The sequence below is a fragment of the Dromiciops gliroides genome, chromosome 6 (assembly GCF_019393635.1).
Source record: "Dromiciops gliroides isolate mDroGli1 chromosome 6, mDroGli1.pri, whole genome shotgun sequence".
In the NCBI taxonomy this organism is placed as follows: Eukaryota; Metazoa; Chordata; class Mammalia; order Microbiotheria; family Microbiotheriidae; genus Dromiciops; species Dromiciops gliroides.
In genome coordinates, this window is record NC_057866.1 from 69,654,340 (window position 1) to 69,726,428 (window position 72,089).

The 72,089-nt window shown below is 40.7% G+C and overlaps 1 protein-coding gene across 1 annotated transcript; it reads left to right on the forward strand.

The window, feature by feature from the left end:
• Positions 1–4,241: 4,241 nt before the first annotated feature.
• LGI2 (leucine rich repeat LGI family member 2) lies at positions 4,242–46,187 on the forward strand. The gene is made up of 8 exons (XM_043973096.1): positions 4,242–5,237; positions 7,571–7,642; positions 11,337–11,408; positions 17,057–17,128; positions 24,732–24,803; positions 25,532–25,701; positions 32,439–32,603; positions 42,756–46,187. Exons 1-8 carry the CDS (start codon positions 5,038–5,040, stop codon positions 43,571–43,573), a joined length of 1,641 nt encoding a protein of 546 aa, XP_043829031.1. The 5' UTR covers positions 4,242–5,037; the 3' UTR covers positions 43,574–46,187.
• The last annotated feature ends 25,902 nt before the right edge of the window (positions 46,188–72,089 follow it).

Consider the following 72,089-nt stretch of genomic DNA (forward strand, 5'->3'; position numbering starts at 1 on the left):
ACGTGATATTTAGATTGAGGTGAGGATTTACTTTCAACTCCCATAATGCCCCTGGCAGCTAGCTCCAAGACCATCCAAATTACCTGGAATTTTACTTGGGAACATGGGAGAGGCAGGCTGGAACTGGCTACATTTCTGCAGATCTGCCCAGGTCAGAGTCTTATATAAGACGATATTTTTTGTCCTATCACCCTAAACTTTTGATTATTTAATGCAGGTCAGGGAATGCCTTCAGTGGGATTTTTCCCCTCAGTCTGATGAGTTTAGGACCTGGACATGGGGCATAATTCACATTTCAAGGACTTACTACTTCTTGAGAGCCCCTATTTTCTTTTTTCTTTCTTTTTTTTTTTTAGTGAGGCAATTGGGGTTAAGTGACTTGCCCAGGGTCACACAGCTAGTAAGTGTTAAGTGTCTGAGGTCAGATTTGAACTCAGGTACTCCTGACTCCAGGGCTGGTGTTCTATCCACTGTGCCATCTAGCTGCCCCCTCCCCCATTTTCTTTTTATGCAGTTATTAATCGTTATAGTAAGCAGTAAGGCAGAGATTGAAAAATAGTAGCTGGAAGGGACCTTCGAGATTACCTTTTTCAACTTTCTTATTTTAAAAGATGAGGTTTCTGAGTACAAGAGATGTTAAGGGACCTGTCCAAGGTTATGGAGATAGTAAATAGCAGATCCGGGATTGGAAGTTACTCAGACTCCAAATCGAGTGGGGGTTTTTTCCTATTAACTAACTATTGCTACCTGAGTTCAAATTCAGCCTTAGAGGGGGAAAGGGACCCACATGTACAAAAATATTTATAGCTGCTCTTTATGTGGTAGCAAGGAATTGGAAGTTGAGGGGGTACCCATCAATTGGGGAATGGCTGGACAAGTTGTGGTATATGAATACAATGGAATACTATTGTGCTGTAAGAAATGATGAGCAAGAAGAGTTCAGAGAAACCTGGAGGGTCTTGCATGGGATGATGATGAGTGAGATGAGCAGAACCAGAAGAACATTGTACACAGTATCATCAACATTGAGTGTTGACCTACTGTGACGGACTATATTCTTCTCACCAATGCAATGGTACAGAAGAGTTCCAGGGAACTCATGATAGAAGAGGATCTCCAAATCCAAGAAAAAAAAAGAAAGAAAGAACTGTGGAGTATAGATGCTGATTGAACCATATTATTTCTTTTGTTTTGGGTGCTGTTGTTTTTTTTTTCTATTTTGAGGTTTTGCATCACTGCTCTGATTCTTTCTCTTGTAACAGGATTAATGCAGAAATAGGATTAATGTTATTATGTGTATATATATATGTGTGTGTGTATATATCTATATCTATATGTGTATATATAGAGATATATAGATATAACCTATATCAGATTACCTGCTGTCTAGGGGAGGGGGGGAGGGAGGGGAGGGAGGGAGAAAAATCTGAAATTGTAAAGCATGTATAAACAAAAGTTGAGAACTATCTTTACATGTAACGGAAAAAATAAAATACCTCATACATTAAAAAAAAAATTCAGCCTTAGAACCATACTAGCTATGTGACCCTGGGCAAGTCACTTAACCCTGTTTTACTCAGTTTCCTAATCTGTAAAATGAGCTGGAGATGGAAATGCCAAACCACTCCAATATCTTTGCCAAGGAAACTCCAAATGGGGTCACAAAGAGTCACATGACTAAAATGACTGAAAACCACCACCACCACCACCCTCTCATGTGGGAAGAACATTAGATGAGAGATTAGGTGATTTTCCAGCCAAAATGAATTCCATCCAAGATCAGAGGGATTTGATCCAAGAAACAAAGGTATAAGCTTAAACCACAAACTTCAGGTGTTTTAACACAACAATTTAGGTCATTTTGATCAAAGTCCAGTCTCTCCCTTCCCCAATCTATCAATTTGACATAGCCATCAAGTTGATATTCCTAAAATATAGATCTAACCACGAGTAGTCTAACCACATCTTTACTCAAAAAATCTTTAGTGGGTTCAAATTGCCTCTAGAATAAAATACAAACTTTTCCCCTTGACATTTAAAGCTCGATGCCATATTGTTCTCACTTATTTTTTTCAATTAAAAAAATGTTATTCCCCTTTCACTTGCCCTCCAGTCCAATCAGACTGAGCTACCAGCTGTTTTCTGCCCTTAACATTCCATCACCAGCCTCAGCACCTTTGTAGGAGTGGCCTCCTGGTTTTTGGAATGCATTTCTGCCTGGGAGAATCCCTAGCTTTCCTTTGTAATAATTAAAGGGCTACCTTCTAAGTGAAAACTTTCCTAATCTCCCCAGTTATTAGCACTTTCCCTTTTTACAGTGATCTTGTATAGCCTTTGCATTTTCTTTTGTACATGTTATATCCCTGCCAAAAGGAAATAACCTCCTTGATAGTTTAGGATTGTTTTCTTTTTCTACATTATAACTTTAGCATGTACCACAGTCTAGGTGCTTGGAATAAAAGTTTATTAAATGGAATTGAATTGAACTACTCCAGTATTCAGATGCCACCCTAATACCTTGTTATCTCTCAAAGCCTTTCAAGTTCTGTTTGATCAACTGATTGCTCTAGACATGATTATAAATTTTCCCTATCTTTCTATCTGATAATGCCAAAATGTAAATCCTTGTGCTCTGAATTACCAGCAGGGTGGTGATTATCATTGTCTTATCTCCAGAGTTCTGGCTGGTGTGGACCAATTATTTCTATTGCTCACCATTTTGGTTATGTTTCATTCAGTTCATTTGGTGGGGTTTCCCCACTATGAGTTATTCCATAGTTAGATGAAACTGGGTATGCAGAATAGTGAAGCTTCCTTTCTTTGGTTTTTCAAGATTTCTCTTGGGAATTGCATAGCAAATCTTGATCAACTCCATGAACAACTGTGTATGTACTTGTGTATCAACTCCCTAATAAAGCATTCTCCCCGCCCCAGCACCCAACAAATTAAGTTGTTGAGTTTTTCTTCAATAGCTCCAAATGTGCTTTTAAAACCAATGCTAGTCTCCAGGGCCCTACTCCAAGAAGACCAAAAAAAGAAATCAGGTGCTCAGGACCACAATGGTGGTATTTACCTTTCTTCTTGCTTAAAGAAACATTAAAAGAAATCTCCTAAAAATGTGGTGCCTAGAATTTCCTTTCCCTGACCAGGGCCATAACTACATAGTGGTATTTGATACAGTATACCCTTTAGGAATCTTTTGAGTCTAGTTGCAAACTCCTCATAGTCTTACCTACATTTTAATTTGTGGATGCCCTATAATTATCTCTCCTCCTCTTCCCCCATACTGCCTGAATATTGAGGGTCCTACCAATGGTGCTTTAGTTTGTCCAGCATACACTTTTTGTTTTTTTTGTTTTGTTTTGTTTTGTTTTGTTTTGTTTTGTTTTGTTTTGTTTTGTTTTGTTTTGCTTAGGAGACTTGATATTTTGACAAGTGATGTAAGCCCTGGATTTGGGAGTCAGAAAATTTATGTTTGAAGTTTAGAACTTATTGGGCAAGTATTTTTACTTTTCCAAACCTCAGATTCCTTTTCTGTCAAATTAGGGAGTTGGACTAGATAATTACTTAAATTTCTATAGCAACTTGAAGTTTTCCCCGAGTCAGTAGACTAATGTTGAGGCAACCAGGTGGTCTAGTGGATGGAGTGCTGGACTTGCCAGTCAAGAAAATCTGATTTCCAATCCTGTCTCTGATACTTCTTAGTTGTGGGACCCTTCCATGAATCACTTTCCTTCTCGGTAAAATGAACATAATAATAGGGATGTACCACAGGGTTCTTGTGAGGATCAAATGATTCAAAATTTGTTAAGTGCTTTGCAAACTTTTAAGTGCTATATAAAAGCTAGCTCTTATTATTGTGGACTAAATTATCTTCAAAGACCCTTCCAACTTTTAAATCCTATGATACCTTTTGTTGGTACCCCATGAGCATCCCTGAGGCCATCGAATTATCCATATGACTTTGGACAAGTCACTTCAACTTTCAGAGCCTCAGTTTCCTTATCTGTTAAGTGAAGGATGTGGTCTGGATAATGACTTAAGCTTCTAGAGAAACTTAACATTTATTATCTCATTAGACCTTCCAACTCTAACAATTTACCATGCCCTGAACTCTAACAGGTATCTACCAACTTCATTTGGCAGATGGGAGTGGGGTGAACACAAACCACGAAATGTCCCCGGGCAATGCTCTTAATCTCTCTGAACCTCATTTTCTTCATCTGTAAAAAACGGGGGAGTTGAATTAGAAGACCGTTGAAGTCCCTTCCAGATTTAAATTCTGAAACCAGATCTGGGTGGCAGTGGAAAAGTGGGGAAGGGGCTACCAGCCTCTTTCCATTTTCCCATAGGTACTCAGTTCCTCCTTCCCAAGGTCAGCCACTCTTCTTTTCCCATCTCCTGGAGCTCCAGAAGAAGTAGGTTGGAGGGACTGGTTGGGGTATGAGATGGTGAAGATGAAGGAAGTTGAAGAGAAGGGGTCAGGGGACGAAGGTAACTTAGAACTCTCACTCGTCGGGGATTAAAAACAAAAAGCAAAAAACCTCCACCCCACCCCCACTTTTAGAAAGGAGTCCTTAATACATTATTCATTGGCCAGAGACCGGCTGCAGCTAAAGTGCTGATGTCAGGAAGGAGTCAGTTCAGCAAGCAAGATCAGCAGCAGCCCCAGGAACAGTAGCAGCAGCGGCGGCAGCAGCAGCCGCGGCGGCGGCAGTGGCAGTGGCAGCCGCCTCCCTCTTAGCTGCAGCCAGAGCCCTGGCTACCACCGGAGCCTGGAGGCAGAAAGAGCCAGCGTTGGGGTGGGGGGCCGAGGAGCAGCATGCTGCTCGGCTGCGGCTTCGGCTCCTATACCCGCTGCTTCCACCCCTCGAGTAGCAGCAGCAGCAGCAGCAGCGGCGGCAGCAGCATCAAAGGCAGCGTGAGCGGGCGCGGCTGCAGCGTAGGCAGCATCCTGAGCAGCAGCAGCAGCAGCGGCGGCGGGAGCGGCAGCGCCAGGACGCAGGGGCCGCGGGCGCAGGGGCCAGCGGCCGGGGCATGGCTCTGCTGAGGGGCTGCGGCGGCGGCAGCGGCGGGTCGCTGCTGCTGCTGCTGCTGGCCGCCGCGTGCCTGCTGCAGCGCGCCCAGGTGAGGCGGCTGGTCCGCTGCCCGGCCACTTGCAGCTGCACCAAGGAGTCCATCATCTGCGTCGGCTCCTCCTGGGTACCCAGGATCGTCCCCGGTGACATCAGCTCCTTGTGAGTGGAACCTCCTCTTTACTCCCTCCTCGCCCTCGTCACCCCCACGCCTTCCTCGGGGACTTTCCTGCTGCGCGAAGGTGCCGCGGGATCAGTCCCCCTACCTCTCTCTTCTTTCTTCCCCCTTTTCTCCTCTCCCCACCCCCAATGCCTTTGTGTCTTCCTTTACTTTCTGTGGGGGCAGCGGGGCGTGGATCAGGGGGTACCCTGGAGATTGCCTGGGGAGAGGGCGTGTGCGAGGAGGGAGGATGAACAAGGAAGCCAGGATGGGAAGGCCCCCAGGTGGGAGCCTGCAGTACCATAGACCTTGGCGACCGGACGCTAAGTTGCTAAGTAGTGTGTCTATATTACTCGTGTGGTGTGTGTGTGTGTGTGTGTGTGTGCGTGTGTTGAGTAGCTCCGAGTGCCTGTGTGAAAGCCTAAAGGTGAGTGTCTGCATGTGTCTCCTGGGTGCCCAAGTTTGGGGCTGCTTTTTTGCCAGCCTTCAGGTGACAAAGGTTGGCTAGATGGGGCTGAAAAGCCCTCACGATGTCCCGAAGTAGATTCTTTCCCATGGGGTGGGAGATACCTGAAGGGGCCGGGAACGGGGAGTAGGCAGCCAAGCAAGCGTCCAGGTGGAGTGCTGACTTGCCGCCTTTGCCAGAATTTGACCACTTCTCCAACCTAGCTCTTGAAGTTGACTGCCTTTCCTGGGCTAGAGAAACTTCCACCTCCTTGGCAGAGTTTCATTCAGTCACTTGAATCCAGTGATCTCAAGTCTCCTAGGTAGGAGGGCCTAATGGTTATGAACAACTATCCCTTGGGACTCCAGTGAACCTTGGACAGGGGCTGAATCAAAGAGACTGAGGATTCCAGGGATGCCAGGCTGTCAATGTACAGTATACCTACCTTCTCTTGCTCTTGGAAGAGGTCCCCAGCATGAAGCTGAAAGCTAAGGTTTTTCAGGTTTGGATAATAGATCAGCTAAGGCATTTCTTCCTCTGACCAGAGTTGGGCCAGTGAGAGCAGAGGCCTGTCATGATGGACAATCCTGACCAACTTCTGTAAAGTTGGCTGTGACTCCTGACTGTGTCACTTTGGATTTTTCATATTGTCAGACTCCTAACAGCTTCTCCAAACTGCCCGTGAGGAAGGATGAGGCAGAGTAGATAAGGGGTTAAGTCAAGGTCAGCTGATCAAAAAGGATCTAAAATCTCCTGACTTAACATGGGCCATTTTACCTAAAAGATCATTTTGCCACCCACAACACACTCAGGTTCAGGTGTCATTAGCCCTTCCTAAACTTTTGTGGCTTAGTTTGACTATGTTTCCTCATTTGATTAGCTGTGCTTTGAGCATTTTTCAGATCTTTTCCCAGGAAGTGGTACTTGCTCCAACTCTGGAGTTTTGCTATTGACTAACATTAAGATTAAATGGAGAGGCAGCATGTTGTAATGGTTAGAGAGGTGACCTTAGATCCAGAAGACCTGGATTCAAATCTTACCTTTGACACATACTGGCTGTGTAACCCTGGACAAGTCACTTAACTTCTCACTGCCCTAGGAAATTCCAAGACTATAGGTTATAGAGGTTCCAACTTGCTTTGGTAATAAGAGTGTCCTTTCTTAGGAGATCCCTGTACCTAATGTTATCATAGGTTCGGTCTCCATTTCCTTTTGTTTTTTCTTTCTTTCTTTCTTTCTTTCTTTCTTTCTTTCTTTCTTTTTGGCAGGGCAATGAGGGTTAAGTGACTTGCCTAGGGTCACACATCCTTTTTCTAATATATAAGAGGGAGCTTGCCAAAATAGCATTCCTGATTTGGAGTCTGGAAAACCCCAGTTCAGTTCCTGATACACAGTAGTTTTGTGAGACCACAGTCCCATCCACTTCACTTCTCTGACTCTTTTAGGAATTGCCAGTGGGTTTAAATAGAGGGAGTTTGCATGCCAGTATTTTCCTGCACTGAAGAACTCACAGGTCGTCCACTAAGTTTGTAGCTACACAAAAAAGTTCAAGGAAGGATTGAAGTAGGATTTTAGCTCAGCCCTAGAAGGTTGGGAAGTTGACTTGAATTATCCAAGACTTGGTTTTCTAAGCTTTGATTTAATTCACCAGCTCTTTGCTTCCTTTTCCATTTTCCTGCTATATCTGAGGAGACACAGACCACCTCTGTGTAGCCCATGCTCTTCAAGGGAATACCATGAATGTCCTCACTGTAAAGTAGAAGGAAATGAGGCAAAGGTGGTTGGTAGGGGGCGGGGGTGGAATCAACTGCTTGCACTGCTCAGCATGTTTTGGGGGAATGTTCGAGTCTGTTCTTGGGGATTTGTTGGCCTCTCTCTTCCTCCCTTTAGGAGCCTGGTAAATGGAACATTTTCTGAAATCAAGGACCGAATGTTTTCTCATCTGCCTTCCTTGCAATTGCTGTAAGTATGGAAATGTCCCAAATACATTTATTGTTCCCTCTTCAATCCCTGCCCCTGTGTTAGCCTCTCCCTCTCTCCTCTGGTGTTCAGTACCCATCAATCACACTGGCTTAACTTGACAAGTAGAGTCTGTGTACAGCATGTCCACTATGGTCTCTTTCATTCCTTCCTTCCTTGGGGCCACATAAATTAGTTTGGAACTATTTCTTTTGCCCCTCCCCCCTTAGTTATAGCTCTTTACTCCAATGTTTTCTTCCTCTATCTGCCCCCAAATGCCTCTAGCAGTAATATGCACACTGAGAAGGGAATGCCAAAAGGAGGCTTTACTGTGACTTAAAAGCCTGATTCCCTTACTCCCTTACTTTATTTTTTAGATCCCTGTATTGGAGTGGGCTGAAAGGTGATGTCTGAGAGCCATAACCAGTCTAACACATCATACCCAGTACCATGCTGTAGTACTCACTTTATGTTGTTTGGTGGTGAAAACTTTTTAAAACAATTAGAATAACCCTCAAGAGTAAATTCAATAAGAATATAGTTAGGGGTACAACACATCCTTATGTTTGTTGTGGTCAATAGATTAAAAATTGAGAAGGAAATAAAGTCAAAATAATGAACCTGGAATCTTACTGTTGATAATCATAATGAACATGTCTTACCTTTATAGATCACCTAACATTTTACAAAGTGTTTTCACATACCTTATCTTATTTGGTGTTAAAATGGCTAGACCAGGGACAGCTAGGTGGTACAGTGGATAAAGCACCAGTCCTGCATTCAGGAGGACCTGAGTTCAAATCTGGCCTCAAACACTTGACACTTACTAGCTGTGTGACCCTGGGCAAGTCACTTAACCCTGATTGCCCTGCAAAAAAAAAAATGGCTAGACCTTAAGAAATGGAATAAAGGCATTAATCACGAATGAATCTAAGTTAATGATTTAATGTTACATTCTAATTTTTATTCATTTTCTTTGCTCGTAAATACTGAATTCACTAGTCATCATACGTTACCCAGAGATTACACATTTGTGAAATGCTTCATAGTTTGCAAAGCAGCAATATGGGGAACACTAAATTTGGATCAGAGGATTTGGATTTGAATCCTGACTCTGCCGTTGACTATATGTCATGACTATATCATGCCATTTAACATATTAATTCAGTTTCCCTATGAAAAATGGGAATAATAACAATCTCTAGTATGAATGTGTGAGGCTCAAATGAGGTATTATATACAAAGCTGTATGAATGTCAGCTATTACTTTACTTTAGAGGAGGTTAAATAGGAAAGTGAATTGGTTTTGAAGCCTGGAGGGCCCTGTTTAAGTTCTGTTTGAAGTCTGAGGCCTGAGTTCAAATCTCATTTCTTACCTATGTGACCTGAGGAAAATCACTTAACCTCTCTGGACCTCAATTTTCTTATCTTTAAAGTGAAGGTGAAGGGTTGGATGGACTTCAGTTTTCACATAGTAGGTGCTTAATAAGTAAAAAAAAAAAAGTTAATGAGCATTTACCTTGTACTCAGCACTGTTCCAAGTGCTGGGAATTCAAATAATATAAGCAGAAGGAAGGACAATCACTGTCTTCATGTAGTTTATTTCCTAATAAAGGAAGACATCACATAAAAGGAAACTAAAAGGGGTTGGGGAGGGAAAGAATTGAAGGTACCTGGTGCAAGGGGTTGGGACATTGTAGAGAAAATCCAGGGAGTCAGGAGTGGAGGGCACTTCCAGTGTGAGTAGTTCCAGGCTGGAATGAGCTTACATGAGGTTTATGGCGTGGTAGAAGAAGTCTAGAGGAGGTAAATCAGGAGTTTGTTCTGTAGAGGAATGGAAGGTATGGTTAGACTTATCATTCTTCTGAAAATGGAAGTTTTGGAAAGAATCAGCTGATCAGAGGGAGAGGCTGCCACAGTGGAGGGTCCTTCTAGTGTGAGAAGGGCTGTCCTAGGGACCATAAGGAACAATGTATGTAAAATATTGTATAAATATCAGACATTATTATTTATATCCATATCTCATCTGATCCCTGTGAAGTAGGTAGGGTAAGCATCCTCTACCATCCCCATTTTTCAGATGAGGGAAACTGAGACCCAGAGAGTAATTTTTTTTAAAGTCACATAGGTCGTAACTGAGTCATGGGGAGGTTAAGTGCTTTACCCAAGGCTATGCAGCAAATATGAGAATTAGGGGACCCTAAATATGTGCTCTTTCCTCTATATCATACTCCCTCTTTAGATACTGTTTTGTCTCTTGAAGGAAACTAGAACTCTGTAAAGTATTAAAGGAAACTAGAAAAAGAATGAATAAATGCTGATTTCTCATGTTAAAATGTAAAAAAAAAAAAAAAAAAGATCATACATCTTCCTGGCAAGGATATAGACTGAATGTGTGGGAATAACTAAATATGTAATTTAAAAAATTAATTACTTCAATTTTGTGTAGAATTTAAAAAATTTTTTCTTTAATAAGGCTAATTACCACATTTTCAGGTTATATCCAAAATAGTTATATTAAGAATCAGATTCATTCATATAGTTAGAGAAATAGAATATAACTCAATAATCATGGAAATGGAAGGTCATCAAGAATATTAGTATCTAAATTTTCACTGGGAAAATGATTATCCCAGTGGATATTTACTGGGGTGATTATTGCCCCATCCACATGTCACAAGAAAGAATGACATTTGAAGGCAGAAAAACTATGTTCTTCCCCTAACTCTCATATTAACTGGAAAACTTTGGGCAAAAGCACTTGACTTCTCTGGGACTCAAGTTTCTCCTCAGAACTAAGTGATTTCTAGGTCTCATTTAGCTACAGCATTCTATGCTCATAACACATTTATTATTATTATGAATAAAAACAATGTCATAAATTTTTAAGTGGTGGTGTTGAGTTATTTTTCAGTCATGTCTGACTTTTGGGGTTTTCTTGGCAAAGATACTGGAGTGGCTTGTCATTTCCTTCTCTAGTTCATTTTACAGATGAGGAAGGAAACTGAGGCAGACAGTTAAGTGACAAGGTCATACAGCTAATTGTTGTCTGAAACTGGAGTTGAACTCAGAGAGATGAATTTTCCAGCCCCAGAGCTCTAATCCACCAACATTTTAAAGTAATTTGACGTTTACTAAACCCTTGTACATCCATTAGGTTAGAGTAGATGATCTTTAAATATCCCAGCTCTAAATTCCCTGATCTTTTGATCTCCTTTGAGCATCATAGTGACCTTGTGAAATGATCAGGAATTACATTATCCTGAATTTGTAGGTGGAAAAACTGGAGACCTAGAGAGATATCCTCCCTGGGGTCACATAGCTAGTAAGTAGTATAATAGGAACTAGTGCCCATGTCTTTTTACTCTTCATCCAGAGTTCTCTCCCTTACAGTTTAGTTGTATATGGTTCAACAGTGATTTTGAATTATGTTGAGGAACATCAAATAATATTTAATTAACAAATACAGGGTAAAAACATTCTATGATTAGCATTACCAGAAAAAAGGGTGATAAAAGAATCCAAGGAGTTATTTTCAGTGTTGGGATTGTCTTGTCATCGGACCATTCCAAGAGAGATGATAGTATATCTTACTACCAATTAGGAGGTGACACAAAAATTCAACTGATGGGTCCAGTAATAAGCAAAAAGGATATAACTAAGTGGCTAATAGGACTGTCTTGGTTTTTCCTTTCAGTTTGCTGAATTCTAACTCATTCACGGTTATACGAGATGATGCCTTTGCTGGCCTCTTTCATCTGGAGTACCTGTAAGTTCCAAGCTGGTGTTTGGGAAATTCAAGATGCTCTGGAGGATTGCTGGGGTCTTTCCTTTAGGGGAATTGTCTTCTGGGAAGCATAGGAGTGGGGAAGTTTTTAAAAAATTTATCTTCTCATTTTGATACTTTATTACCTCCCACTTCCCTTTTCTTTTCAAATGACAGATGGGCTGTAGTTATTTTAATTCAATTCAGTTAAACAAATATTTATTAAGGATCTATCTGATGTAAAAAAATGCTCTGTGTTGATAAAAAAAATGAAAAATGACACAACTCTTGCTCTCAAGGAGCTTAGGGTCTAAAGGGAGGTGTATGGTTAGGATCAAATCCTCTAATACAAAATAGAATGTGATAGAGGGAAAAAGAGAGATTCAGGTAAAATGTTCAAGGAAATGCTTATTTTTTGCATGTCATGGACCCTTTTGGCAGTCTGGTGAAATCTAAAAGACCCTTACTCAGAATAATGTTTTAAAATAATTAAAGGAAATTCTAAATTTCAGTTATAGGTTAGTGTAAATAAAGGTGGAATTTGTTTCCCATCCAATTTTTTAAACCCCATGAAATCTATTCACAGTTCCTTTGAGGGGAGGGGTGTCTGTGGACCCCAGATTAAAAGTTTCTTATTCTAAGGTAAATGCTCTAAGAAGAGTCGAGGAGGAAGAATCTGTTTAGCTGGGTGGATGGAGGGAGGAGTGGGGATCAGGGAAGGCTTTGTGAAGAATGTGAAGGATGGGGCTCTTGTGCTGGGTCTTGAAGGAATAGTGCGTTAAGGAGAGAACAAAGAAGGAAGGCAGGGAGTGAGCAGACAGAGGGAGATTCTCATCCAGTACTGGCATTTAATTTGCAGGTAAGTGTGCAGGAAGCACAAATGAAGCCTCCTAAGTGGATATTTTTAATTTTCTGTAACTACTCAATGACTTGCTGATATCAGCTAGACATAGAGAGAAAGGATGTTCGAGGTGGCTTCTCCTAGAGTCCCCATTATGCCCATCTTTGTGGAAAACTTCACAGTCCTTGTTTTGATTGTCCCTTGTCATCCTGTTTACAGTTTCTCCTGTGCTCTGCTCTTTGGGCTCTGCTAATTTTCTTCTTTTCAGATTTATATCCTCCTGTCTATTTTCTACTTTTCCCACCAAATTCCTGTTTCTTCTTTCCACTTTCATGTCTTTTCCCCTCAAGTCCTTTCATCCTGCAATCTTTTAAACATTTTAATAACATTAATCCTGTTATCAGGTTGGTTTTCTCTACTTAGCATTCAAAGGGATTTTGAAAGCCTTGCCTATTTTCTTATCTGAAATCAACAGGTTTATTTTTAAATTCGAAACACATGCTGGGTACAAGATAAGTCATTCTGTACTAATTTTCATCATAGAAGGAAAAAAAATGACTTTGCAAGAAATTATTTCCCCCATTCTATTTTCTGCATCAGGGATGTGGTATAACATGAATTCAAAGCTTCATCAGAGCCTGTAAAAGCCAGTGAGTGTGAATGTGTGTGAGTGTGTGTGTGCAAAAGGATTAGTCTCAAGTCATAGAAGGGGCATCTTAGGGACAGAATTAGTATAAAGAACTGGAACCTTGCAGACTTTCAAATTGCTCATACTGCAGATCATTGTAAAATTTTCTACTGTTATTACTAATGGAAGTTGTCATTTTCAGCATCATAAGCCTCTGATTTTACAAGCCAAGATCTCTATGAAAATAGTGAACATGGTGGTGGAGTAGCATGGTAACATTCTTTTGCATTCGGTACTTTCCCCAAGACGATAGTCTTGTTTGAAACAAGGTGATATGGCAAGTAAATGCCATGAACTAAAATTTCAGAGGAATGCTCTCTTGTTAGAATACTAAACCTATGCATTCCTCTGCAGCTCCATGAACAACATAATAATGTTGATGGAGATGAAGTGTGGCATAGTAGATAGAGGACTGCTGGCCTCAGAGTTCACAAAGCCTTTGATTCAAGATCTGCCTCTGGTACAGTTGAAGCTGAGTTATTGGCCTGTCTTGGTTGAGGGGGTTCCCAAACTCATTAAATCATAGGTCCATGTCCCTTTCCATCCAAAAAGCAATAACAATAATGGGAATTTACACTTAGGTAGCACTGTTCCCTGAACAGTTCTGTAAAGTAGATAAGGAAGCCATACTAACCTTCATAAGCCTCATAGCACCTTTGTTCCCTAGGGTCAAAAGCTTTAATACAGGGAGTTAAACATTTCTTGGCTAAATCAGTTTCAGCATAGGTGGACAGGGATGTTTGGCTCCTCCTTTTTTCTTTTCCTGCTGTTTTTTTGGTCCTTCAGAGCAACTTCTGTGTGGTCTACTTGCTCAGGAGTACATGTGTTAGTGACTGGGTCAGGCAATGAAAAAGTAGCCCCCTGGACCGCAGAGAGGCAAGGGACCTTAGAGAAAATCTGCTCCAGCTGAAGAATCCTTTCTGTACTCTCCTTGACAAGTGGTCATTCAAACTCTTCAGGAAAAGCTCCAGTGAAGCCAGATTCTTCATGAGGCAGCTGATTTCACTTTTGGATAGCTCTAATTGGGAGAGAGTTTTCCCTTTGGAGTAAGTTAAAATATACTGTTGGGGGGGGGGGGAGGGTGTAGCTAGGTTGCACAGTGGATAAAGCACCAGCCCTGGATTCAGGAGGACCTGAGTTCAAATCTGGCCTCAGATACTTGACACTAACTGTGTGACCCTGGGCAAGTCACTTAACCCTCATTGCCCCTCTCCTATATATATATATGTATATGTATATATACACATACATACATATATACATACACATATACATATACATACACACATACATACATACATACATACACACACACACACACACATATATATATATATATATATACATACATATATACATACACTGATGGTCCTAATTCTCCCAAGTAGAATGAGCCCATTTCCTTTTGTATCTACTGGTCCCTCAGATACTTGATGGCAGCTCTCATTCCCCTTTACAAATTTCCCAAGCCTTCCATTCTTCCTTCTGCTCAGATGTGGCCTCCAGACCTTTGACCACCCTCCTCTGGAGGCACTCCAGCTGGTCAGTGTCCTTCTTTAAAGGTAGTGGACAGAAATACACATGATACTCCAGATACTTTGTCTTTAACCATTTTCTAAGAAATTTCATCATTAGTCCAAGTAGACATGCTATATTACTATTAACATTGGGCAAATTCAGAGCCACAGATACAACCAAATTAAAATTCTGGATGTGTGTTGTTTATGTTCAGAAGATGAATCAGATTTTGTGACTTGAGTCGTACACAGCTGTTACTGGTACTCCTCAGTGAACACCTACTCACTGTAGATTTTTCTTACTATGTAGTTGGTAAATTGGAGAATGAGCTTCTTGTAACAAGAGTAGGTGACAGCTATCTGAGTTCAAATCCGGCCTCAGATGCTTAATACTTACTAGCTGTGTGACCCTGGGCAAGTCACTTAACCCTCATTGTCCTAAAAAAAAAAAGAGTAGGTGACAGCTATAGTGCTTCATGGTTTATGAAGTGCTTTATGAATGTTATTTTGCTTGGTGCTTCTGGCACCCATGAGCTAGGCAGAACAAATATTATTATGCTCTTTAACAGAAGTGGAAACTGAAACACAGAGAGAAGTGACTTGTCTGTGGTTACACAGCTCTTTCCTAGCCAGATCATCTGGCTCCAAATTCAGTATTTTTCTTCCACTACATCATCCTGCTTCTTAACTGGCACCTGAGAAAATCTGCCTTAAGGAATTTCTGAGTTACTGGTATGACTATAGGAGACTTGGATGCAGATTCTGTTTCTTGAATCATATTCCATATAGGAAAAATTCTACATATTGAGTTTTTGTATAAACAGGAGCTAGCTGGCCCCTTTCTATTTTCCCCATCTTCTTAGACTCTCTTCTAAGTACCCTGTTGACCCACTTGCTCTTCCTCAAACACAATGCTCCATGTCCTAGCTCTGTCTCTTTTCAGTGTCTTCTCTTGCATCTCCTCTGCCTTTTATTTCCTTGACTTCCTTCAATACTCAGCTTAAGTGCCACTTTCTGCAAGAATCCTTTCTTAGTCCCCCAGATGCAATTACTATCTCCTCTTGGGTTACCTTTCTTCTATCTATCTCATATATAACTATTTATGTATATGTTGACTTCCCCATTAGAATGTAAACACATTTCTTGAGGGTAGGAACAAGTTTTTTTTTTCCTGCCTTTTCTTTATATCCCCAGCATATAGATAACTAAAGGCTTACTGAATGCTTTTTAATTGATTGGTTGATTATAAAAAGGTGTTCAGTAAATATTTGTTGAGTGAATGACCATGGATTCCTTCCCTTCCTCGATCTTTTACTTAGACACAACTACTTCCAAAATAGTTCCTAGAAGAACTAGTTGATAGTGGGAGTTGGACACAAAATAAGGTTTTTAACTTATATACAAGTTTTTATGAAATAATTTATTCCAGATGTTAAATGATCTCTCCTCTTTGTCAAAAGGAAGCCATTTCTCTACCACTCTTCTGGAATAAATACTCAACTAGGGGATACATTCCCATAGGAATGCCCATAGGACCATTCAGTTCAATAAACACATTCACCATCTCCTATGTGCAGAGCATCTACTAAATCTCTGATGCTGGAGATACAACTATAAATCCAAGATAGTCCCTGCTCTCAGTGAGCTTACCTTCAAGTTATTGCATCACAATAACTGTGATGCAAAGGAAAGTGAAATGAGTGTAAAGGAAATAATCAGGTCAAGTGCTATGAGAAATTTGAGGAGGAAAAGATTGTGGTGACCTATGGAGTAGTCATGGAAGTCTTCATGGAAGAGTTAGTACATCATTTGGACTTTAAAGGAAGGAAGGGAGCTTAATAGATGAAGGTGAAAAGGAGAGAGGGGAGAGGAGGAATGATTTCATTCTAGGTATGGGAAGGTTCAGTGTGAACAAATTAAGAGGTTTGAAAGGGCAGGAGATGATGAGAATAGTGGATAATAGTAAGTAGTCTAGTTTAGCAAGAACAAAAAGTATGTGAAGGAAAGTGGTATAAAAGAAGGTGGAAAGACCTAGTTAAAGCTAGAGGCATTGAATACTTAGACAGGAGTTTAGACAGGAGTTCAGCAGTCCACTGACGGTTTTAAGTAGAGCAGTGACAGAGTCATAATGCATTAGGAAGATGCATTAGTGGTGCAGTAGGGGATGAATTGGAGAAGGAAGAGACTAAAGGCTAGAAGACAAACTAGGAAGAAATTATAATAGTCCAGGTATGAAAAGATAAGGGGCTGGAGTAGGCAATAACAGAATTATCTCAACAGTCAGAGATCTTGAAATATGAATGGATTGGAAGTGGGGAAAATACTTAGAAATAAGGAGCTTTAGTATTCTCAAAATATTCCTGTGTACATTGTCCCCAGTACTTTCATGCCACTATTAAAAGGAGCACGCACACATACATACATTTACTCATACTCATACCCTCCTACCCCATATTGAGACTTCCTGGTACATAAACTGGCATTCTTCAAAGATGCTTCTTATTCAGTTATGCTTTGGGAGATTGGTCGGGGACCACGGTGAAAAATACTTTTTAAAATGTTAGAATGACAGAATACAGTTAATGATGCTCACTTTTCTTTGTAGATTCATTGAAGGAAACAAAATTGAAACCATTTCAAGAAATGCATTCCGTGGGCTCCGTGACCTGACTCACCTGTAAGTCCTTTAAACTGTGTTGGGGACCATTGATGTGCTGAGTGAGATGCATCTTGCTGGGCATTTCTTTGTTCACTCAGGCAGTTATTACTGTGTGGCAGTACTTCCTCAAAGAATCCAGTCTTCACTCTGTCAGAGGCATTCCTCAATCATTTATGATACACCTGCTAATTTGTATCATTCTTCCATTTCTACCATTCTCTGATCTCTAATTTTGACCACTGTTGTGTCTGTTCTTTTTCTTCATTGTGATAGATCAGTTTTGTGGACCAACCTTCCTGCAAAGTCAAAGTAAACCATGGGGAGGGATGTAGCCTGTTGTTAAGTGGAGGGAGTAAGAACTGGGAGGTTTCCCTTTTCAATGGAAATAGAACTCTAAAACAGTTCAATGAATAAATTTTAATTTAGCCAAACTAGTAGAATTTTATACCTGACGATACAGCCCATTCCCTTTATTAGACTGATGAGAAAACAAAGGTCCCTTAAATGTATGACTTCTCCAATATCAAAGACTGAGTAGGTATTCTATAACTCCCCATCCTGAACTCTTTTCTGTCATACCATGATACATTTTCATGATTTCTTCGAATGCAAAAAAATGTTAATGTAGAATTAATCTGTGAATTGTTACACCTTCTTTAATGACCTTCCTTTTAAAAATCTGCACATTGATTTGACTCAATATTTCAGAATGAGGCAAAAACATGTCCTTTTTTTGCAAATTCATGAAAACTCTAAACGATCAGACATTTCTGAAAATATAAAAATGTCTCATTGTCTTTGATTAGCTAGGAACCAGAGCATGTCTGTATGAAAAAAGCATCTTGTGGCATTTCAAGAGGATAACATAGCCTAGCACTAATCAACTGAATGCAGTGAAAAGAAAATTGAAAGGGGGATATGGTACAGAGAGAATCCCCTTTCAAAAGGTATAGATATCTCAACAGAAATTGGTTCCCGGCTATGTCCATTAGTGTGGATAGATTGTCCTTATTGTTCAGTACTCTTAGATCAGCGACTTTAGAACTCTGCCTAGTGTAAACAAATACCAAGGGAATGAGAGAGGATGAGAGAGGGAACTGAAGGCCAGGAAAAACATCTTTATGAACACAAGAATTGAACCTATAAAGGGTTCTGGAGGTCTCAGTTGGGTTGGTATTTTTTTCCCAGATGAACTCCCGTCTTCAAGAGCCCTGAATCTTTTCAAGTTCCTATATCCTATTGCCTTCCTTATCCTATAAAGAAGTTTGGATCTTTTCCATAGAATTGTGATCTGAATTAAGCATGCTCAGCTAACGCAATTTTGTTGGCGAGAACAGGTTTTGGTAAACAAACAATTCTGAATAGCTGACAAACAGCAGTTATGAACAGACAGTTCTGGTGTCTTTAAGTGAGGAAAGGGGTAGTCTTCAAATGGAGCCTGTAACTATGGATCATGGAGTGGTTGAGTTAGAGCCTTAGAGATTATCTAGTCCAACTTTTCTCATTTTACAAGTGAAAAACAGGGGTGTTTTTCTACCTTTTTTGTTCCAAGGCTGTGGAAAGATCATTAATGAAGGTTATGACTGTTTGACTGGCTGATTTGTGACAGACTGAAAAGTCTAGTTGACCCAGCTACCTATTGACTCGCTTATATGGCCTTGGAGTACAAGTTCTGGTGGTTAGGCAGAAGTGAATTGAGCCTATAGAGAAAGTATGCATGTGTGTGTGTGAATGCATACAAGTACGTGTGTATGTTTGTGTGTGTGTGAGAGAGAGACACAGACAGAGACAGAGACAGAGACAGAAACAGATGGAGAGACACAGAGAGAAAGGCTTGTTGTCCCTTTGGGGTCCATGCTTCTATAGTTTTCTACTGTTTAACTGGCGGGGGGGGGGGGTTGTTAGGTGTGTCACAGAGGATGCAATTTTTTTATTACTAAGTGTAGTTTCCAGCAAAGAAAACATAGCTTCCAAGGGCACCTAACTTACTCAGAGAAAAGCTTGCAAGTAGGAATACCTGGTTCAGCAATCAGTGAGCCAACATATATTTTATTGTCCACATGCTCATCACTTTGCTAGATCCAGTGAAATATAAAGAAATACAATCAGACACGGTTTTCAATAAAGTCATGAGATGCTTGTTTTGGTTTGGGGGGGTGTGTATGCTTCATAAATGACCTTTGAAGAAAAAAGTAGTACTTTGTCCACCCGGAGCCAGGATGGTGGAGGAAAGACATTAAACGCACAGAGCTCCTTACACAATTACCCAAAAAACCAGCCCCAAACCCAAATCTGGCCTCAGACATAAGCCATCCCACCCTGCCTGCCCCACAAAAGACAAGGATAAACAAAAAATAAATGCTTTACAGAGATCATCCCTTCATATTCAGTTCAGACCTATATCCTCCGTCTGAGTGTATTCCTCTCAGCTGCCCTGATACTGAGAAAGTTCTTATGAGTTAGAAGTATTATCTTTCCATGTAGGAATGTAAACAATTTAATCTTTTAATATCCCTCATGATTTCTTTTTCCTGTTTACCTTTTTATGCTTCTCTAGGCTCTTTTATTTAAAAGTCAAATTTTCTATTCAGTTCAGGTCTTTTCATCACAAATACCTGAAAGTCCTCTTTTTAGTTGAAGTCCCATTTTTCTCCCTGAAAGATTATACTCAGTTTTGCTGGGTAGGTGATTCTTGGCTGTAGTCTCATTTCCTTTGCCCTCTGGAATATCATATTCCAAGCCCTCTGGTCCTTTAATGTAGATGCTGCTAGATCTTATTTTATCCTTATTGTAGCTCTATAGTATTTGAATTCCTTTTTTTCTAGCTGCTTGCAATATTTTCTCCTTGACCTGGGAAATCTGGAATTGGCTTCCTGGAGGTTTTCTTTTGGGGATCTCTTTCAAGGGGTTTGGGGGTAAGTTTCTCTGATGCAGCCTGGCTAGGGACTATGTTGGCTCAATCACAGGGTTGGACTCTTCTTGCAGCCCAGCACGTCCTTTCTATGCTGTCTTTGGCTGGAAAGTAATCTTAGCCCATCTTTTTGTGGGTTTTGCTGCTCCAGGGGTTGTTTTATTGCTGTTTTGAGGGTAATTGTGTCAGGAGCTCTGTGCATTTAATGTCTTTCCTCCACCATCTTGACTCCACCCCTGGACAAAGTACTACTTTTTTCTTCAAAGGTCATTTATGAAGCATAAACCCTTCCCAAAACCAAAATAAGCATCTCACAACTTTATTTATAATGCTATAATTATACTTTGTCTTACCCCAAATGGCACTATACAAGTTTTATCAGCCCCTTATTCATAATATTTGGTTCCAAATGACTCCTGGCTGTTTCCAAGATTCAAATTCATCCTTGAAGGTTAAATATTGTGACACCCTCCCTTTGCCCTCCCCTGCACTGTCCATGAAGATACTCTGTAGAAAATACTACAAGAATGATGGTATTTCTTAATGAAAAATTTTTAAAATGTTTGTTCAATGGTAGCATTATTAAAATTAACAACAACTACTATTTACATTTTTGTAGTTCTGTAATGTTTATAAAGTGCTTTCCTCATAACAGTCAAGATACAGGAAGTGTAGGTATTGTTCCCATTTTATAGATGAGATACAGATGCCCATATGTGTGAAGAGACCTTAAATATTTAACCAGGCATTTAGACCCAGGTCTCCTGACTCCAAATCTTAAGCTTTTTCTACTGCATCATGAAGAAGAAGAAGGAGGAGGAGGAGGAGGAGGAAGAGGAGGTGGAGGAAGAGGAGGAAGAAGACCAAGAAGACCAAGAAGACTAAGAACAAGAAGAACAACAAGAAGAATAGCTAAAATTTATATAGTCCTTTGATATTGCAAGGCACTGCATGTATATCATCTCATTTGAGGAAACAACTCTGTGAGGTAGATGTTATTATTATCCCATTTTATAGGTGAGGAAACTGAGGCTGAGAGGTTAGGTGACATACCCAGGGTTACATAGCCAGTAAATATCTATTTGAATATGAGCTTTTCTGACACCAAGTCTAGCTCTTTGTCCAATGTGCCACCTGGGGCAGCTAGGTGGTACAGTGGATAAAGCATTGGCCCTGGATTCAGGAGGACCTGAGTTCAAATCCATCATAAAACACTTGACACTTACTAGCTGTGTGACCCAGTGCAAGTCACTTGACCCTCATAGCCCTGCCAAAAAAAAATAATAAAAAGTCCAATGTACCACGTAGCTGTCTCAAAATAAAAATAAACATATACCCACCCTAAATGACTATTTTGAAAGTACCAATACTCATTTGGATAAGTAACTTTGGGCACATTCATTTCCTTTAAAGGCAAATTTCTTTGTGGGGGCGGGGGAGGGGGAAGACTTTTACATTCTGAGTTTAGTAACTATCAATAAATAAAATGTTCGAATCAGCAAATAGAGTTTAAAAATGAGATGAAAGCTATAAACTGAAAACAATTTACAGTTTTAAGTGTATATTTAGTTTGTCAATGTAAGAACCAAGTGAATCCTCATTTGCTTCCATATCCCTTCTGACATCTTTTTCTTCTGAGTCACATTTCCTTGCAGTCATAAATTTTCCAAGGCTTTCTATATGCACACAATACATGCAAGTATGAGCACACACACACACACACACACACACACACACACACATCACAGCCTCATGGGCACTTCATTTTTATGAGAGCTTCCACTCTAGGCAAGGGTTGTAATAAATAACCTCTAAAGTGCCTTTGAACTCTTTAATGCCAAAGAGATCCCCAGATGTTTCAAAAGACCCCACTCTTCTGATTAATTTCTCACTGTCTCAACTTTGTTCATTACCATGAAGTTCCATATTTCACCTTAGTGATCCTCACCAGTATCCACATACTGAAACTTGCAGGGTACACAGAGAAACAGAAATCATTTTTTTGTTTTGTTTTGTTTTGTGGGACAGTGAGGGTTAAGTGACTTGCCCAGGGTCACACAGCTAGTCCGTATCAAGTGTCTGAGGCCAGATTTGAACTCAGTTCTTCCTGAATCCAGGGCCAGTGCTTTATCCCCTGCACCACCTAGCTGCCCCCCCCCCTTTCATACTTTAAAACATGATTTCTGGGGCAGCTAGGTGGTGCAGGGGATAAAGCACTGGCCCTGGATTCAGGAAGAACTGAGTTCAAATCTGGCCTCAGACACTTGATACGGACTAGCTGTGTGACCCTGGGCAAGTCACTTAACCCTCACTGTCCCACAAAAAAAAAACCAAAAACAAAATAAAGTATGAAAGGGACATTGCCCCTCTGTGACTCTCATTTAGGACATTTGCTTTCTCCTAAACTTAAAAATCCTGAAGGACATAGACTCTTAAGTACAGTTATTTCATTTCAGAAATAAAATAAACGACATGACTTTTAGTTGAAATGCAGAGCCAATGACTTACTGGACAATTGTTTTCCCTTTCTAGACTTTAATGTGAATTATATGATTTCTGAGGTTTCTTCTAGTTTCCAGTTTGATCAAGGTATGAAATCTAGATAATTTGGGCAATGGGATTTTTTTTTTGCTTATTTTTTTTTTTGAGGCAATTGGGGTTAAGTGACTTGCCTAGGGTCACACAGCTAGTAAGTGTCAAGTGTCTAAGGTGGGATTTGAACTCAGGTCCTCCTGAATCCAGGGCCAGTGCTCTATCCACTGTGCCACCTAGCCCTGGTGGGCTGGTTATATTACCATATATATGGGGTAGTCGCTTATTTGGTTTGATCTTAGCTCCTCAGAATGTTCTTACTATCATAAGGCTTTGAAACTTCAGTTAACTGGAACCCAATTTAGCTTTACCTTCAATCAGCTGAACTTTCCCAGCCTCTAATACTCCTACTCTAAAAAGAAAGAGAGCTGTTACCAACCCAGGAAAGTTGTCCATATGAGAGATATCTGTTTAAAACATCTTCAAAACTGTATCTTGTGGTTAGGTCATATTCAGTCTCCTAAAGTTTCTACACTGATAGTCCTATATAGCAGTCTTTTGTGTTCAGAATGATACTAAGGTGCTTAGAGATCCTGAATCATGAGAAAAAGAGTCAGCTGTAGCTGTTATTGTCTATTTACCCAGGTGGGAAGTGAAGTCATACCTTTTATTTAATTGATTTATATTTTAAATCTTGACACTTTTGGTTTTGATACTGTGAATATATCCTGGCAAACCAATGAACAACATCCCCAACCCAGGCAAAGTACATTCTTTGAAAAGTATTAAGTTTAACCTCCCCCCAAAAAAGAATGATTAAAATTGACAGCATATGGGGATTTCCACTTTTGTAATTTATGTTTGGCAGAAAGGAAGGACATCTGCTTCAGCTTGTATAATTTGGTGCCAGTATCATCCATTGTTCAACCTGAGATTTGTGTCTGTTGGGTCTTGTCTTCGTTTACATTGTTGTCATTGCATGTATTCTGCATTTGGCTCTGCTTTCTTTACTCACTTCATCCAAGGCTTCTCATATTTCATTGACTTTTACATATTCCTTGTTCCCCATGGCACAGAATTATCCCTTTATATTCATAAAGGCCACACTTGGTCCAACTAGCCTCTCATCATTATGCCCATGATTTGTTTCTTGCTTTTTTGCTATTAACAAATAGTGCCACTATGAATATTCTTGTCCAAATGGGTTTTTTTCCTTACTTTCAGTGACCTCCTTGGAGGTATAAACCCAGTAAAGGGTTCACCAAATATGAACATATGGCGTACCTCACTCTCACTACATGACTCACCCATTTACTTTTCCAGTTCCGGAAATGACTGGATGTCCTTTGGATGATATCTCTTCTTGCATGCAAGCCATTGTTGGTTATATTCTGTGTTCTACTTATCTTTCCATTGCTTTTTGAGTCACACCCAGTTTTGATTCTTCAAAGATTATTTGTAAGTCCTATAAGATGAATTTTTGTTTCGGAGAGAAGCTTGGGGTTAGTAAAAAGCAGTTGTACAACTTCCCAGACTGCTCTTTTTTTTTTTTTAGATGCCAAGAATCAATTTTTGGTTAATGAGAAAAAAAAATTGTTTATAACGGGCTATTCTCTGAGTAGCCCAGTTCATTGGGTGTTACTAAGGTTTAATTTCTTTACACATGCAAGCCTTAGAAACCAAGTCTTAGACAAATGACTTTGCAACAGAGTCCTTTCTCAAAGCCCTTTCTTGAATTTACTCTCAAGGTATTAAAATAACTATGGATCAATCATATGTATAAGTTCCTTGAAGATGTTATATAATCATAGAATATTAGTACTGGAAAGGACCTGAGAGGTTATCTCTTCCAGCATGTCATTTTGTAGATGATTTTTTTAAGAGATGGAATACTTTATAAATTGTTCTTGAGTGAAAGAGGCAAATGTCTAATATTGCTTAATGATTGAAATCATATATTATCATATAATTGTGAATTATTGTGCTAAATTGCAGTCTGAGTAATCATGCTTTTTCTGTGTGGAACTAACTCATTTCCTAACCCCAGTGTCCACTGCCAAAGTTGAATGCTTCTGAGTTGAAGGCATTAGGTCTTTATTTTACATCATTAGCTTTATTTAAGTGACTTTAGAATAATAAAATTAATAACCATATTGAAATGTAACTTTCTTCTTCCAGCTCTTTGGCCAATAACCACATAAAAACACTTCCAAGGGATGTCTTCAGTGATTTAGATTCACTGATTGAACTGTAAGTAATGCAAACCACATTTATATTTGCTTGCCATTATGGGCCAGTTAACTGTGGACTTTAAATGTTTCTCCCTCCCCTTTTGTTTGCATTCTTGCTGAAATTTGTGATAAAACTAGAGTTTGTTGTGTTATTTGTATGTATATTGTATGTAGTGTACATTGTGTTAACTTTTGTAATTTTCAAATGCATTTTTAATTAAGATTAAGTTAGATTCTCAAGGTGGGCTCTTCTACTCTAACCCCCACCCCTATGGCAATTGGCTGTAATTTATTTTTCTGGTGTTTGTCAGTTTTTGGTTTTGGTCAGGCTTGGTTTAGACAACTCAATGTTTCAGTTATGTTTGTGTAATATTTTCCTGTTATGTCCTGTTTGAGTGGGTGAGAAGATGTGTCAATAGGATTCTTATACCAAACTTGTTTTTTGCATGGAACAGTGATGATTTCAATAGTATTTGAAAAGAGGGCGATACATCATCCCGATAGAGTTTTTCAGTGAGCAACAAGTGCTCTCTCTCTCTTTACCATGAAACTAAAGTCCTGAGCCCAGAAGACCTTTAAATAAAATTGCTGTGACAAGTGAAAAGAAGTAGGTTGCAATTATTGGGAAATTTTTAAAAAACAGATCCAATGTCTTGGGGAATTAAATATATTAGCGTACTAATAGTGCTACTGTTTTGCATTTCTACCGATCATTTCAAACATGTCTATTTCTGTGTGTTTTTTTAGAGATTTAAGGGGCAATAAGTTTGAGTGTGACTGCAAAGCCAAGTGGTTGTATTTGTGGTTAAAGATGACAAATTCCACTGTTTCTGATGTCCTGTGTATTGGTCCACCAGAATATCAGGAAAAGAAGTTAAATGATGTGGCCAGTTTTGATTATGAATGCACCACTACAGGTATTCAGAATGTATCTTTTTAACCACACCATAAATGATTGAAGGTTCCTATTTAGAATTATTTCTTTTTTTATACTCTGCTAGAATGTCTATGGGGAATGGAACAGAAGCTTCAAAGGGGAGACATTCTATTATTAAAACTATTTTAGAAAAAATTTCGCAATTCTAGATGAAGTTAACGCAATAGGGTAAGGAAAAGAATTGGAGATGAATTTTTATTCCAAAAGAATATTAAAAGATCGAGGGAATTAAAATTCCACTAGGTCTAATCATGATCTGCCCTATGATTCCTATTTCATTGGTCAGCTCTTTAACTCAATAAATCAATCAGGCTGCTCCTCATGTTAGGGTATGGTTAGGTAAATTGCAATTAGTATTAAAATAGAAAGTGGATCAATAATGAGTATTTGTATATCTGGGGGAAATTTTTTTGTATGACAATTTTATTTTCTCCCCAAAAGTAATATCCTGAATCAAGGTTCCAGTTTATGTTTTTTTGAAGGTTGTCAGATAACAAAATTAAAATATTAACTGTATGGAATAACACAACCAAATATCAGTTATATGTCTTCAAGATGAAAAGATTTGAGTTTTTGCCTCTTTTGAGGCAGGCTTTAAAGATAAAGTGAATCAATAAAGGAATGATATGAAAGTTGCTTACCAAAAATATAAAAATAAGCATTCAGACTGATAGGTGATATCTCCAAAGCCCCAGGGCATGCTAAAGGAGAAGCCATGAGGATGAGGAATGCAAATTCAAGGGGAAAAAAAGTGAAACTAGGTAGTCAGAGCCAAAAAACATACAACAGAATGTTGGAGCTGGGAGACAGCCCTGAAGATCATCTGGAAATTATGCACAGGAGACCGAGGCTCAGAAAAAGTGAAGTGATTTGCCCAGGAGCATATAAAGTGGCAAAGTCAGGACTCAAACCCATTTTCTGGATTCCTGTCCAGTTAGAGTTTTTCCTACTGTACCATGTCCCCTGCATTTGTTGTTTCAGGGTCCATTCAATTAAAAAACAAACCAACTACAAAGTGAAAATGATTTCTTAGAATTCGACCTTTGTAAATAGGTGACCACAAAAGCAATGTTTTGGCCTAACGGAAAACCTGGAATTTTAGGAAGATCCTGAAATTCCATCCCCTTCTCCTTGTCATTCATGTCTGGACAGGGCCTTCTGTGGGTACCTGGATCCTTTGAGATTTAATGTGAATGTGCTTTAATTGTTTGCTACTACGGAGACCATATCTTATCTGTCATAACCCATCGACCACTGATGTTTATGACAAATATTCCCTCGCCCCTGCCTCCAGACTTTTTGTCTGACCTCCAGCCATTTCAGCCTCTCCCTCCTTTCCTCATCTTTACTCTTAATCTGAGAGACATGGTCTAAGTAAATTAGTTTGGCCTGGTACACCCTCTCCCTCTTCCTTGTTCACTCCTCTTTTTTTCAATGTATCCAGAAACATGAACAACTTGTCAGCTTTAGAATGTTAGGATTCTAATGTTCTCTTTCTAATGGCCTGAAAAGGTGACGTTTTCCTGAAGCAGAAGGGAGATTTGGGTATCTGAAAAGACTCTATATTAGGGGAGATTCCCAAAGTAGAATCCCATAAAGCATCACCTAAAAAAGTACCAGATCTGAATTCATATGTGCCTTTGGACACTTACTAGCCATATCACCTTGGGCAAGTCACTTAACTTCTGTTTACTTCACTTTCCTCAACTATAAAATAGGGACAATAGTAGTACTTCCGTTTTAGGGCTTTTTTCAGAATCAAATGAGATAATATTTATATAGCACTTAGCAGAGTGCCTGGTTCATAGGAGGAGCTATATAAATGATAGCTATTGTCGTTGAACTGGCGTGAGAATGAGGAGGTAGCTTGGTCCAGAGTGTTTGGCACATGAAATCTGCCCTAAAATTTAAAATGCAGAGGGTAACGGAGGCCTGATGATGGATTTTAAACAATGGCTTTTAATTAATTAACATGAGTTGGGCAGCTGCTGACTGGTTTCGGAGCATGTTGTTTTAAAGCTTACTGATAAAGGGGGGAAAATAGCAATCCTCGACTTTGTTGTTTTCTCTCCTGTAACAGGAACCAACTACCTAGTCTTCAGTTTCTTCCCTCACAATGAAATTGGCACAGAAAAATTATGACCTGCCCAGACCATAGAAAACACTGCATTGTAAAAACTAGGTCAAGAAATGATGAGTTATTGGCTTCCTCTCTTTTGCTCAGACCCTACCTTGCTCCCTCAGTTGCTTTAATAAAGGCTGGAGGAGAAGCTATCTTGAGGAACAATACCAAGAAAAGCAGAAAGCCAAAAACTGGAGTCTATGCTAAGTATTTGGAAAGGGCTCTCTTTTGTAGTATGTAATTTTCCTCCCACATCATACTTTCAGAAGTGGAGCATTTAAGCGTGTTGTCCCTATCTGTCCCTAGGGAGGAGAGAGGTGGGTTATTTTTCCCACTGTCCTATAGCAAAGGGACAGAAACCATTAACGCCACAAGTCACAGCTATGAAGTTTCACCCATGCAGATTGAGCTCACAGCTCCTCCCCCTTCCCCCCCCCACCCCCCATCCCCAGCTTCAGGCTAATTTTAGCTATCTCATAGTATTACCCGTGTAAGGTGAAGTCGCCAGATTCCTTTGCGGGAGTGAATTTTGCATCCTAATTGCCCCGTTGTTTCCCTTGTTTCAGGGGCTAATGAAAATGCAAACAGAAGCGATGCATTAATGTGCAGTTTCTCTCCCAATAGGATCTATATCATGTATAATTTATTTAGTAAGTATGCTATAAATAGCTACGTGAAATTCTGTTGATTCCGGTGGGAGTCAAATTTAAATTGTAACAGCCCCACTGACATCATGAACTTGATCCAACGAGAACAGAAGTGGCAGCTCTGACTCCAGAGAGCCCTATTAATACTTTATCACTTATGAGTTGATGTCATGCCAATATATGCAGTCTTTGAGAGAGTTTCAGGATGAGCATGCTTCTGCTAACTGCTATTTAATGGTAAATGAGGGATTTTATGTAAATGCCTTCAATCCCCCACACACCTTTTCCTTTCATCCTTCCTTTTTGTCTAAATGTCTCCCATTAAGAATTAGACTCACGGTTCCAGCCATTAACTGATTTCGTTATGCCAGATATTCAGTATATAAATAAAGTATATGCAAACACTTTTACAAAAAGCATTCAGCAACAGGAGGGCATAATGGGACCCGTAAAAGGATAGAGTTTCTAGAATTTGTTTTTTTGAATTATCTCCCTCTTTCTGCAGTTATAACTTCTCATTTCATGACTCTTTAAAGACTAAAACTATCGCTGAATTACAAAACCTGACAATTTAAAAGAACCACATATTTAATGGAACGTTAATGTGTCTGAGAATTAAGAGTGCAGTTAGGAGACTAATGTGAACCAGGAAGAGTTGTGAGTTATGGGTGAGATGGGACTTGTTTGGCACTCTTGGCATATTTGGATTATACTTATAAAACAGGAAACCCAATAAAGAAAGTTGAAAGTCATCTCTGTTGTAATTAAAAGAACACAGCTGCATCTTTTGATCCTTCTATATCCTTAGAACAGTGAACATGTAAGCGCTACCAACTCCCCCCCTTCCCCCTTTTTCATTTGTCATCTTTATATTTACAAGAAAATTGGCAAAACCCTGTTCTTCCTTCTCTGTCAGCCCTGTCAGCAAAAGCAGGATGAACCTAGGTGGAGGGAGCTGGGTTTTAGACATTGCTGAAGTGGCTGTAGCAAAGCTACATTGTTTATATTATATAATTATCTGAACTCCAAATTTTATTAGTGTTGTCTTCCTTTCTGTTGATGGACAACTTACTCTAACGTGGTCCTGATCTTTTTTTGTTTGTTTGTTTGTTTCTTCCCACCTCCTGTGTCTAGCCCATCCCAATCATCTCCTGTCTATCATGGATTACAACAATATCTTTTCTGCCCTGCCAGCATCAATTCATTCAGCTGGGGGCTACTGACAGCAACAGCTTTCAGCTGGCTAAAGTGATGACAGGAGCCTCTATTGGCTTTCTTTTAAGAGGTGCCCAAATTTTACTGAGAAATCCTCTGCAAGGAAGTCAACACTCATTAAGCCAACAAGTATTTATTGGGCAGCTAAGTGGTGCAGCAGATAGAGTGCTGGGCTTGGAGTCAGGAATCCTCTTCCTGAGTTCAAATCTGGCATCAGACACTTAATAGTTGTGTCACCCTGGGCAAGTCACATTATCCTGTTTGCCTCAGTTTCCTCATCTGTTAAATGAACTGGAGAAGGAAATGGCAAACCACATCAGTGTCTCTGCCAAAAAAACCTTGAACGGGGCCATGAAAAGACAGAAACCTGATTTATTGAATATGTGCTGGGGGGAGGTGCTAGGAGCACTGAGGGTACAAAGGAAAGTGTCATCCACACACTCAGAAAATGTGGCTGGCAAACAGGACTGGGCTTTCCCCCTCTACCCAACCCAACCGTATCTCTTCAGCTGTTTAATTTCCATTTCCTTCCCTCTTCAACCCTTCTCAATTGTCTCAATCAGTTAACTCCCCCTTCATTTTCTATACCATTCCTTGCATCTTTCCCTTGTCTTTTTTTGGTCATATACAACCTCTCTCTCTCTCTCCCAGTTTCCCACTCTTCCCTAATACCTCCCTCTTCCCTCCAGCTTACCACTCATCAATTGAAGTGACTTCTTTAGTGAGGCAATCCAAGCAAAAATAAATTTAACATGTGTTTATTGCATGCCTACTGTATGCAAGATTGCTATGGGCAATAAAATCATAAAAGCGATTAATGTCTTAAAATATATTCCTATCTACTGGAGGAGATAAGTCATAAACTCATAAAAAGTAATAGATATATTAGCTTAAAACAAAGAGAATATATAATACCCACTCAACAAGTGGCACAGACTATAAGTGCCAGGAGTCTTGAAGTGAGGGAATGCTTGTGTAGGGATGGTCACAGAAAGCTTTATGGAAGATTCAGCTCTTGTGCCAGATCTTAAAAATCAATAAGATTTTGATTTATGGAGAAGTGTGGGAGACAGGAAAGAAGCCCATTCCTGGCATAAATCACTTACCATTATGCCATCAATCTATGATGCTTAAAAGTTAGCCAGTATTTCACTTGAGCCCAGTTGACAGCAGCAGGGTTGGGTGGTGTAATGGATAGAGAACTACCTTTAAATCCAAGAAGCCCTGGGTTCAAGTTCCATCTCTGAGACTAATTGGCTTCCTGACATTGGGCTAGTCACTAGTGCTGCCCCCAGGTAATTCTCTGAGGCTGAAGATTGCAAAGAAACAAATCTGCATCACTGAAGGGAGTTTCCTCACCTGAAAATTTCTTAAATCCAGGTAAATTTTATCCATTTATAATCATAGGATAGTATTTATTATTTTTTATTTTATTGATTGATTGATTGATTTTTTGGTGAGGCAATTGGGGTTAAGTGACTTGCCCATGGTCACACAGCTAGTAAGCGTTAAGTGTCTGAGGTTGGATTTGAACTCAGGTCCTCCAGAATCCAGGGCTGGTGCTCTATCTACTATGCCACCTAGCTGCCCCTAGTATTTATTATTTGATGATTTTGGGGGGAGATTCTTCCAGCCCCAGATTTCTCAGTAACTACTATCCAGCATCACTTAGAAAATATTCACCTAATCTTCACACAGTTAGGCAGTCATGTCAACATTTGAGTGCCATGCTAGGTATCTTTTGTAGAAGGATATGAGGAGGAACATTGAGCTGCCAGCAAATGTATTGAAAATAAAGAGTTTGCTAATGAGATGGTAATGAGAAATAATCACCTGTGGCTTTGCAAATCCCCCAACGTTCCCCCCCCCAAATTCTCTCTAGAATCGTGAAGTCAGTAACCAAATTCAAGTTATCCCTCCCCCCCCCCCCCCCCCCCCCCCCCCCCGCCCCAGGCCTCCCCGCTCCTCATCACAGATTAACCTGCAAGTCCTTAGCTGGGCTCTTGAAGGAGCATAAATAGAAAAGAAATGCTACAGACGCTCCACGGTAGCTACCGATTGCCTGATTCTTATAAGACAGGTCAGGTTTTCCAACCCAAGCTTGACAGCCTCCCTTTTCAGTATTTTCTGTGCTATTGTTTTCACTAATTAGCCACAGTTTTTTTTTTCCATCAGAAGCCTGGGATCTGAGAGAACAGGTATGTCAGGCTGCCTTTCTCAGTTCTTGACTTCACAGAAATGCGTCTGTTGAACAAAAAACAATAGACTGCACCTGAGGCTTGAGGACGTGATTCCATTTCAAATCGGAAGGCTTGGTTAGTGAAACTGACACGATGCGCAAGGTTTACATCAACTTCTCAGCTTGTGTTTCTGACGGGCAGCCTCTGTGGCTCAGAGCCTCTTTCCCACAACTTTAAAAGCTGTTCCTGCCAATTTTATTAGAAAGATTTGAAATCCCTTAACTTACTTCTAAAGCCACTCACCTGGAGGGGAATTTAATAGGAGCAGTAATATAGGCTGCAAATCCTGTGCAAACCACAATCTTTCCAGTATCCCCCACAGTGAATTCTATTTTGATGCTTTTAGTGAGTCTAAACATGTTCTCTTTCCCCTTGTCTCTCCCTCCCCAGTCTGGCAGCACTATTGATAAATGAGGTAGGAGATAAGTGACTGTGGGTACTTCCGGCGGGTGATTTTTTTATGGTCATTTGTTTCTTAAATTTCTGGTTCTAGATTTTGTGGTACATCAGACTTTGCCCTACCAGTCTGTTTCTGTGGATACATTCAACTCGAAGAATGATGTCTTTGTGGCCATTGCACAGCCCAGTATGGAAAACTGTATGGTCTTAGAGTGGGACCACATTGAAATGAATTTCAGAAGCTATGACAATATTACAGGTACGTTTATGGTCCTCATCGGTTTTATCGACTCACATTCAGTATTGTCTAAGGCCTGTGAAAGAAGAAATGCTCTCTGTCATAAAGGGAGATCTTGAATGCTAGACTCCGTAAATCCATCCCAGTGTGTGAGCTACACACATTCTCTCTCTTGCTTCTGCTCTGTGTTGTTCTTTCTGCCTGGAATGACAGAAATATTCTCTGGTGATTTTCATTAAGTGAGGTCGGGGATGGGAGGGTGGGGGAGAAGAAAAGGAAATGTAGAATTTTTTTTTAGAACATTACCAACTGTTATTGGTAGGACATGTGCTTAAATTAAATTCCAGAAGCAGTGATAGGTGATGGAGTCATCCCCAGTCTCTTTACTTGATCCTCTTCCCATAGCTTGGAGGTTTTGGTTTCAGGTTTTGGCTAACTGGGCAGTGCCCAACTGTGCTACACCTAATTGGAGCCAGGCCGATAACCCTTTCCTGACTTGTATCCCCATTTTCCCAGCTGATTTTTGGGAAGCTTCTAGTGATACAAGGTCAGTTAGGGCAAGCCAGGAACCATATCTTTAATACAAATAACTATATAACTATAATATATAACTGTAACTCTCTATAGAGTTATATAGTATATATACTATATATTTTTATATATACAAATGTATACACACAAACATGCATATCTATATATATCTATATATCTATATATATCTATATCTATATCTATATATATATATATATATAATTCTAGAGACTCTTGACTGAGTCTGAGTTGATTGTAGAAACATGGAGAAAGCAGTGGAGAGAGGCAGACATGGAGTTATTCTAGGGATTTCCAGGCCTCATTAGGAGGTAAGGAATGTACTGTACTGGATTAATCCCATATGCTTTTGTGCCTTCTGTCTTGGAGAACATCTGAGCTATTGTTCCAGCAGTCACAGTCTTCTGATCATAGAGTTAATCTAAGCTGGTACAAGATCCCACTATGTGGCTGAGGGTTTTTGTTTCTGTTTTTTTGTAACCTAACATAATGGGTATTATTGCTTCTGGTAAAAATCAACCCACTTACACTCTTCTTTCTCCAAGTCCTGACATAGATCCACTTCCTTTTCCACACTGATGCTCTGGCTATGCCATCACATAATACATGTACTCAGTCACAGAATGCTACAGGTGAAAAGCATCTCAAAGAACACCTAGTCTCAGATCCTCACTGACTCCAGGTACAGCATCTTCCTTCCCCCACCCACACAAGGTCCCTCCCTAACCCTAACCCTAATTTCTCAGCAGGTAAATGGCAGGGCTACTTCTTTTTTTAAACTCTTTTTGGGATGCGGGGCAATGGGGTTAAGTGACTTGCCCAGGGTCACACAACTAGTAAGTGTCAAGTGTCTGAGGCCGGATTTGATCTCAGGTACTCCTGAACCCAGGGCCGGTGCTTTATCCACTGCGCCACCTACACCTAGCTGCCTCAGGGCTACTTCTTTTGATTCCAAGTGTGATTCAGTTACCACTTTACCCCATGGTTTTTCTTCCTGTGGGAAAATGGAGATCCTCTCTACCCTCATAAAATTGTGAAAGGTCACCCTAAGCTGTCTAGAAATAGAGGCAGATCCCTTAGCATCCAGGTTCCCTGATCCTGACCCAATCACCTAAATTAGACTTCCTAAAATTGCTTGGCAGTCTGTTGAGTGGTTCCATGCAATGGGGATTTAGTCTTGTTTAGGCAGCTAACGTTTTTTGGAGCCCCTCTCCTAAGGAGTTCCCTTTCCTGAGCTGAGCTAAGTTTCTGTGGAGCTGCCTTTTTTTTCTTTTTCTTTTTTTTTGCATTGCCTGTGGCGATGTCACTGTGCTCAGCTGATTTCAATTAGACCCTTCACTAAAGCTGGGTGAATGATTTGGCATGCTGGCTTCTTAAAAGGCCACAGTGATTTTGAAACAGCACCAACATATGTTATATATAAAGTTAATCATTTAACAGTCATGAGAAAACAAGTTTCTTCACACTGTCACTCTCCCTAAGGTGGCTGAACTTAATTCTCCCCACTCCCCAAGATGGTTTATGCTCCCCCTCCCAATTGCGAAGCAACTGAATTCATATCACTTTGAGTTTTGAGAACTATTAAAAAGTTCCTCTACTGTAAAATATCATTTTAGAGACCTCCCATCAATAGGGCATGTGAAGTGTTGTTTTCTAAGTTGTGGGATGCATTTGCAATGGTCTCTTCATACATTCTTAAGTAGCCCCCTCTTTATGTCCAAGGAAAAGCATTTTGGAAGAAAAGCACTGGCTAAGGGTATAAATCTGTAATCATATAATGGAATGAAATCCACTAGTCCGAATGGGAATTGAAATGATGACCTTGGAGTCCCTATCACAGGTTACTAACCAACTGAGGTAACTAATTCTAGTGATGAAAGGAGAAGTGATACAATTTATTTATAACACATTTGAAACCCATGGTGTACAGCCTTTCTAAATGGGATATTTAAGCTTATTTCGTTAGGTTGTCAGGTAGAGTGTTGGACTTGGAGTTAAGTAGACCTGAATGTGAACCCTGCCTTAGACACTATCTGTGTGATCCTGGGCAAGTCACTTAACTTCTCCCATCTTCAGATTCCTCATTCATAAAATGGAACTAAGAATAGCTACATCTTCCACAGGATTATTGTGAAGATCAAAGGAGATTTATATATGTATGTGTATGTGTCTATATGCTGTATACATATATTAATATACATGTATATGGAGCCCTTTGCAAATTTTCATAAAGACTAGCTATATTATGATGATGAAAGGTTGAACTGGATGGTCTCTGAGGTTCCTTCCTGCACTAGATCTATGATTTTATTACTGTAATTGTTATATTATGATTATGGTACTATGGAGCCCATATTAATTTTATTTAGGACCCCTGTTTATGAAGTAAGATATTTTTTAAAAACTAATTATCTAATTTTAGATAAGTATACCTTGAGGCTATGTGCTATAGTACGGAATGGACTGGTCAGGGTTATTCTGTTCAGTCAGTGCTTCGGCATGGTCTTCTTTTAATGCCTTCATTTATATCAGTCATTTCTCAATATCCTCCTTTCCCCATCTCTCTCTCTCTCTCTCTCTCTCTCTCTCTCTCTCTCTCTCTCTCTCTCTCTCTTTCACACACACACACACACACACACACACACACTCTGACCCTGCTTTTGCAACAAAGAAAAGAGTTGGACAAAACTGACAAAGCAACTCTGTATGATGATATACCCAGCACTCCATCCCTCAGTTCCCTATCTATGCACTGTGCCACCTAGCTGCCCCTATCTCTACCAAGAAGAAAGAGTATATATATGCATGTGTGTGTGTGTGTGTGTGTGTATATATATATACACACACACACACATAAACACCCTATATATTTGTGTATACACATACACATATTTGTATACACATACATAATACACATTTAATTATCTATTCTCTAGAACAGTTCAGCTGAGCTCAGCATCCTTTTGTGTTAATTTCATATACATTATCTTAATCATTGTATATGCTGTTTTCTCAGTTCTTCACTCTATGCCTTCATACAATTCTTTCCACATTTTTCTGAATTTCTTATAGTCATTGTTTCTTTTGGCACAGTAATATTCCATTACCTTCGCACACTATAATTTGTTCTACCATTCATTCTCCAGTTGAAGAATACTTAAGTTGTTTTCAGGGTTGGGTTTTTCTGTTTCTTTTTTTGCTACCACAGAGTTATTTTATTTGGCACTGACTTTTCTTGGTAATCTTGAGTATATGACTCATCTTTTAAAAATCTGCTTCAGTTTCTCATCTAGGAGATCGTGTGTGTGTTTGTGTGTGTGTAAACTTACATACATACACACATATCCATGTGACAAAAAAAATTCCTGGCCCAAACCCACTAATTTCAAAATATATTTTATACGATAAAACAGTACTGTACAATACTCAGGAAAATTGCTTTTAGGAAATTTGACTTGTGATTTACAAAACCCTTTCCTCTCAATAACCCTAGAAAGAGCATATTGGAAATAGTATTAGTTCCATTTTAGAGATAAAGAATCTGAGGCCCAGAAAAGTAAACTGACTTGCTTACTATGACATAGTTTATAAGGGGCACACCTGGGATTAAAACTCTCATCATCTGACTCCAAGACCAGATCTATTGGGACTAATTAAATATTTTGGATGTTCCTTTGGACTTCATTGATAATATGCCAGAATCTTTTTTGGAAGATTGGAATAAGTTGATCCCAACTTTCATGCCCCTGGGGCCAGAGTTGCTAGTTTATCTCTTCCAGTATTCCTAATGGGATCTGCTGTTTCTCATAAAATTGAGCAATCTCCTTGGTTTTGTTTTTTTTCTTATTTCTTATTAGTGGGATAGTGTTCAATAATTATAATTTTATGAGCTTTCTTGATAATTAATAAGAAAATGGCTACTAACATGAGTACTATGAAGAAGCAAAGAAGTCTATATTATTTTCCTATGAGGGGAATTTCATAAAAACATAGAATCTTATATCTGAATGTCCATTTAATCCAACAAACATTTGTTAAGTGCATACTGTGGACAAGGCACTGTGCTAGTTCCAGGGGAAGATGTTCCCTGCCCTTGTGAGGCTTATAGTCTTATAGAGAGATATGACAAAATCACAGATAATTATAATTCAAAAGAATAGCATTCTATCTTTAATGCATTTAGAAGGTATCTGAGGGTCAAGGACCAATAGAAGGAAAGGGAAGGGGAAGAGAATGAGCATTTATATAGTACTTACTATGTTCCAGGCACTAGGCTACTCACTTTACAAATATCTTGTTTTATCCTCATCACAATCCTGCAAGGTAAATAATTGGAAGGAAACAGGATGGCTTCATGAAGTAATTGACCTCTGAGTTGGGTTTTAAAGAATGGGTAATAATAGAAGCTACCATTTATGTAGTGCTCTAAGATTTGTAAGGCATTTGATAAACATCTCATTTTATCCACACAACAACACTGGGAGGTAGGTGCCATTCTTATTTCCATTTTACAAATGAGTAAGCAAGGGCAGGTAAAGGTTAAGTAATTTTTCCAGGGCTATACAGATAGTAAATGTCTGAGGTTGGATTGGAACTCAAGTCTTCCTGACTCCAGGTCTACTGCTCTATCCATTGCCCCTAGCTAGGTAGGAATTAAATAAACAAAAGAAGGCTATTTCAAGTGTAGGGAACTGTGTGAGTGAAGATACAAAGGTGAAAAAAAGTTTAGGGCACATTTGAGGAACAGAAAATGGTTTGGTTTGGTTGAAGTATAGGATAAGTGAAGGGAATTAAGTAACATAAGATAAAATTGGAAAATTAGGGTGGGACCAGATTGTGAATAACTTTGAATGGCAAGCAGAGAAATTTGAACTTTACCTGGTAGACAGTAAGAAACTACCAAGCTTTTTTTCCCCTTCTTTTTTTTAAGCAAATGAGTGATATGAACAGAACTATCTGTTAAAAAAGATGGTTCTGTCAGCAGTAGGAAGGACTGATTAGAGAAACAGAGAATAGATTCAGGAATATTTGTTAGAATTCTGCAGATCAGGTGAGAGGTAATAGGATTGTAGTAGGGAGACAATGATAGTGAATACAGAGGGGGTGAATTGGAGAACTTTTATGGAGAAAGGCTCCCTAGGTCTTAATAATTTATGGTATTACCAGTCTAGCCAATAGAGTGGTGAGGGAGAGAAAAGACTCAAAGATAGCAACAAAATTTTGAGCTGAATGATGGTTACCAGAGGTAGAAAATAGTGATGTCAGAGGAGGAGCAGGTTCACAGAGAAACACAATAAACTTGGTTTGGAGTATATTGAGTTAGAAGTGCTGGTGTGACATCTAGGTTGAGATGCCATACTGGTGTTTAGAGATGTTCCTGTCTGGAGCTGAAAGAGATCTTTTTTTTGGGGGGGGGGGGCAATGAGGGTTAAGTGACTTGCCCAGGGTCACACAGCTAGTAAGTGTCAAATGTCTGAGGCCAGATTCAAATTCAGGTCCTCCTGAATCCAGGGCCGGTGCTTTATCCACTGTGCCACTTTGCTGCCCCTGAAAGAGATCTTAAATACTCTTGTCCAACTCTCTCGTTTTGTAGAATTCTTTTAGGACAAGTAGCAGGATCTTAGAGTTACAATGAGCAACCCTTCTTGCTAGCATTTCAGGTTAGGAGATGCCTAGGAATTTCTCAGGAATGAACTGGCTTCGTAGCAGATGCAGGGACATCAGGGCTCCCAGAGAATGTCATTTCACCCCCTCAGGAAGAAGGGCTGCTAATTAGCCTAATCTCACAATATTGAGAGGTCTGCAAGAGACACATCCTGATGCTCCAAAGATGCCATTTCAAATAAGGCTCCTATGTTTGTTGTCAGGCCATCTGGTCTCTTAGTGCTGAACTAACATTCCTGGAAACAGTGGCTCCATTCTGAAAATGCAAATTCAGCACACTCTAGGGCAGGTGGTTCTAATGAGAAAAGCTGGCTGTCCTAAGAACTTAAACTAATAAATTTTAAAAGTGCAAGAAGCAAAAAGGAAGAGGTGGTATGGACAAGTGACCAGAGCTTGTCACTGCCCCCTTTTCAGTTCTGTTAAACATGTAGAGATCTGAGGACTTATATAGGAATTATATTTATTGTTACCTGTCCCTTCTTTACCACCTCTGGTGAAGCAAAGTCTGTACAGTTTGTACTATTGCAGCCGTTCCCTATTTGAGGAGGCAGAAATCAATTCCCCACCTATTTTGCTAAGTGTTTCCTTTTTAAATTTTTCTTCCATTATGTGTTCCAAAGGGATCAGGGATGAGACCATACTGTGGATAGTGCTTACTTCCACTTATTTTTCAGGATTATACTTCATGATTGAATTCCTCATGTGATATTCTCTAGGCTTTTCAAAAGAACAGAAAGTACTCTGGAAGTCACATAGCCCTCACAGGAAACAAAGAGAAGGATCTGGGAATGGACAAGAGAACCCTGTCCAGGGTCCTGTTTTGCCTTTCCTGGTGCAAAGGAGAAACATCTGAACTTTTCTATAATATTATCTGCATTTCTTCAAATGTTTTATAAATATCACTGAACCCAAGGGTCACTTGGGTCATGGGGGCAGTATAATGGGTGGTGAAGAGTATGGCTTTCCATCCGTGGGGATAAACTGCAGTTGATAAAGCACAAAACAGCAGTAGTGAAGACAATGAGAAATGAATGCTCCTTAAAAAAAGGAGCAACTAATAAGTTTCTGAAAACAAAGGAGGTAAAAGTGAGCCAGTCTCTCCTCCCTAAGCAGTGCTGGTGCTTATGATCACCTCACTGGCTATGGGCTGATCCCTGCCCTTTGGGAGTCCCCATCCCCCATACTTGATGTGCTGACAACAGGAGCTCCAGCTGAGCTTCAATGACTCTGATGGGGTTCTCAGCTCCTTTTGCATAGGACTCAAATGAAGTCAGGCAAATTTGCATCTTTGCCAGACCTTATTTACCTATAATGTCCACGTTATTCCTAGACATTATTCACCTATGGTGCATTCTCTGGCTTCATTACTCCGTCTGCCTGTGTGGTGCCCACATTTTCTGCATATCAAGTTGGTGACAATTTTGTTTGTGTTTTTGAAATGAGTTATTTTGAAAAGATGTTCAAGTTCACCTTCATTATTGACTCCCCACCCCCACTCCCAGACTGCAGAAAAACAGCAGCACTTTCCATTGGCAGGAAGGACTTCAAGAAAGGCAGAGAGGAAATATACTAATGAGGATTATAGGATCTAGTTAACTGAGTTCTCAGTTCAAATCTCTTCAACCAAAGCAAATCTCAGTGGATAAATGGGGTAACTACCCTGATTTTTAAAAAAATACCTTCTTTTTTTTCTTCCTTTTTTTGGTGAGGCAATTGAGGTTAAGTGACTTGCCCAGGATCACACAGCTAGTAAGTGTTAAGTGTCTGAGGTCAGATTTGAACTCAGGTCCTCCTGAATCCAGGACTGCTGCTCAATCCACTGGGCCACCTAGCTGCCCCCCTGATTTAAAAAAAAAATTCAGTTCATCTTCCCTATATCTTTACATGTTTCCACCTTCTCTGACTTCTCTAGCCTTTTCTAATTATTTTCCTTCTTTCATTTAACACTTTAAAATAGGAGTGTGTGTGTTTTGTGTGTGTGTTATGGACCCTTTTGGCAGTCTGGAGATGCCTGTGGACCCCTTCTCTGAATAATATTTTTAGCACATAAAATACACAGTATTACAAAGTAAACCAATTATGTTGAAATACATTTATCAAAATAATATGTATTTTAAAAAAACCCAAGAAGTTCACAGATAAGAACTCCTGCCTTAAAGTGAAAGTAGCTGGGATTGCTGATGACTCCACAAAATTAGTATTTTTCTGGGAGAAGCTGGAGAAAGCAGCTCTCCACTTGGTTAAATGCTGGCTCAGGTCGTCCCTCTGATCAGCTGAGCCTGGCACTTCTGCCTGCTGCTTCTGCACTACGGAAACTTAGGTCAAGCAGGTTGTTGAATTAAGGCAAAGCAAAATAGAAGAGTAAAAGAAAAGACTATTAAGGAACGCTCCTAGGAAGTAACACCACCAGGCCTGGCTTGGGGTGGGGGGCGGTAGGGGGTGGGAGGAGGGGTAGCCAAAAGGAGAAGTCAAGGAAGAGTTCCTACAACTTCTAAGAAGAAAGCTCACTTTTGTCCAAATTGCCCAGGGAATTGAGGAAAACATACTCATTGAATTTCCTAGATCAAAAGTCAGCAACTTCTCAGAAGACAGCTGCTGCTTTGCTTACTAAACACAGGTCTGGAAGGTGGAAGTAACCCTGGGATGGAAGTAGGGGTATGATTAGGAGTCAGTGGTGACCCAGAGTAGGTGGCAACCACCAATCTGCCCCGGAAAATCATCTCATATGCCATCCTGTTGTGCTGTAGGTTGTCAGTGTTTGATGTAAATAGTTCAGATCATTTGTTCATTCATTCATTCATTCATTCATTCATTCATTCATTCATTCATTCACAATTAGTAGAAACAAGCCTCTTTCCAGACAATAGAGACCTAGGTTTGAATCCCACCTCTATCACTTCCTAGCTAGGCCTGACTACATAAAAAAGTCATAAAATTCTCTTACCACTCTCAACATCCTCATCTGTAATGTAGAGAGAATTCCCATAATAACTAACTCGCGGCATTTAGGGGAGGAACAAATGAGAGAACATATCTAAAGTGCTTTGTAAGCTATAAAATTTACAATGTTTCATAGATAAGTAATCTCTTATCACATATCAATCCATTCATTCAACAATTATGGCACTGAAGGGTCAAGACCAAGGTAGTTTTTTAAAAAGACATTAAGAGTAGCTTTTGGGTTGCAGCTAGGTGGCTCAGTGGATAAAGCACCAGCCCTGGATTCAGGAGGACGTGAATTCAAATCCAGCCTCAGACACTTGACACTTACTAGCTGTGTGACCTTGGAAAAGTCAGTTAACCTTCATTGCCCCGCAAAAAAAGGCCAAAACCCCCCCAAAAAACCCCAAACCCAAAACAGAAAAAAACAAAAAAGAGTAGCTTTTGGGAGCGGGGAGGAAGAGAGAATTTTTTCATTTATTAGGGTAGTTAACACAATTTTCCACTTTGATTTTCTTTGGTGAGACTTGTACTGAGGACTCAAGTATCTCTAAACCCACTGGTTCTTTTTGCTCCCCTTTCTGCATCTTTACAAGCAAAACCAAATCCTGCTATCCAATACCAAATATAGCTGGGTCTTCTTTCACTGCCACAGTCTTCTGTGAGTGAAGATAAAGGAACAACATAAAAACCATTCATTTAATTTTAATGGATAAGTTTTACTAATGTGTTCTTTTCCTCTGAGGGACCTCAAAGTATTTGTTTGTTTGTTTTGGTTTTTGGTGAGGCAATTGGGATTAAGTGATTTGCCCAGGGTCACACAGCTAATAAGTGTCAAGTGTCTGAGACCACATTCGAACTCAGGTCCTCCTGACTCCAGGGCCAGTGCTCTATCCACTGCACCACCTAGATGCCCCTACCTCAAAGTATTTGAAAAAAGAATTCGTGTGGCTATCTCAGGTGATGCCATTGGACTGTAGCCGCACTAACATCCGTCTTTCCTTTTGTCTTGGAGAACAGGTCAGTCCATAGTGGGATGTAAAGCAATCCTGATCGAAGACCAGGTCTTTGTGGTGGTGGCACAGCTTTTTGGTGGCTCGCACATATACAAGTATGATGAGAGCTGGAGCAAGTTTGTCAAATTCCAAGACATTGAAGTTTCCCGGATTTCAAAGCCCAACGACATAGAGCTGTTTCAGATCGACGATGAAAGGTTCTTTGTCATTGCAGATAGCTCCAAAGCTGGTTTGTCGACCGTTTATAAATGGAATAGCAAAGGATTCTACTCTTACCAATCTCTGCATGAATGGTTCAGGGACACAGATGCTGAGTTTGTTGACATAGATGGAAAATCCCATTTAATTCTTTCCAGTCGTTCACAGGTCCCTATCATACTGCAGTGGAATAAAAGTTCTAAGAAGTTTGTCCCACATGGTGACATTCCCAATATGGAGGATGTATTGGCCGTGAAGAGCTTTAGAATGCAGAACAGCCTATACATTTCCCTTACTCGCTTCATTGGGGACTCCAGAGTCATGAAATGGAATAGTAAGCAGTTTGTGGAGATCCAGGCTCTCCCATCCCGAGGGGCCATGACCCTACAGCCCTTTTCCTTTAAGGATAATCACTACCTAGCACTGGGAAGTGACTACACCTTCTCCCAAATTTACCAGTGGGATAAGGAGAAGCAGATCTTCCAAAAGTTTAAGGAGATCTATGTGCAGGCACCTCGCTCATTCACGGCCGTATCCACAGATAGACGAGATTTTTTTTTCGCTTCTAGTTTCAAAGGAAAAACACAAATATTTGAACATATAATTGTGGATTTGAGCTTGTGAAGGCATAAGGAGTGAGTTTACCATACAGTGACATTGGCTCTTAAGAGAGAAAGAGAAGAACAGAGCCACAGCTCTGACCGGGGAAGTGGTTAGAGGTTTTCAGAATTTGTAGAACTCACATTTTTAATCAGGGATTGCATTTACTTGGCTAACTGCATGACATGTCCACTCTCATTTTAAAAGATATTTGAAAGCCTGTAATTATTGAGAAAAGCTTGCAGCCTATTAGTATTAACTCTTACCATCAAGAAAGGAAATGTGATATTTTTTTTTTAAATAAAGGAGGAGAAAATTGGATCATAATGGGACAGCTCTGATAACTAAATGAAAAATTGGGGAACTCTCCATTTCACCTTAGTGATTGTTTCAGTAAGAATGCTTAAAGCAAAAGTCAGCCAAAACATTTGCTGATGATTCATATAAAATCTTATAATGTCAACACTCAGCAAAGATATTTTGGGCCATCTTGGCTTCCCCAAATCAACGTCCAGCCTTCTTTTGTCCTTCTTTGAATAAAACAAAGGATATTGTTTCAATTCACACTGATGTGACATACTAGGAAGGGTAACTCTATAGTATTTGAAATTTTTTGTGTGTCTACTACTCAAGGAAAAATCATCAACATCTCAGAGCCCTGGATGTGTTAGAGGCTTGGCAGGAACACCAAGGTTCTTTCAGCCTTCCATTAGAGCTTCACAATTGGCCTGGATAGAGACCAGAAGTATTTAGTGGTAGCTTGTGAGAGCTAAAATGGTTGAATTTAGCTAAGTTCCTAGTATCCACTCACCCCAAATCTTCCCTTGAGTTTGTTGGGTAACCCAACTGACAGGCCAAAGATGAAATGATGCCATATATGTGGCCCTCAGAGAGATGAATTCTGGGGGAGGGGGGCAGGCACCTCCATCCACTGCTGGTAATCATTCTATAGATTTTTTCTAAAAGAGATTTGTCCTAAGAGAATCACGTTAAATGATAGGGGATCCTCCATGAAAGACAGCTTGCTTAGAAAGTCACAGACAGTGCAGTCCTTTGTTTTTTGCATGTTCCCCTTTCCCCCTACCAGATGATATACCCCTCTAATATATGTATGCATATCCACATGTATCTATAGTTCTGCTTGGAGTTTGATGCTGCTGCTGTTAGCAATACAGTGAGCTGCTGACTCATCTTTTCTGCTTCTCTCCACCCCCACGGGTCCCTGACATAAGGTGCTGCAAGTGCCAGACTGGGAAAGTCCCAGATCCCCTCAACAAGCAGAGTTCTTTCCTGGCTTAGTATTAGCAATGCTTAATAACTACGATCACAACAACCAACTTATGGGGTTAAAGAGTGCCCAGAGGCTTATCCCCCTCCAGTTCAGGGAGGAGAGAATGGAGCACGGGGCCCTTAGGCTTATCACAAGGGACTGTATATTGAGCCAGATGAGCTGAGTCATAGAGACCAGTTCCATGCTTCACAGGACCAAGTTGTCCCCGATCAAAATAAGCCTTTTTGGACTCATAATGAAGTTTTTCTTTTCTATCCTCTGGTCCCAGTTTTGTGGAGGATTCTCATTGGATGCTCTGCATGGTTAATGGCATTTACGACTCTAGTTTTCTTTGAAATATATCAGGCAAGATTTTTAAAAGACTGCCTATATAAAGGGAAACCAACCACCTCTGTTCCAGCCATGAAGTTAGTACAATATTATTGCACTAGGTTTTTTTTTAAGTCCATTTGCCAAGTCATGGGTAGGTAGCAACTTAGCTACAAATATGAGTGTTTACTGCCTATAAACAGTGATCTGTAGGCAGCAGCCCTTAGGAGGGTGATGCCATGATGTTCTAGCAGCACCCTTGGGTGCACTAGGAGACTGCAGGCAAAGAGTTTCTAGCCCAGAAGATGAGTGGATCTAATGAACCAGCCCACATATAACCAGAAGTGTTACCACTTTGACATTTATTTCCAGCCGAGCACTAAATTAATGCACAAGAAGTCCGCTTTCATTTTTTCCCCTAAGCATATTTTAGATTTCTTATTTCACCGATTAAGTTTTATCTTCTGTGTTTTATTTGAATTGATGACACAAGCCCCAGAAGTTTCCTTGTCTCCCTTGACCCTGGGAGGTAGGAGCACCTGGGTCACTCTTCAGCTCTCTCACTAGCTGTAAAGATGGCTAGTGGATACTTCTTAATTCTGGGTACCAATCAGTCCAGCTCACGTAGCAAACCAGGCAAGTAGAAAGGCAATGTTTTTTTTTTTTAAAGACTCCATGCCCCAGCTCACTCACTCCAATATTTTGTATTCCAGCTGCTAATTATGGGCACACCTGTAGAGGCATCATCTCATAGCATGCCTCAACTGACTGATTTCCCACTTCCCTTTCTGACAGCAGAAAATAGGAGTCTCAATGTGCCACTCAATGTGGATCACCAAGAATGAAAGAAGTACTGATTTTCTTGACAGCAGATGAGCATTAGTGAGTAAGGGGAAATATTTGTAAGTCAAGTAGATGACAGAGTAGATAGAGCACTGGACTTGTGATTAAGAAGAGAAAGATAAGTTCAAAATCCTGCCTAAGATACTTCCTAGCTGTATGACCCTGGGCAAATCACTTACCTTCTCTCAGCCTCAGTTACCTCATCTGTAAAATGAGGATAATAAGACAGTTTCCTCATTTGTAAAATGGGAATAATAAGAACACCTACCTCACAGGGTTGTTGTGAGGATCAAATGAGCTAATTTGTAAAGTGCTTTGCAAACCTGAAAGTGTTCTGTAAATACTAGCTATTATCATTATTTTAAAAGTATGTGATAGAAGATATAAAAAAGCAAACTCCCCTTTAGCTCCAATTCATTTTGGGGGGGCTGGGGTGGTTTGTTTTTAAGAGAGATCAAGATACTATGGACTTTTGATATATTGAGCTCCTTGGGGAAATAATTTGCCTAATCATTACCTTTAAGAAGCAGGAAAAGTTCTAGCAGCCATTGGTTAAAGCCTTATTCTGTGGATGACTCTTTCTGCAGGAGACTCTTTTTCCATAAGCAACTCACAGAACACCAAAAGGCCAGAGAAATATTTGAGCCCATGCCCTGTTGGACATCAGCTTTATTAGTGACTGTGCCTGTCTCCAGGCCAAGACCTCTGATCTCTCTTTGCTCACATCCTAGGCCTCAATTTTCTCTTGGTCCTGACTTTTTATTCTGAGGCCCTCTGTGCAACTGGTTGAAGTAGGCCACTTCCCTTAAATCCTGGAGGGATTTTTAAAACCTCAAGGGGTAGAGGATGAATGCCAGGTAAAAAACCATTCATTTGAATTCTTCCATGTCTTTGTTCTCTGGGGATGCAAATAATAATAATAATAATAATGCCTTTCCAACAATACCTCCTACTCATTCAGAGTTCTTTTACCTACTTTATCTCATGTGATATTCATCAGGTTTTTTTTTTCTTCAGTTTAGATGGGAGTAGATATCGCTGTCTCTGTTTTACAGGTGAAGAAACATAAAGGACAGGGATGACATAGAATCATTAATTCATAGGATCATAGACAGAGCTAGAAGGCACCTTAGAAAGCCCAACCACCTTATTTTACAGATGAGGAAACTGAGGTGCAGAGAAGTTAAGTGACTTCCCCAGGGTCACACAGCTACTAAGTGTCTGAAGTGTGATCTGAACCCAGGTCTTTTGCTTCCCAAGTCCAGAGATATAAAAGGACCTTTGTGATCTTGGGCAAATCACTTCCTCACTCAAGCCCTTGATTTTTTTTATTTGTAAAACAAGGGGATTGAACTAGATGATCTTCCCATTTCTCCTATGCCTTTGGAGATTACCTAATCCATTCCTTCATTTTTATGGTGAGGAAACAAAGGTAAGTGACTTGCCACCCTGCTCCCGCCCTGCCCTGACATTGCCATTTATCGAGAAGCTGGAAATGGAACCCTGAACTCTTTGGGGGGGGGCAGGGCAATGAGGGTTTAAGTAATTTACCCAGGGTCACACAGCTAGGAAGTGTCAAGTGTCTGAGGCCAGATTTGAATTTAGGTCCTCCTGAATCCAGGGCTGGTGCTTTATCCACTACATGACCTAGGTCCCCCCAGGACCCTAAACTCTTGCCAGCACTTGCTCATTCCTCTGTACAGACTGTTTTTTGTGTATTTTTTTTCTTCTGTCCTGGAGGCAGCAGCAACACCTCTGGAAGTGACACCAAGAGATTAACAAAGCCTCCAAGTTCTGGAGGGAAATGGTGCCAAGTAGTGAGCAGTGTCAAAGTCTTCCAGAAGTTCCTTCTACTTTTTTCCTTTTCTTCTTTCTTTCTTTCTTCCTTCCTTCCTTCCTTCCTTCCTTCCTTCCTTCCTTCCTTCCTTCCTTCCTTCCTTCCTTCCTTCCTTCCTTCCTTCCTTCCTTCCTTTCTCTTTTTGCTGGGCAATGAGGGTTAAGTGACTTGCCCAGGGTCACACAGCTAGCAAGTGTCAAGTGTCTGAGGCTAGATTTGAACTCAGGTCCTCCTAAATCCAGGGCCGGTGCTTTATCCCCTGCGCCACCTAGCTGCCCTCCTTCTACTTTCTAAAGAGCATGTCTGCCTCACCAACCCTTTCTTCTTGAAAGAGGAGAGAAAAGAAACAAAGTACTGAGTGCCGAGGCCGGTGGGGCACTCGATGCAGTCAGATGGAAAGGGCTTTCTGGGGGGGAAATGGAAAAAACCACTCAGGAGCAATGAGGGCGATAGAGAATGGCTCCCAGGCTGTCGTCACTCTTGGGGAATAGGGCAGTAGAAAAGACACCGTGGTGTTCTCCTGTGGAGTGAGAGACTGTTTATTTTTAGGCAAGAAATCAGCGTGGGATGCTAGAGGTTTGGCTGCTAGGAACAGTCACGATGGAAATTTCTTCCACTGTGGGTATCACGAAAGAGAACTGAAAGTCTTTAGAAGGGGAGTTTATTGACATACCCTCTAAAGAAAATCATGTTAGCAAGGGAAATGGACTCTTCTGTTGTGAGATCAGCGTCCCCCACCCCCACCCCCAACACTGGCAGCTTCTGGAGAGCTTGGAAGAATGATGACTGAATGGAGATTTCAGCCGAACAGTACAAAGAAAAGATGGAGGTGTTAATAGAAGGAGCCCGATGGTGCAGAATATGGGAGGATATTAAGGAGAATGGGAGCCAGGGGGAGCTCCAGGAGGCTGGAGAAGGTGGGAGGCAGGGAAAAAAGAGGGGGAACACACAGCATTAGGGAACGAAAGGTTTTCCTTTGCCTGTCAGAGACTGTCAGAATTGCCTAGGAGAGAGCTGGTCAAGAAGGTAGCATCTCAGTTATTAATGTAGAGAAGCAGCCTAAGCGAGACCAAGAAGATACAATGTTAAAAGGGGGGGGGGATTCCATTGTAAAGTTCATAATCCAGATGGAATTATTAGCTTTTCCCTCTGTTCATGAGAATAACCCCATCCTGTTTCTATGGCTTGTTAGAGCATAATCTAACTCTTTTCTAGTAGTAAACTATGCATCCCTTATCAGTGTCCTTTGACTATCAGGAATGTATCAGGACTGTGATAAAATAGGCCAATATGCCATTTGGTACCGTTTTTATGTATTTTATGTATTTTAAATGCATAACTTAGGTACGATAACAGTAGTTTATATATGAAAGTACATTTTACAGGATGCAGTCTACAATGAATGCATTTTAAGGTTGTATCAATTTAGCCCTTTTTGGTAAATAGATTCAATGAATTATCTGCCTCTTAAATCCATGTACCCTTAAAAACAGGAATAAAAAGTAGCACATGATTAACCTGGTTTTTGCTTACTGGTCTAATTGGATATAAAGGTGAAGACACACCCTAAGAGGATGTGACAAATAAGGAAAGCGTTTCCACTGAAATCCACCTCAGTTCTGCAGGGTCTGACTGGTTTAGAGTTGAGAGGGATATTAAAGATCATCCATTTTAGCCTCATTCTACAGATAAGGAAACTGAGGTTTCGAGAAGGTGAGGGATTTGTCCCAAGTTAAACAGTGAATGATAAAAAGGGTTCAGGAGTCCATTAGCCTTTTGAAGCTTAGTCTTTCTTTTATTTTTTTAATCATTCATTCATTCATTTATCTGTATGTTTACTTATTTTTGCTGGGCAATGAGGGTTAAGTGACTTGCCCAGGGTCACGCAGCTAGTAAGTGTTAAGTGTCTGAGGCCAGATTTGAACTCAGGTCCTCCTGAATCCAGGGCCAGTGCTTTATCAACTGTGCCACCTACCTGCCCCCAGTCCTTCTTTTATAGTGACTTCAGAGCCATCTTGAGAAAAACACCATGGTATGGCACAGGGGGATCAAACTCAACTAGAAATAGGGCCACTGAACCATACAGAAAGATACCTGTGCTGCATTAGAAAACCACAAATGGATAGCATCTGTGTTCTGTTGCATGTATTATCCTATATTTTATTTAATTTCTTAAATACTTCCCAAATACATTTTTTGAGGCAATTGGGGTTAAGTGATTTGCCCAGGGTCACACAGCTAGTATTAAGTTTCTGAGGTCAGATTTGAACTCAGGTCCTCCTGAATCCAGGGCCATTACTCTATCCACTGCACCACCTAGCTGCGCCCCCCAATTACATTTTTTTTTTGTTTTTTGTGGGGCAATGAGGGTTAAGTGACTTGCCCAGAGTCACACAGCTAGTAAGTGTCAAGTGTCTGAGGCAGGATTTGAACTCAGGTCCTCCTGAATTCAGGGCCGGTGCTTTATCCACTGTGCCACCTAGCTGCCCCCCCAATTACATTTTAATTTGGTTCCCTTCCTCTCTTCTGAACACTCTCTAGAGCCAGTATAGTGGACTGCAGTGCTGTATTTGAAGTTAGGAAGACCTGAGTTCAAATTCTGTCTCTGATACCTATTAGCTGTGTGACAAAAGGCAAGTGACTCAACCACTCTGACCCTTAGTTTCTTCCTCTATAGAAAGGAGATTATAGTAATATTGGTAGTACTTATTACACAGGGTTGTTATTGAGGCTCAGTGCTACCTCTGGAGTTATATAAAAAATGTAAAGTTTTACATAAATATCAGTATTCTTCCTCCACCTGGAAACAGAGACTTCCTTTCAATCCGTTCATTGCAGTTTTCAATTTCCAGCAGTGCTTGAGCTGAGGCTATAGAAGGTGTCTTTCAAAGTTCTCCAGTCCCTCGAGGAAGGGGACCCCAGACTCAGAAGATGGGCACAGACACTAGATCAGTTTGGATGGTTTGATTCTGCCTGCTTTTGTTATCTCTCAGTAGAGGGAAGGAACTGCATTTGCAGCACTTTAAGAAGCGTCTCGGGCTCTGCCATCTATATTTTTTGGTTTATCTTGCTGGTCAACAGAAAGAAAGGCCGGGAAATAAATCGGCAATTATTTATCCCTCATCCATTCAGCAAACTCACACGTAAGATTTACTATGTGCTTTCCTCCCAATAACCCTCTAAAATTGGTGGTGCAAATAATAATCACCGTTTTACAGATGAGGAAACAGGGTTAGAGGTTGTTAACTTTGCCGGAGTTTTTTCTAGAATGGTTTTCTGTGTAAAGTAGTAGCCATCAGGCTTAGGTTAGCTATTTCCCCCCCCTCAAATTAATGAAAACGCATTTATAAAGCACTTACTGTATATAGCCAAGAGACTCATGGCATGGTGGATAGAGAACTGGGCCTCCAAGGTAAGACTACTTGGGTTCAAGGCCTATCTCTGATTTGAAGTTGCTCTGTGACCCTGCCTGGGCAAATCACTTAACCTCTTACCACTAGAGCCCAATAGGGTCAAATTCAAATAGAAATGGCTCCCTGAAGATGCATATTGACTTGGAAAACCACAAATTATCATTATCTGAGTTGTGTTTTTCTTTATTTTGTTAAAGATTTCCCAATTACATTTTAAGCATTCCCTCCTCAGGGGAGTTTTGTAGCCCCTGAAGTTGACACCTGGGCTCTAGGCAATTCCTTAATGCTGGAAGAGAAGCTACTGCCTTTCTGTGGTGCAGAGTGGGAACACTCACCTTGCAAATGAAATCAGAGGCCTACCCTCTAATGTACTATGTGCCAGGCACTGTGCTAAGGTGCTGTGGGGTTAAGGGGCGGGTAACAGGAGGGTGCAATCAAAAACAAGCAAAGTCAGTTCTTGCCCACAAAGAACATATCCTGATAGGGAAGACAACACACTGGGGAGTGGTGGCTAGGGAGGAGTGATGGAGAGGGGAGTCAGATCAGTGATTGGATTAATAGGACAATTGATTGAGAAGTCCTTGCCAAGAATGTGGAGATTTGGGGGGAGGGGGGATTGTGGGGGAGGGAGGAGAAGAGCATGTCCCTGGTAGCATGGCATAGATATATCAGGAAAGTGGCTGGATGGGTCTTAGACCAAGCAAATTAAGGTGAAATTGGGGGCGGCTAGGTGGCACAGTGGATAAAGCACTGGCCCTGGAGTCAGAAGTACCTGAGTTCAAATCTGGACTCAGACACTTGACACTTACTAGCTGTGTGACCCTGGGCAAGTCACTTAACCCCCATTGCCCTGCAAAAAAAAAGAAAAAGAAAAAAAAAGTTAAGGTGAAATAATAGAAGCTAGGGAACACTAAGGAAATGCTTAAAATACTAAAACAAACAAACAAAAACCCTTAAGCACATATTAAGATAAACTTAAAAGGTGAAACACTATGTGTGACTCCCAAGTTATACTTGGCAAAATCAAGGCTTTCTCAATTCTTTTAGCCATAGGGGAATCATATCAAAGATCACATCCTCATCTTCCAATAAGCTGTGTGGATGCAGGAATTGTTTCTCACTGGGCAACCAGCACTCAACCAGCTTGTTGGATTGGCTTGGAAAAGAAGAGAACAAAGCTCTATGAGATCAAATGAAGAAACCAGACATTGTGGGGGATAGAAGTAAGTCATAAAGAAAGTAATTACATCAAATAGGGGAAATGTCATTTGAACCAGTAAAAGGTAAGGATAGAGGAACCTTCCTTCCCTCCCTCCCTCCCTCCCTCCTTCCTTCCTGCCTTCCTTCCTTCCTTCCCTCCTTCCTCCCTTCCTTCCTGCCTTCCTTCCTTCCTATTTGGAATACCAGGAATCAAGATGTGGACCCAGGGGTCCTGTCCTGGGTTTGAATTTCAAATCTGCTACTAAGTATAAGTGTGATCTTGGGAATCATAGAATCATAGATTTAGAGGTGAAAAGGACCTTAGAAGTTGTTTAACTCAACCACTTCATTTTACAAATGAAAAAACTGAGGCTGAAAGGATTGAGTGACTTGTCCGGGGTCACACACCTACTGAATGTCACGGTCAGGATTTCAATCCAGAACTTTTTGATTTCTCAGTCCAGCCACTCCCAGCCCAATTTCTAAGATCCCTTCCATCTCCTCCATCCTATGAGTTCTGCTCTAACCTGAGGCAATCCTGGGAATGGGGGGGGGGAATGGTGTTGGTGAGTGGCAGCAGTGTAGTACATAGAGCAGGTTACTGCCTGGGGATATTGACTCAATGCAAGATCAGTGACAGTTTGCCATGTTGACTAGAGTCTTCACAGTTATTCTGACTTTTTTTTTTTTTTTGCGGGGCAATGGGGGTTAAGTGACTTGCCCAGGGTCACACAGCTAGTAAGTATCAAGTGTCTGAGGCCGGACTTGAACTCAGGTACTCCTGAATCCAGGGCCTTAGCCGCCCCCTTCACAGTTATTCTGAACATTCAACACCCTCACCAGCTTGCAGACCAAACAAGAAGAATGAGCAAGTGGCTACAGATTCTTCAAGGAGTCAGGGGAAAGCAGGGGGAAATGGCTTACAGGATGTGGGATGAGGATGGGGATAAAGCAAATAATACATTTTTAGTATTTTTTTTATTTTTGCGGGGCAATGAGGGTTAAGGGACTTGCCCAAGGTCACACAGCTAGTAAGTGTCAAGTGTCTGAGGCCAAATTTGAACTCAGTCCTCCTGAATCCAGGGCCAGTGCTTTATCCACTGCGCTACCTAGCTGCCCCCCAAATAATACATTTTTAAAAAAACAAGGTCACCTGATATCGATCCATGCTGTTCCTATTGCCAAGCAGGGCTCCTCTAACTGGCCACAAGAGGCAGCCAGAGCCGGGGAGCTAGGGAAAGGGGCACATTAGCAATGTGACTCAGAGGGGACAATGGTAAGTGAATGGACTATTCATCAGGTGCCCTGAGCCAACCCTGCTTCCCTGCAGAAGCTTTCCGAAGGGCGTTCAGCTCCCTTCCCTTCATAAATAATAATGTCTGACAGTCGTATAGCATTTTAAGGTTTGCAAAGTACTTTATATACATTATTTCATTTGAACCTCACAACAAGACAGTGAGAGAGCTACTTCTCCTTGGGGCATCATAATCTCTCTGGCTCAGATAAGGAAACTAGAAAGGCTAAGGTTTTTTTGTTTGTTTGTTTTTGGTGAAGCAATTAGGGTTAACTGTTACGGATAACACAATTGCTTTAGTTCACTGGCTTGGAGAATCATAAAATTCTAAAAGCTGAAGGAATTTTTTTAGATGACTTTGCCAAATCTTCTCATCTTATACTTGAGGAAACCAAGGCATAGAAAAAGGAAGTGGTTTCCCAAGAGTCAGGTCCTGAGGACCCCCATAGGTGCAGCCGTGGGGGCAAATGGAGGCTGCCATGGGGATATTCTCAGTCACAGGACCAAAGCAATCCTGGGATGAGGCCTAGCAATCTGAGAAGACAGCTTGGCTCATTAACACCAACAGTGTCCGGATGGCTCTAAGGCACTTGCTGTCAGGATCCATTGGCAGCATTCTATCCAATGTGGGTCACTGCAGTACCAAATAGGAGCAAGGCTGGAGTGAGAGAGAACATGAGCACACCAGGTACTGGTAGCAAGGGGTGAGGAACAGCACAGAGATGAGAGAACAGTTTGCTTACTGATGCCACAGGGAGCCCAGAAGCCCCAGGACCTCTCCATGTTATAGAGGCTGGGCCACAGTTAGCAGGATCTCTTTCTGGCCTTGAAAATCCTGCTTGCCTTCACAATCTGAATAATGAAGGATTGTGAGGACAAAATCTAAGCATTCACCTTTTTTTTTTTTTTTTTTTTTTTTTTTTTGCGGGGCAATGAGGGTTAAGTGACTTGCCCAGGATCACACAGCTAGTAAGTGTCAAGTGTCTGAGGCTGGATTTGAACTCAGGTACTCCTGAATCCAGGGCCAGTGCTTTATCCACTGTGCCATCTAGCTGCCCCCCTAAGCATTTACCTTTATGTAGTGCTTTAAAGTTTATGTAACCCATATAAGCTCTGAAGATCCTTTTCCCAACTCCACTCTCATAGATGAGACTCAGGTTCCAGAACAAGGCTACATCTACCCCTTAAGGGTTCTAAGGGATTCCCCCAAAGAGTTCCAGTGATTCTCTGATGCCATCAGCTTCAGCCCCCACCCCTCAAGATTACCAGCCAACCAGCTTTAAGTAGTTTATTTTATTTTATTTTATTTTTTAATTTTTTGTGGGGCAATGAGGGTTAAGTGACTTGCTTAGGGTCACACAGCTAGTAAGTGTCAAGTGTCTGAGACTGGATTTGAACTCAGGTCCTCCTGAATCTGAGGCCGGTGCTTTATCCAATGTGCTACCTAGCTGCCCCAAGTAGTTTTTATAAACAGATATTTTCTAAGGTTCTAGAGTAAGAAGTTAGGATAGAACATTTTTCCAAAATCTGTGATACAGACTCCAACAAGTGCATGTAGAGTCCAGGGGAAAGTGGCCTCAAGCTTAGAGAACATATATGGCAAAAGTATAACTCACAGCTCCTGGTTGCTGGATGCCCTTTACCCCTGTTTCTGGGATACGAAAATGCTCCCTTTATGAATGGTGTAGTTTCTTGGTTGGTGTCTTGTGAACCCAAACCCAGTCTTTCCTGGGCTCCCAGTGCAGACAGTCACTAGATGGTCTGGGAATGCTTCTAAGACAGGATGCAGATAGGGAGATGGAATGCCCAATATCTTCTAGACTCTTTGAAGCTCACAAGGTCCTCCTCCAGCCAAAGGTGGTGGTGGGTAAGGAGACCTAGGCCAAGGCTGAAGCAAACAGATGTGTTGTTTAGTCATTTTCAGTTGTGTCTGACTCTGTCACCCCTTTGGGGGTTTTCTTGGCAAAGATACTGGAGTGGTTTGCAATTTCCTTTTTTGGCTCATTTTACGGATGAGGAAACTGAGGCAAACAGGGTTAAGTTGGTTGGCCAGGGTCACATAGCTAATCTGAGGCTGGATTTGAACTCAGGTCTTCCTGACTCCAGGCCTTGCATTCTATTCACTGAACCATCTAGCTGCTACTTTTACCAAGCCTCCTCCCACTACTTAAATCTACTATCCCTAGTACTTTGTGTCCAGATTCATGTGGCTTAATTTTCCTTAGCTATTGGGTAACTCATAAGAACTATTAATAAAAATCAAGCATTGGAATTGTTTCTCCTATGGCTTTGCCTCCAGCCAGGAGAAAGCCTGGCACTTTGAAGTTTTGGAGGAAGGGTTCAGCCACACCCATCAGGGTTCTAATAGATGAAAGTGGTAGAGGCAGCTACTTAAACAGCTAATTGCCCAATGAGCCCCCCCCCATCTTCCCTCTCCAGCCTTAATTGTATCTCTTCACCCCAGCTCTCTCAATTCACCTTGAAAAACAGAGAACAGATCTTCTCCCCACTCCCAAGGTCAGGATAGTTGCAGTGCCTCCTAAAGAAATCACACTGGATAACCTTTCCCAGAAGCCAATGGAGCCAGTCTCTGAAAACATCCTCTACCTGCAGATACATCTTTAAATGGCCATTCTATCTATGTAAACTTGCATAACCTTCCTCGCTGTGCCTTAGTTGCCTCAGCTGTAAAAAGAGCTCAGACCAGATAACATCAAAATTTCCTTCAGACTCAAGGATTTCATGGTTTGAATTCATATTTTAGGATTGGATTTGATGATATTTCAGATACAATAGGAGGTCAATTGGGGGACAGAAGGCTTTCTAGCACAACTTAGATTTCATTGTGTAAACAACATATTCCACTTATGGGTAAGGCTCTTCCTGATCCTTGGGGGGTCGACAAAGTGAACATCTATCTCTCTTCCTAGCACTCCCAATTTATCCAGGGTACTTTTTTTTTCAGTTGACCAGTTAACCGTGGATCCTCCTTCAATGTTAGCCTGAGCTTCAGTACAATGCCAGCACCCTAGGCTTTTAGAGTTAAGATTTATGAATGAAACATCATTCTAGAGGCAAAAGCTTTCAAAATCCATAGACCAGTTGAAAGCTCATTGGGTGATATGATAGGGACATGGGTCTTATCAGAAAGGGGCCCTGGGCTTATCATACAGTTTTACTACTGTACTCAAATGAGCTGTGAGCAGTCGACAAAGAGAAACATCCCGATGAAATTGCAGCCTTGACAATGATAACTGATGATGTACAATAGCAGTATCTGGCCTGTAATCAGCCCAAGCTGTACTTAGCTATTTAAGAGTCCATTCTGCTCCCATGGAAGTAATACTACGTGTGAGGAGAGCTCCACACCCCTCTGATAGGCTTCCTTCTTCATCACTTGGCTCCATGCTGAAAAAGTACCTGCTTTGTGACAGAACCACAAATTACAGCCTGAAAAATCTGGATTCTCAGCTAGATCAGAGTTTTCTCAGTCCTAAAGAAAATCTGGTTTAGGCTTAATTATAGTCTATCATTACCCACAATCTCATAATGATCCAAAGTACTGAGCAAAACGGAGAAAAGAAAAAAAAAACACGAAGAAGCAATTCAAACATAGCTTGAAAAGACCCAGACATATACCATGGAATGAGTGGTAACAGCATTCTCTGGAAACAATTGTGAAATGAAGATTGGCGCTTTGAAATAATCAACTGCCATGCAGGTCCCCACCTCCATTTAGCAGGGTCAGAGGCTCCATGTTAACGCCACACACTTTCTGAATTTCTAATTTTGTTTATTCTGAATCTCTTCTCTTTGCCTTAGGAAATGGGGAGTTGTTCCCCCGGATAAACTGATGCTAAAAACCAATGAGCTCTCTCTGATAGACCAGAAATCCCAATTCCAGAAAGGAATTCAAGTTAATGGTGCAGAAGGAAGCTTCGATGGATCAGATAAGAGGCACCACTAACAATAGTGGGCCTTGTAAATCAAGTTTTGTTTTTTGGGTTGTTTTTTTTGGTTTTGTTTTGTTTTGTTTTTTGTCAGTTTCAATGTACTGTGTATAAAGTGGTTTTTTCCTTCTTTCCTTCAGAGTCCATGGGACCCTGGGAGCTCCCTCTTGTGGCTATTTCTATAAGTGAATAGTCTGCTGCTTTTAATTTTTTTCCCCCAAAGCAAAACCCTGATGATCAGTAGTTAGAAGGAGCTGATATATCCCCTGTATGGAAAATACCCAAACCTTTGAGAATTCTCAAATTTCCATCTGTCTCCTCCTACACTGGGGATTGGGAAGAACTCAAAACTTTTCTGTCACCCCAAGGTTATTATCATGAAGCCAGAAACCATTTGAAAAGATGTGAATTTCAAAAGATGTTTCTTTTTCTTCTCCTGATTCTCTGTGATCTCTTGTAAGTCCCTTCCCAGCTCTGGGACTCAGTTTCCTCATTTGTAAAATGAGAAACTTGGACTACATGGTCTCTAAGATCTTCTCTTCTAATTCCTTCTTCCTTTATCTACCAAGGTATCAAAAAACAAAAACAAAACCCCCCTTTTACCCTTCCAAGCAAGATGCTTTGCAAGAACAAACACATTCTGGACATATAGTAGGCAATAAGGCAATAAGTATAAGCAGTTAAGTTCAAAACAGAGATTTGTTTTGTTTTGTCTTGGTTTTTTTAGGGAGATTTGAGTGCATTCTAAATAATGTCAGTTCTGCATTTAGCTTCGAAGGCTCATGGATCAGAAGTTAGTATTCAACAAATCATACCGTAATTAATTTCATTTCTTAATTTTTTGTACAAAGCAGATCCACCCTGTTTCACCTTTGCACCTCAATTTTAAAGAATAAAGATGATAAACCAATGAGCCAGAAGTACTTATGTTTGAATCTGAAAGCCGTTGTCAGTAATATGAAGAGATCATAGGCTTTAGAGAAGAGATTCTAAAGGTTTTGATTATGGGTAGGGAGAACAGACAGTATGGGGAATTCTGGAGTTTGCAGCCACACCAAGATACTGCTAGAATTCATTTAAAAGTCCATTCTGTTTGCATGGTAGGGGTTCAGTGCTGTGTGGCACAGGTTCGAGTTGCTTAGCGACTTGAGAAAAGAAAAACTAAATGTTCATTGACTGACCTACTGATTTGCCCATTGAATTGCTTTTCACGTGTATGGTTCTGTGCCAAAGTACAGAGCTAAATAAAGTATAGGAAAAGTGAATTCTGTATTTGTGGGGATACATTCAGTGTCTCCTTCCTCTTCCCATCATCCCAGTTTAGCCTCCCCCTGAGGATCAAATTAGAAGGCACAGTTCACTTAAATTTAGCTCAGGGAGGTAGAGGAGAGGGTCAGTTTTGTTCTAAAGTATTTTGTACTTTGGGGGGTAAAAACCAACAAAGAAAACCCCAACAGTCCAGGAAGACTATTCTCTTGGGCAGAAGTTTTCTTTTGGTCCCTTTCTTCTCTGAATTCCTTCAATACTTATCCCCTCTAAGTGGGGTGTGTGAATTTTTTCATATGAGTATTCTCATATGGTCAGGACAGACTTTTGTTTTTGTTTTTGTTTTTTTGCAGGCAATGGGGGTTAAGTGACTTGCCCAGGGTCACACAGCTAGTAAGTGTCAAGCGTCTGAGGCCCAATTTGAACTCAGGTACTCCTGAATTCAGGGCCGGTGCTTTAACCACTGCACCATCTAGCTGCCCCATGGACAGACTTTTAAACAGATAAATAAAAATTAGTGGAGTCCCTAAAATTAAGTAAGATGAAAGTTAAGGATAGTGAGGAATGAATGAAAGGGTTGAAAGCAGTCTTTCACTCTGCAAATATTCTCATGAATTGTAAGGCTGCTAAAATGGGAGGAAGATATGGGAAAGCAACAACATGCACACTGATGAATTGAAAATGAAATTCACATGGTGTCCATAGAAGGAAAGCCCTTCTTCCCCTTCATCCTGAACTGGCTTACATCTGTTCCAACGGGCTTGTCTTCTTGACTAGTCTAGGAGATTAAAAAAAAATTCTATTTTAGGTTCCAAATCTCTATCTGGTTATTACTCCTGCTTATCACCTTTTTCTCTTTTTTTGGGGGGGGCGTGGGGCAACGAGGGTTAAATGACTTGCCCAGGGTCACACAGCTAGTAAGTGTCAAGTGTCTGAGGTTAGATTTGAACTCAGGTCCTCCTGAATCCAGGGCCGGTGCTTCATCCACTGCACCTCCTAGCTGCCTCCTGCTTATCACCTTTTGCTGTCTGAGTGGACCCTTTGATTTGATTTCCCCCAATAGAAGTGACCATTACCTTTACCTTTCTGCTTTTCCTATCCTGTTCCTTGCATTAGGGGCTGGATGTTTCCTTTGATTTCTTAAGACTTCCCCTCTATCCCATTTACTATATGCTCCAACCCAGCAGTTCTCAAAGTGTAGTTACTGAGACCCTTTCAGAGGATCTGGTCTGTGAAGTCTAAACTATTTTCATAGTAATATTAAGATATTTAATTAATAATATGGTAACTGCTAATAGACATAACCCATAAAAAAGTCCTCTCTCTCATATATATATATATATATATATATATATATATATATATATATATATATATGGAGAGAAAGGCAAGGCAATGAGGGTTAAGTGAGTTGCCCAGGGTCACACAGCTAATAAGTGTCAAGTGTCTGAGGCCAGATTTGAACTCAGGTCCTCCTGAATCCAGGGCCAGTGCTTTATCAACTGTGCCACCTAGATGCCCCCATAAAGTCCTCTACATTTGTAAGAGTTACAAAGGGGTCCTAAGATCAAGAAGTTTGAGAATCAATTCTCTAACCCATTTTTCTTTCTAGAATTTCTTGTACTACAAGTAATATTGACTACCCAATAAGAATGAGCAGCTGCTAACTTCTTTATACATCAGTGGGAATAAATGGTAGTGAGGGACCGAAGAGGTGACCTTCAGGGGAGGGGTGGGAGCGGGGCTGGAACAGTTTTGTGGGCATAGACAGGCAGCAACTGCAGCAGAAAACCTACTGCTCGAACTTCTTCCTTCCTGGGGAGAGAGAGGACAGTTGTTTACTTCTCCAACTTGGAATTAGAGGGATATAGTTGGAGTTGGAGTGATAGGAAGAGGGATCTTGTCTCTAAGAGCCATTTTAGATTATCTCCAAATCCATGCCAGAGACCACATTCTGGAGGAACTACTCATCTGTCTAGTCAAGTCAACAAGCATTTATTAGGTGCCTATTATATACCACTGACAAGCACTGAGGATACAAATAAAGGCCAAAACAGTCTTTGCCTTCAAGGAGCTCACAATCTAATCAAGGAGATGATACACAAACAATTACACACAAGATATAGACAGGATAAATTAGAGGTAATCTCCCAGGGAAGGCACTAACTAACTCTCTCGGAATGCTATTTCAGGAAAGCTCCAGGCATGCCTCATTTCACTTCCTTCTCTCTGGTCCCCCCCACCCCCTCCACAGTCTCCTTGACAACCGCCTTACCTTCCTTCCCCAGGTGATTTTTGTGGAGGGAGAGGAGCATTGGCTTCAAGTTATATGTTGCTTGTGGATTTAGGATTAAACATAAAGTAGGATTTCTAGATTTGGGGGGTTTGGAATTTTATCTTTTTTTAATGCCCATATTCTTGTGTGTGTGTGTGTGTGTGTTTGTGTGTGTGTGTGTGTGTGTGTCTGTGAAAACCATGCTCTTAGAACAATCAAAATGACAAATAACCAAAAGGGCAATGGTGGGGTTAAGTAGGTGGTGACATGTTACTTGCATATTAGACTTGGCACAAAAGACATTATCTAGTCCAAAAAGCATTTAATAATTGCCTGCTGTGTGCTAACCACAAAATAAGGGATGGTACCTGCCCTCCAGGCAGGCATTTTACTGGAGAGATATAACATGTGAACAGATAGATATATACATAACAATTTGTGGAGGGAGAACGAATTAAAGCCTAGGGCATGGTAAAAACCATCAAAAATGAATTTTGCAAAAATTTTAAAGAATAAATATGACCCCAAAGAAGAGGCAGGAAAAAGTATTTCTTCCTACTCTTTTGTAGAGGTGAGAGATCCTGGGGTATGGGGCACTGCATATATTTTCAGATTTTTTTCCTTGTGTATTAATTGGGATTGTTGGGTTTTTCTTTTATTCTTCTTTTTCCTTTTTGTTTTTAGAAAAATTATTTGTTATATGGGATGGTTTGCTGGAGGAGTGTGGGAGAGATGAAGGGAAATTTAGTCCAAGTAAAACAAAAGACATCAATAAATATTTATTTTTTTAAAAAGTAGGGGAATCAGAAAAAAAAGTATTATGCAGGAGGTGACATCAGAGCTAAACCTTGAATGAAATGAAGGATTCTAAGAGGTGGAAGTAAGGTCTAAGAGGTGGACTCTCTTTCACCTCTTTTTGTATTCCTAAAGCTTAGCACAATGCCTGTCACATAGTAGGCACCTAATAAATGTTGACCAATTAATTGATTAAGGTGAATCAGGGATAGAGGACAGATAATCTATGCGATGACATGAAGGCACAAGATGGTATATCAAGTTCCAGGAACAACAAATAAGTTAGTTTGACCAAAAATGTAGAATGTATGGAGAGAAGTGACGAGAAATTAGGTGAGAAAAGTGTAAAGCTGTATTATACCTTAAAAACAATAGGGAACCTATGAATGTTCTTGAGCAAGGGCATAATAATCAGACATACTTTAGGATCATTATTTTGGCAGCTCTGTGAGAACTGGGAGAGAGACTGGAAGCCACTTGTCTGTGACTGGAAATAAGGGTCTGGACTCAAAAGGAGGCAGACTCAGCAAGACTTGACAACTGATGGGATGAAGACATATTTGATTGGAAAAGGAAGATAAAATACAACTTCACACATTTTCTGGCTAATTTTGCATTATTTTTCTCTACAGAGTCTACATTTTGGTCAATCTAGCCTACTTTTTGTTCCCAGAATTTAGTATTCCATCTCTTGTCTTTATGCCTTCATTGAACTCATTCACTCATTCACTCACCATTTATGATTGTGTAGAGAAAATGAGATACAATCTGTGTTCCATTTGGAGGAATTGTAAATGACAGTTTCAGTGGAAAAAAACAAACCCAAGGGTTTAAGAGGGCTGCAAGTTCAATGATTTGATAGTGGGGTATAGTAATGGGGGAAGGATCTATGTTTTCTTAGAGTGAACTGAGTGGTATGGTGTTTAATATTAGAGAGCAGATACTATCCCTGTAAGTAGTTTAGATGATACATTGGTACCACCACTGGACTTTGCCTGGAATATTGCACTTAGTTCTGGACGCCACATTTTAGGAAGGACAATGAGAAGCTGTAAAGCATCCAGAGGAAGGGAACCAGGATAGTGAGGGACCTGAAAATGATGCCCCAAGGAACTTAGAGAAAAGACAACTTAGGGAAACTTTAATAGATCTTTTCAACTATTTGAAGTGCTGTCATGTGGAAGAGAGATTAAGCTCGTTCTGCCTGAGGACAGAAACAAGAACAATGGGTAGGTACTTTAGAGGGACAGATTTCTGCTGGTTATAAGGGAAAGGCATCTAATAGTTAGAATTAGCCAAGAGTGGCTTGGGTTGCCTTGGGCAACAGCAGGTTTCTCCTAGCCAAGAGTCTTTAAGCAAAGCCTGGATAAGTTTATTTGTTGTGGAAGGTATTCCTATACAGCTTATTTTTGTAATTATTTCTTATTATAACTTACTGAGATCCTGGGAGGAACAATCAACATGCAGTTATTAAGCAACTCCTATGTACCGAGCACTATACTCAGTATTTGGGGGCACAAATGCTACATATGAAGCAATGCCTACTTGCAAGAGGCTTGCATTCTAATGGGGTACACAGAAAAGACATATGTGAGTATATACCTAATAAACATAAAGAGAAATTAAATACAAAAGAAATACAATCCCCCCCACACAAAACAACAAAAGAAATACAAAGTAGTTTAAGAGAACAGTAAAGGGTGGGGGGTGAGATAGGGAAAGGTTTACATAGAATGTAGCTATTGGACTGACTTGAAGAAAGTAAGGGCTTCTCTGAGGTAGAGGAATAGAAAGAGTCCATTCTAGGCATGGGACACAGGCAAGTGCAAAGGCACAAAAGTGTGAGATTGAGTATTATGTGTGAGCTACAGAGAGACCTACAGATCTTTCCTCTGAGACGATCAACTGAACATAGAAGAGGTATTTCTCTCATTCTTATTGACTCCTGCCTAGATTATGGCAACTGCCTCCTAATTGGTTACCCTGACTCCTTTCATCTCACTTCAGACTACTCTCCACACCACTGCCAAAGTGTTGTTTGTTTTTTTGTTTTTTTGTTTGGGGTTTTTTGCGGGGCAATGAGGGTTAAGTGACTTGCCCAGGGTCACACAGCTAGTAAGTGTCAAGTGTCTGAAGCCAGATTTGAACTCAGATACTCCTGCATTCAGGGCTGGTGCTTTATCCACTGAACCACCTAGCTGCCCTCCAAAGTGGGTTTCTTTAACCATACATCTGACTGGCTGGATCACATAGTTGGGGATGGGGAATAATGTCCAATGAGTCTGGTGAGGTAGGTTGGGGCGAGGTTGCAAAGAGTTTTGTGAATTAATAGAGTTTATATTTGATTCTAGAGATGGTAGGAGCCACTGGGGTTTGTTGAATAGGGGAATCATATCTGTAATGATACAGTGCCCCAGATTTCATCTATGCAACACAAATTAATCTAGTGTTTACTATGTGGGACTTATGGTGCTAAGTAGTAAGGCATATGCAAGCAGAAGAAGACACAGCCCCTGCCCTCCAGAAGCTTATAAACACTGCCTGTGTGATATTATGTGTACACAAATAACTGTAATGTGAGGAGGATTGTGATAAGTACCACATGCATTGGACAGATAAGAAATATTATAGGGATACAGAGGAGAGCAAGATAAATTTCTGGTTGTGTGATCAAAGAAAATTTCCTGAAGGAAGTAGCATTTAAACTAGGTCTCGAATCATGTGGTAGATTTGTTGTGGCAGTATGCCTATGCATCCATGCATACAAAAGGGGCTTCCCCTCTGGTGGCAAGGAAGATCTTATTCTGCAAATAAATAAAAACAAGACAGGACAAAAATAAAAACAAACAAAATTTGTCATGTCCAGCACAGTCAGCTTAGTTCCTCCAATGCTATAGACATTTCTTGCCCACTCTCCAACATCCCTTGAATTCTGGCTCTCAGCTTCCCTGTATTGGCACTGGGTAGAGCCCCGAGGAGCCTTTGGATTAAGTGCAGGAACAAATAGAAATAGGGATTGCTGTGGCCTTGGAGATGCCAAGATCCAGCTTTGGGAATAATAAATGAATGAAGGAATAGGCATTTATTAAGCATTTACTTTGCACCAAGCACTTGAGGATACAAATACAAAAGCAGTCAGTCCCTGACCTTAAGGAGCTTACCTTTTTTTTTTTTTTTTTAGTTAGGCAATTGGGGTTAAGTGACTTGCCCAGGGTCACACAGCTAATAAGTGTTAAGCGTCTGAGGCCAGATTTGAACTCAGGTCCTCCTGAATCCAGGGCTGGTGCTCTATCCACTGCGCCACCTAGCTGCCCCCTGGCGCTTGTCTTCTAATTGGTGAAACAGAGACACAAGGAATGGTGACTGAAGTGGGAGGGGATACTCTGATGGGGAAAGTTACAAGGATGAGTGATACCATAGGGGAGCAGATTGATACACCTTTTCCTGGAGAAATGGGAAAATTTAACATGGTTATGTTTCCAAAACTGGTGGGGAGCAAGGGAGAGAATGCAACAGCAAGATGGCTGGTGAGAAGATGGGCTTGAAGTAGAGAATGAAGTGAAACATGGCTGGGGTCTTCTTGAAACAGTGAACCAGGTGAGACATAGTCTTTAGCCCAGATGGCAAGAGCAAGGTCACTGGTGAAGAGCCAAGGTTCTAAAAAATAAGTGATCTCTCTAGCCCTAAAGAGAAGGGAATTAGAACCCCCATTTAGGAGTCTGGAAACAGGAGCATTTGGGGTTATTTTTCCTCCAGATAACAACCACTTGAATGCAGAAAACTTATTCAAAATAAATTCACTCTACACTGAATGACTGTTGAGAAATGTCATTGAATCTCATTTATGAGACATTTTTACAAAAGAGGAGAGTTTTTTACTCCTCTGGGTTCATCTGGATATGGGCCTGCCTGCAGGCAGGGGAATGGACTAGATGACCTTTCAAGGTCCCTTTGAGCCCTGTGATTCTAAAATCACAGATGGCTTATTTGTGGACAAAGTAATGCACACATGCAGGTCACCTTCGGGAGCAAATTGTCAAAAGTAGTTGTGCCTGAGGCTGACCTAGTTTGACAGTGGGTCTCACACTGGAGTTCTCCTCTTCAGGATTGGTTCCAAATGTTTGTTTCTTTGTTAAACTCTTCCATTTTGCCACTAAAAATACTCCCCAGAAGCAGATATGCAACTGACCATGACTCTCCCTGTAACAACCCAGTGAACAAGCCCAGTGGTATCACTCTTCCTATAAACCTCCTGGACTTCCTGACTGTACAGAGAATGGCATGCTAGAAATCTACTTTGTGGTAAAGGCACAATTATTATCCCAACAGAACAAACCCTTCCCATAGATATGTGTATTAAGAGGAACTTGAATCTGCCTACGCTGAAAAAATCTAAATGCAACGGAAGTTTGGCCATATTCACATTTGTAACCATAGAAATGTATAATATTAGAAGTTAAAAATATCTTAAAAGATTATTTAGTTTCATCTCATTTGACTGGATTGCAGAGTGTAGGACAGGGAATAATGTTCCCTTTACTTGGACCCAGAGAAGTGATGTGCTCATGGGGAGGTTTGGAAGGGGCATTGGGAATTTTGTACCACTCCAATGGGTTGGTGACATGCGGTGAAGATGGAATTTTAATGGAGTTGGAGGCTTCTAAAGAAATTGGGTTCAGAAAATACAAAGAGGAAAATTAAAGGGAAGCAAAGAAGCCTCTGTTAGATGTTTGTACCAGGTTGTGGACCAAGAAAATGAAGGTCTAATGCAGGGAAATTTGGTGGACAGAATCAAGGAGAGTTGTTCAATGTGGGTGACATAGAAGAGAATAGTTTGGATCTAGGACCAATGGATTGACCCAGGACACAGAAAAAAAGATGGCTTAACTTCATAGAAGCATAGAATGTTAAAGCAAATAAAACAAAACAAAAACCAAGAAACTAATGTGCCGACAGGCACAGCCGACAGGCTGTGAAAACAGCTCTCCCCTGTGATATAGTGGAATAAGTACCAGATTTGGGGTCAGAGGACTTGTGTTGAAATTCCAACTCTGTCACTTATGAGTTCTATGACCTTGGTTAAACCACTTAATTTCTTTGAGCCTCAGGTTCTTTATCTAGGAAATGAGATGGTTGTTTTAGATGATCTTTAAGATTCCTTTCATCTCTAGAACCTAGGAACTAGAATGTAAGCCCCTTGAGGGCAGAGGCTATTCAATACTCTTTTTGTGTACCTTCCACAGTTGCTTATCACATGGTAGGCACTCAAATATTTGTTGAATGAAAGTACATAAATCTTCTTTTTCCAACTCTTTATGCTGAGAAATATTGGACCCTTAGGATGATGGAAGTGGTACATTATTCATGCGGTAAAGAGATGGGTAGGCTTCATTACAACCCCATTTTGTCATAATGTATTTCTCCATGTGCGTGTGCATGCTTCGGGGGATTTGTGATTTCATTTGGGAGCAATACTCCTTCCCCCAACACAGACCACATCCAACGTGATACATATCTTCTCATCCTATGTATTTTGTGTCTGTGTCTTTTTATTCATTCACAAGTCACAGAATCTGAGTTGGATGGGACCTAATGTATACCTGTACAAAAATCTCTTTTATGGGATATCCCATGAGTGGTTATCCAGATTTTGTTATGTAAAGACCTCTAGTGAAAGGGGACTTACCGTACCTCAAGACAGCCCATCCAGCTTTAAGTTAGATCTAGTTATTACATAGAGCCGAAATCTCTATCTTGGTAATTTCTACTCAATGCTCCTCATTCTGCACTTTGGAGACAAGAACTCTTCTACATGATGGGTATATGAAGTACAATGTAAATATATGAAAATCTAGCATATTCTCCTTAAGACTTTTCTTCCTATGGATAAACACCCTCAATTCCTTCCTTTAGACTTCACATAGCATAATGTTGAGATCCTTAACCTCTTTTCCATAGGGAATCTGTGGTGAAAGTAATATTCTAGCCCTAGGCCTCCATGCAAACTAGGCTAATTTTTCCTTAAAAGGTATTAAACTATTCTTCAGACTTAATTGGCTCAGGGGACTGTAAATTTATATTGCGTTGCAATATAATTGGTTTGCTTTGTAATCCCATATGTTTAATTGTATGCTTCTAAAAAGGAAAGCTGGTCCTACTCTTTACCCCTGATATACAGTGATAGGAAGACAGCTAGATGACACAGTGGATAAAGCACTGGCCCTGGAGTCAGGAGGACCTGAGTTCAAATATCATGGACACTTACTAGCTATGTGACTCTGGGCAAATCACTTAACCCCAATTACCTTAAACATTTGGGGCCACACCCAAATCCTTCCTTTTCTCCCGCACCCAGGGCAAATTCCCACACCAGGGGTGGGAGTTAACACAGTTATGGGGAGAGGGTTTAAGATCTGACTACTCAAGGGGCAGCTAGATGGTACAGTGGATAGAGCACAGGCCCTGGAGTCAGGAGTACCTGAGTTCAAATCTGGCCTCAGACACTTAACACTTACTAGCTGTGTGACCCTGGGCAAGTCACTTAACCCCAATTGCCTCACTCAAAAAAAAAAACCCACCAAAACAAACAAAAAAAGAAAAAAAAAAGATCTGACTACTCAAGTTTGCATCTGGGGCCATCTCCAGTAATCCTGATATATATCTTTCCACTGGATGACTGGAGGAGAGAGTGAGGTTGGTGACCTTGCACAGCCCTCCTTCACTTCAAAATCCAATTCAATGCAAGTCATGACATCACCCTGATGTCATGGTCTTCTTTGAGACAAGTGATAGGAAAATGAGATAGCCTTTTTTTTCCTCCTCACCAACAAACTTGTCATTATCACTCGGCAATTTCCTCTTCTCCTTTAAAGTCCATGCTAAAAATTAAGCAGGCTACCTACCAGAGAAAGGTGATAGACCCAAGGTGCAAAAGGAGACATACATTTTACATTTTTGAATATGGCTGATGTAGGAATTTACTTTACTTGACTATGCATATTTATTGTGAGTTTTTTTTAATTCTTTTCTTTCTTTGGTCATTGTTCAAGGTGGGGGAGATGTGGGATAGAGAGAAAAGAAATGCTTGTTAATGGCTGGGGGCGGGTTGGTTCATCCCATCCAGCTCCTTGTTAATGTGGACCTCTGGGTCATTCTTCCTCCTCCCCAGTAAGTTCAGTACTGGCTTATGGACTTCCTTTCTACATCTTCACCCTTTTGAACACCCTGGTCTCCCAGTTCCTCAGCTTCCTCCCATAAGCTCTCCAGGCTACCTTCACCATAATCAAGTTGTTGTTAGTCCTTCATTCTCAAAGAGGACCGTGACATCAGGAGGTGATGTCAATACTTGCAGTAAACTGGGTCTAAGTAAGGGAGGGCTGTGCAAAGTCAACAGCCTCATTTTCTTCTCCAGAGTCATCTTTGTCCAGTGGCAAGATATACCACATCAGGAATACTGGAGATGGCCCTGGATGCATACTGGAGCTGTCAGATCTTAAACCCTCTCCTCTCCCCCTCCCCTATTTCCACCCCACCATTGAATTCACCCTGGGTGCTGGAGAAGAGGAAGGGTTTGGGTGTGGCAAGTAGAGGGGGGGTTGAGAACAAAATCAGAGGACTTGGGGAGGAAAAGTTCAGGAGATATTACTGAAAACACTAACAGGCAATCACGAAAACCTGCGTGTGAAGACATGACAAGAGAGAGGGATGAATATCTCACCCATTTTTGAACTCTCCCACCCATGCTCGCTAGATAAGTGACTCACCCTCCTCACGGGGCAACAACGCTCTGGAGAGGTGTTTGCCCCACCTCAGCAGTGTGGGCTTTTGTTAAGACCTGGACATGTATGGAATATTAAACTGCAAATTAATAATCACAATACTGTGTATTTAAAGGGCACCTTTCCCTGAAATACTTAGATGTGCTTTACTATTTACTATTCCTCACAAAATGCTGCTTTCTCCCTCCCAATAACCCCTGTGAGGTATAAACATCCATAAAGCTGATATAAAAAGAAAACATTTTAAATACAGTTGCTATCTCAGGTGCATTCTGGATGCGTAATGTATTTGGTAGGATAAATTGTTATCAGCTTGGCTCTCCCCTTTTTTTCTCTTTCTCTCTCTCTCTTTTTTTTAAGCTACCATAAAAAACCCAGAGTAAGTTACCATGAAAAGCTATAATAATGCTAATTTTGTTCCCATTTCCTGGCTTTTTCCACTAGACTTGAGGCTCTTTAATATGACTTTAAAATTTTTCCCCATTAATAACACCCTTTCTTTTGGGCTCTGTTCTTTTGAAGTCGTATTATTATTTCCCTCTATGACTGACTGCGGCATATTTTGCTGTTTAAAATCAACTCCTGGTGCATGAAAGCACATTCCCAAGGGCCATGCTGTCCACCCTGAAGTTTAAAAGCTTCCAAAATGAACCGGGATGCATCATTCTGAATGAAAACATTTGGGGCAGCCTGGCCTGAAACCTCCCTCGGAATAGGGGAATCTGGGCTATAGGGGAGCATTTAAATGCAGAGGCGTGTGGCTAAGATGACACTTCATGCCTGCAGCCCTAGTAATAGGCATCAGAAGCCACGGTACTAATGGTGGGGAACCACCAACCCAAGACAGCAATTTATTGTGGACAGTGCGTGCGTGTTCGTGTGGACACACACACACACACACACACACACACACACACACACACACACACACACCGATAAAGCTACATTCCAGTAAATGTACATGGCTACATTCCCCATCAGAAGCTTCTTTCAGCCCAGGAAGGATTTTTAATTTCTATACATACATTACACACAATTACAGGGTGGGAATAGGGAGCATTATGAGTTTAAAATCCTTACTTGCTTATTTACTGGGACTCCTTTCCCTATAGCTTCCTAGACCCGGATGCCAGTAACTCTTTGACCACCTCTGGGCTTGGAATTCTAAACTGCCTGTCTGGGGACATGAAAGTAACTCTTGGGCAAAGAGAAGCAAGAGTTCATGGTTTCTGCCTCAAGTGTCATTTCTTAGGCTAGTCAATTTCTCTTTTGTTTTAAATAATGATCTCCACATAATTGGTTTCCTCTCTCTTTTATTTTATGCCTTTAATAGTATTTTTCTGACAAGGGGTCCATATTGCTTTAGTAGATAGCCAAAGGAGTCTATTTCACACAAAAAAGAGTAAGCCTTTCTCTAGGTCATCCCTGAGGTTCCTTCCTATTTGAAAATTCTGTGATTCTAACCCTTGGTTACTCATCAAAACCCTCCACATTCTGAATAATGACAACGTTGCTATCTGTGGACCTGTGAAAGATCTTGCCAGAACAAAACAATCCACATTCTCAATGCAGTTCCCTGGTGGGGTTTTTTGTTGTTGTTGTTGTTTGTTTGTTTTGTTTTGGGGGCTTTTTTTTTCGGGGCAATGAGGGTTAAGTGACTTGCCCAGGGTCACACAGCTAGTAAGCATCAAGTGTCTGAGGCCGGATTTGAACTTAGGTCCTCCTGAATCCAGGGCTGGTGCTTTATCCACTATGCCACCTAGCTGCCCCTCCCTGGTGTTTTAAAAATGGTATCTACCACCTGTAATTTTGGAATAAAATTTTGTATTTGTATCTTTCATCAAGGGACACTCACATCATGGCTACCTCTGTAAACATTTTTTTAAATTGGCTTTATGTCTCTTTTGGAAAAGACTTACTTTCTATGGTTGAGGAAAATCGTTGTTGTTGTGTCTGACTCTTCATGACCCTATTTGGGATTTTCTTGGCAAAGATCCTGGAGTGGTTTTCCATTTCTCTTGGAGTGGTTGGCCATTTCCTTCTCCGGCTCATTTTACAGATGAGGAACTGAGGCAAAGAGCCTCAGTGACTTGCCCAGGGTTACATAGCTAGTAAGTGTCTGAGGCCAGATTTGAACTCAGGAAGATGAGTCTTCCTGACTCCAAGCCTAGTACTCTAACCACTGTGCCATTTAGCTTCCCAAGGAGCAAGTAGCAGCAGAAATGAATGAGAAGTGTAGAATGATCCTCCCTTGAGTTAGGTATCCAAAAAATGAGATCCACTCTCTAG

Bases quoted from the DNA above. Each gene is read 5' to 3' on its own strand.
- LGI2 (XM_043973096.1), top strand. From the start codon at position 5,038: ATGGCTCTGCTGAGGGGCTGCGGCGGCGGCAGCGGCGGGTCGCTGCTG. The intron at 17,129-24,731 runs GTAAGTCCTTTA...TTCTTCTTCCAG, and splicing joins CTCCGTGACCTGACTCACCT to CTCTTTGGCCAATAACCACA. The intron at 32,604-42,755 runs GTACGTTTATGG...CTTGGAGAACAG, and splicing joins AAGCTATGACAATATTACAG to GTCAGTCCATAGTGGGATGT.